Source organism: Elaeis guineensis, chromosome 10 (assembly GCF_000442705.2).
Source record: "Elaeis guineensis isolate ETL-2024a chromosome 10, EG11, whole genome shotgun sequence".
NCBI lineage: Eukaryota > Viridiplantae > Streptophyta > Magnoliopsida > Arecales > Arecaceae > Elaeis > Elaeis guineensis.
This window is the reverse complement of record NC_026002.2, coordinates 31,798,634-31,870,722: the sequence shown is the minus strand read 5'-3', so window position 1 is coordinate 31,870,722 and position 72,089 is coordinate 31,798,634. Positions and strand designations below refer to the sequence as shown.

Genomic DNA, 72,089 nt, shown 5'->3' with positions numbered 1-72,089 from the left:
GGATTGGGACAATCCAAGCAACCTTCTAGATTTATCCCTATAGATCTTCAATCCTAGAATGTAGGATGCTTCTCTCAAGTCCTTCATGGAGAACTGTGATAATAACTACAACTCACGCTTTGCAAAGTCGGGATGTCATTTCTTACTAACAATATGTCATCCATATACAGTACAAAGAAGATGACTACAAAATCGATAGCCCACTTGTAGATGCAAGGCTCTTCTTCATTCTTAATAAAGTCATACATTTTAATCATCTTATTAAAATGCATGTTTCAACTCCTAAACGCCTGCTTAAGTCTATAAATAGATCTATTTAGCTTGCATATTTTTGACTCGTCTATGGCTATGAACCCTTTAGACTGTATCATATATACCTCTTCTTCTAGCTCTCTGTTAAGAAAAATGGTTTTGACATCCATTTATCAGATTTCATAATTTAAGTGTACAGATATAGCAGGCATAATCTGGATGAACTTGAGCATTGCCACAGGAGAGAACATCCCATCATAGTCAATACCATAATGCTGACTGTAACTCTTGACAACTAGGTGGGCTTTATAGGTCTCTACCTTCCTGTTTGCTTCTCTTTTTCTTTTAAAAATTTATTTGCATCCTATGGATTTTATCTCTTCAGATAAATCAACTAGTATCCATACACTATTGATCTCCATGGACTCCATCTCGAATTTCATGGCCTCAAGCTATTTCTGAGAGTCGGACCTTTGCATGGCTTCCATATAGGTAATCGGATCCTCATCGCTCTCATCAAGTTCGATGGGGTCACCATCTTAGACCAAGAAACTATAGTATCTATCAAGCTGATGCGATATTCTACCAGATCTCCTTAATGATGCCTCTACTGGCTCTAGATTCGATTCTCCAATCAAATTCAATTCTATGTGTATCGGTCCTTCTACTTCTTGAACTTCATCAAGTTTAATTTTACAGATATTAGCTCTTTCTCTAAGGAACTTCTTTTTCAAAAAGACTATCCTGCTGCTGACAAATACCTTTTGTTCTGCAGCGAGGTAGAAGTAGTTTCCTTTGGTTTCTTTTGGGTACCATACGAACAAGTATTTATTAGACTTAAGTCCAAGTTTATTTGTCTTTAAATGCTTGATATAAGCTAGACACCCCCAGACCATAAGGTGTGAGAGCACCAGCTTATGTCCAGTCCATATCTCATATAGAGTTTTATCGACAAACTTGCTCAGTACCTTATTTAGAATGTAGCAGGTAGTTTTGAGAGTATATCTCCAAACGAAGATTGACAGACTTGCAAAACCCATCATGGATCGACCATGTCTAATAAGGTTCGATTCTTTTTTTCTGACACCTCGTTATGTTGTGGTGTTTCAGGAGGGGTCCACTATGAAAAAATTTTATTTTCTTCTAAATATGTTAAAAAGTTATTGATGAGGTATTCACCTTCTCGATCTGACTGAAGGGTCTTAATACTCTTCTCAATCTATTTCTCTAATTCAGTACGAAATCGTTTGAACATTTCAAATGATTCTGATTTATGCTTCATAAGATAGATATACCCATACCTCAATAGATCATCTGTAAACGTAATGAAGTAGTAGTATCCTCCTCTGGCACATATGTTCATAGGTCTACATACATCAGCATATATTAGACCTAGGACATCGTTGGCTCTTTCATCTTTTCCTTTAAAAGGTAACTTAGTCATCTTAACCAAGTAGACAGGATTCACAGATAGGTAATGATTCATAATCATCTATTTCAGAGACACGCTTTTTGATTAATCTGTCGATCCTATTCTTATTTACATGATCAAGCCTACAATGCCAAAGGTAGGATTCACAGACATTATCTAATTTAGAATATTTTTTGGATGTGTACATTACACCAACAGACCGTAATATTGTGTATATTCTATGTCTTAATTGTCCTCGTATATTTGCAGTATCATTCATAATAATATCACAAAAATTATCTTTTATTATAAACTTAAAATTAAGTTTGGCCAAAAGACCTACAGAGATGACATTCATCAGAAAGGAAGGACAATAATAACAATCGCCTAACATGACACTATTGGACTCGAAGACAAGCTGCAAAGTTTTCAAAGTCAGAACTGAAACAAGACATCCATCTCTTACGTTCAGAAACTGCTCGTTCTCTCAAAGCTTTTCACTTATCTGCAGCCTCTGCAATGAATTGTAAATATTAATTAGATTTTGGGTATCCAATACTCAGGTAGTAGTATCATAAATAGAAAAATTTTAAGGAGTTATCATATAAATACCTTGCGAAGCAATAATTTGCTTTTTTCTTTTGTTCTCAGGCCTGTTCGGGTCAAAGATCGCTATATAAGTAGGATAATTTTTTTTCCAATGATCCAGCTTCTTACAGAAGAAGCATTCTACCTGATCCTTATCGACTTTTGACGATTTGCTTTGCTTAGGATCGACGACATGAGTTTTCTGCATCTTTTTCTTTTCTCTCCTAGAAGATCGATGATCTGCAGATGAACTTCCCACAATATACACTGACTCCTTTTGGAGTTGGTCGTCCTTCTCAAAAATCTGCAGCAACCCTAGCAAACCATGGTAGTTCACTGCAGGCTTCGTCATCCTGTAATGATTGAGAAAGGATAGGTAGAATTTTGGTAGCGAGTTGAAGATAGCATCTTTGCCAACTGTTCATGCAATGGAAAGTCAAGTTTGCTCAAATGTTCAATCTGCTCAATCATGTATAATACATGATTAGTGACTGAAGCCTCCTCTCGCATGCGGGCATTAAACACTGCGCAGGAGGTTTTGTATCTCTTCACATCCTCAGGGGTGCCGAAGGACTCATTCATTATTTGAATGATCTCCTCTAGCTGCACATCTTCAAATTTATGACTAAGTTCGTTGTTCATCGTTGCCCTCATTACATAACGTACAGTCGTACGATCATTGAGGTACTTCACGTAAGTATCTCTTGCAGCATGAGAAGTGTTGGCAGCAGATTTTTCACGTGCCTCATCCGTAAAGATGTATAGAATCCTTTCGTGCTCTAAGATGATCTTCAACTTTTGATACCAGCTATCGAAGTCGGATTCGGTGAGCTTGTTGCTGTCCAACAGCGAATGGAGGAAAGTGTGTTGGCCATAACTAAAAGAGAAAATAAAAATCTATTGGTATATGAATTACTTTTAATTCTAAAGATATGAACTTTAGTCTAAAGGTTCTCCCACTATTTTGTACGAATTGGTAGCCTTTACCTCCAACTCAAAGAATTACACTAATTCTTTAACATATACTAGAATCCACACAGACTGCATTTGGGCTCGAGTGTGGCTCGATCAATCCTAGTACATCCATGGATAGATTCATAATCAATTATTTTTTCAAATAATTTCTAGCAATTAGGTTTTGCTCCAGGCATTCCTTCAGTAGGATGTGGTGTCTCCACTGAAAATCTTAGTTAGGTCCAACTATTAACATGACGGCATCAAGTGCATCCAACAAACAGATGTCCAAGCACGAGTGTGGCTTGACCAACGTGAGTATTGATCTGAAGGTACAACAGGATGGTCATATGATGAATGATAATTCCAATACGTAATAGACATTAGGTGTGTGGCACCTCCAATACCTATTTAGAATATTAGACTCATTATCACGCACCTTAATGAAAGGTTATGAACAAGTTATTTCCATAACTGTATCATTTTATGGACCTAATAATTTAGAGGATTTAATTTATACTAATTTGAGAATCAGAGAAGAGATTGATCTATAAGTCGTAAATCCTCTCACTGACTTCACTAAGTCATGTAGAGGATTAAACACAAGCTGATCTAAAGACACCTAAATCAGTCATACTGATTAATCTTGACGGTAGAGATCTGCTCGAATTAACTAGTGATCTAATCAAAATACAATCCACCATATTGGCCAAATAAGTGAGATCAATTGAAGGGATGTGCCATTAGCTCACCATAGATGCATCTAGATGAGTAGCTCCCAATTAAAAACCACTTAATCCATTCTACCAGACTTGCCTTAGACACCAACTGGTTAATTAGTTTCGATTTGATCCACCAGAAGATTCATACTCAACCATAGAGCTATGATCATGGTACATTTATTAAGGTCAAAAAAATATAGAGTTGATCAAACTTTAACTATTGAGATTGATTTAGAAAAATTATGACCTAATCTAATTCAACACTTGATTAGATTTCATCAATTTCTCTATTTGGTCCATATTTATTTCTAACTCTAGGTCTAACCCATTAAAAGGACCTGATTCATGCTAACCCATAGCTCATCATTTTATATGGTATCTTAATGATCTTCAATTATCAAATCTAGATCGTTTAAACTTAATTCAAAATTAAGTATGTGAAATATATGTTTCAATTTGTAGAACTATTCTATCAGGATTTCAGATAAAGCATACCACATATTTCAACTTATAAAAATTAATTTTTATAATATATTTAACAATTAAACATGCATAGGTATGATCTAAAACTTCATACATCTCATGCATCATGATAATTTTTAGATCAATACCGATTACATCTAATATAACATGCTATTCAGATTCTAAAATAATTTTATACTAAATTTATCTTATTATAATAAATTATAAATTATTTTAGCTCTAATCTAAATATATTTATGATCAAAATAATTTATAAGAATCTACTTACTTTTTTTCTTTATAAAATTAGATCACAAAGACACCCTCTACATGTCATAAGAGAATCCTTCGAATGGGCAAGAGAGAGAGATTGATCTTTTCGATCTCTTATGACTGGACGGTCTGATGATCTCATCAATCTGAGTACTGGGCTACTAAGTTCTAAAATCTAATTTCATATATAATCACATCAACATACAATTTTGATAAAACAGTTTTTATCATTAACATATCCTTGATCTCATCAATCATATTTTTTATCTAATTTAATTAGATTTGATACATTATATATATCATATTAGATCTAAAATATATCTTATACTAATTATAAAATATCAATTTTAGATCTAATATCATATAAAAAATTAATTAGATACAAATATGAACGCGTAAGGATTAAATTTCTGATTAAATCTGTTTTGATATAGTGCTGAATTTTATTAGAAATCATATCTGAAAATCTATCAAAATAGATTCAATTCAGATATGTAATAAGTCTAACTTTATAATCAAAATAATAATATTAAAATTTTATTAAAATAAATTTTAAATAAATTTTAAATCAGATTATTATTCCAATAAAATTCTGCAATAATAAAAATTTGTTATAGCAAACTTATAACAAACCTTAACCAACCATTGATTAGATTCTTATAATCCAATCAAAATCAGATCATAAATTTTATTTAAATAGATTTAAATTAAATTTAATATTCAACATAAAATTTTAATTATATATATTTTATAAATAATTAAAAAAATTTTAGTTATGCATCCATATATCAAAGCCTGGCTCTAATACCAATTGAAGAAAAAGAAATCTGTTTCTCATGGATAACCAGGGTTGCATCTAAATTTTTTTTATATATTTAACTAAATAAAGATCAAATCTTTACCTGAATTGTAGCAGAATAAGGATCAAATTTTCATAATCTGGATTCAACCTTTGCATAGGCCTAGAACTACAGGCCCTCTACTTCGCGCGGACGCTAGACAACATAGAAAAACGGGATGAATCTCAGGATTAATGCACCTTCACAAGGCCATCAAGGGAGGAAAAAGAGACACTAGGTGTGACGCCTCATACCAGTAAGGGGATGCCTAAAGGAGGGCCCATGCCAAAGAGGAAAAGGGGGTGGCAAGGTGGAGCAAGACGCCAAGAATGGGATGCCCACAAGCTCTCATGCCTCTCTCTCTCTTTCTCTCAATCTAATTTCTATGCTCTCTCTTATGCATCCATAAGTAGAGATCCTTTCTATTTATAGATGATTCCTATGACCCAATAAGTATAGAACTCTTAATTCAAATGTGTTTTGAATCAGTCCACAACTTATCGAAGAAGAACTCCTATATGAGAAAGAATTGACGCCTTATATGATACCTACCTTGAATCCACATCCACACCCATGTGGGGCAGCCCACAACCAGCACCATATCTGATGTTGATTGGCTAAGGAGTGAGAAAGTTTCAGTGAAAATAGGACTTCAAGGATCTCATCTAAAAATGGTTTAAATTGAATCCAATTCAAAGCTGATTCGAAACAATTTCGAAAGGCTGTCAACCCTAAACTGTTTAAGATTTTAGGACCCAATCTAACTTAAAATTTTGAACCTAATTAAGTTAATTAATTTAAATCTAATCTGAAATTAATTAGCACTTAAATCTAATTTCTTATAGATTTCTTTGATCATAGATCAAAAATTATTTATCTCTGGGATTGAACCTGAACCTTATATGTAGTGCTAGCTAGACATAGTCAACTCTTCAATCCCATTTGATCCATAATTTAATTCTCAATCAAATTAGTCTATATATTCAATCAAGTCAAGTACTTTCAAATTAGACATATAAACATAGGCCAATACTTTTCTACATTGTCTGACTTGTGTGCGTGACTCCATAGGTTCAAACACTAAGTCGGTGGTATACAAATCGATTTCTATACTAATCGAAGCTATCGTTTAGCAATGGTTTCCGATATTTGAATAGATCGAATTATCACAAAAGAATATTTCAGAATCTATACATATGGTTATCGCATAATTCATCTTTTTGACCCTGAATGCTTTAGGATGATCTCAGATTAACTATCAACCGGTGTGTTTCATCCACATTATATTTCAATCTTTCAAATCTATCTCATGAATTATTCTGATCAAGATTTTACTAAATTAAAATACAGCGATGCTTCAACTCCTATAATCCGGAGGGATCAATCCCATCTTGATCCACATACAGACTTCGTAAGTACTTGATTGTACCCAATAACCTTCTGTCAATGCATTAGAAATCTAGATAGTCCAGTACCAAGGCACAGTGAGTTACTTATAAGTCACTATGGTGATCTCAGGTCTGAAGGACACTTACGCCCATATACTTTACGAGTAGCTCTTGACAACAGAATACTCAACAGGTGAGTTATCTGTTCAGTGACGATGTACTTCTACATTTCATCTGTATGCCATTCCAGTGTCACCACACTCTTTGATTAAGAGGATAATCAACCCATATGGTGCACAATGATCTTCACTCGATAACCGTCATCGTTCTGTAATGACATATCATTTGGTCGCGAATATATTTAAGAACTATACGATAAATCTTCTTTTTATCATTCACTAACATAGTTCTAAGGACTTCATCATAACATAAGAGTTCTATAAGAAAGATGTAATTTTATGATGAATAATGCCAAAATAATTTTTATTAATCAATAATTCATATAGAGAAGAAACTCAATCATCATATGATTGATTTTAGGACATATTTTCTAACATCGAAGCTGCTTGATTGCATCTGCACGCACCCATAGCTGTCTGATCACAAAAAATAGTACATGGATCGCATATAGATAGTGTGAAGCGATGCATGGACCGTGCTTCACATGGTGGACTACGTGAAGACCGCACGTCTCATGTGCGGGCATGCACTGCAAGCCTGCACACCGTGGGCCTATGCTCCAGCGAGCTGCGCACTTGTGGGCTTCTCCATCTTGAGCTTCACCGCTGTGGATCGAATTCGAGGCACCGAAACCCAACAGATGTTGGAAGGACGAGAATGCAAACAAAAGATGATTTTTCAAATTATTTAATAAAAATTTGATACCTACTCACATTGGTTATTTTACAGAAGGGTACTTGCCTCACATGTTTCCCAAGCCAACCCCTTCTTTGACCCTTGAATAGATATATCTATGATGTTCTGTGAGGTTGAGATCGGACACTACTAAAGTTGGGATGGCTGCATTCTATAGAATGCGCAACCTCACACATCCTTGGATGGGACAAGAAACCACTATAGTTAAGGGGGGCGGGCATTTCAATAGATTATGTTGTGAATTTAGGGGCAGAGGGGATGTATGGCTGGCTTGCCCATTCCAAGTTGGGTAGTGAAATGCGTGGCTTGGGCGAAGGCCTGCATCGCATCTTTCTTGAAGCAGAGGGCATTGCTAATTACTTTGAGAATCACGTGCATATGGCACTGAAGCTCGTACTTACTGTGCACAGCATGCATGTTATGTGCATGCCACATCATGCCCTTGAATTGGTATGTGTAGTATATGGCACTGTAACATATTATGCCCGACTCAAGAGTGTCCACATGTGTTTTAAATGGCCATATAGCTTTGTAGTGTCTATATGCACTGTACATGTTTCAAATGGCAGTGCGCAGTGCACTACAAAGACTTCCATATGAAAATTAATTAAAATTTATTAAAATATTAGATGACTCTGAAATGATGTGTTTATGTAATGACGGGGCATGTTCGTTCTAGGATCATATGGCATATATAACTATATGGATGTCATGTGGATGCCATATGGCTGGCATGTAGTAGCTTATATGGTTGATGGGTCATCCAAAGTTAAGAAAATGAATACAAATATGTCCATATATATCATCATCATCATCATCATCATCATCATTATTATTGATTGTATATAATTTTCATACATTATAAAATTAGATGCATTATCGACTGTAATATATATTTTATTAATTGCATTTTTCTTTATACTTTTGCATAGATGGTCATGATATATACTAGCCCTAAAAATCTTTCAATTCGTCAGAATATGGATAGGTTTTGTACTTATAAAATGGATCCAAAGTATACTATGTGAACGCATTTGAATAAAATATATAACCAACGTTGGGCACTACAAGGATCGCCTTCAAAATGGAGCCTTATCATAGAGAAATATGCAATCAAAGACTTAATCTAATCTTTACTAGCTTCTTTTCAAATTCTTGAAAATGATGTTAAAGCTAGAAGATTGACAAAAAGATGTTATGCATGAGATTGAGTTAATAAAGGAGCAGAATATTTCTATCTTAACTAAAGAGATTAACTCTTTTATCCTTCAATAATAATATGTCACATGCAAAATACATAAATGCTCAAGAAAAAATATCAGGGATGTACTGGAATATGTAAGCAGTACTAAAAATTATAAAGCAAATTTTTTTTTTTATTTCATAAAAAAATTTAAATATCTAATGGATAGATGTAAATTTCCTTATTAGGATATAACTTTCATGTTGCATATATGTAAATATCTTTGCATGTTATATGTATATGAATATTTGTATTTATTTTTAATATATGCTCTGCTTTCTTGTGCTATATCTATATTTTTGTTGAGTGGGAGTCTATTTTTTCATAAGAATATTTTGTCAATTTTGTACAAATGAAACTAAGATATGAGTATTAAATATTTGTAGTGTAGATGGTAATTTTGGGCATTGCTCAATTTTTGATTTTACGTCTTATATTTAATTTTTGTTATCTTATTTTGTTATTTGTGACAACATTATTATATGTTAGCATTAATTTTGTGACATACATTTTATGTAGTTTACTTGAAATGGCATCGAAACAAATTGTGGCTGATTTGAATAAGGATGAGAAACTTAATGATGAAAATTTTGATATTTGGCACTATAAAGTTCAATATATTTTGGAAGAGCAAGAGGCTTTGGAAGCATTAAACAATACTATGGTTGGACCACTGCTTGGCGATACCGTTCAATATTGTCATGACCAACAAGCATTTGAAGCTTGGAAAAAAAAGTAGTACTACTTGCATAACATTATTGAGCACTATGGAAAATGACATAATGTGTGATTTTGAACAGTATTTCATGGCTAATACAATGTGGCTTACACTTAAGAAAAAGTTCGGTGATACTTCTGCAACCAAACTTCGGAGGCTAACTATTAAGTTTGATACTTACAAAAAGTAGCCAAATATGGGTATGAGGTAGCATTTACGTGAGATGTCAAACATGGTTCAGGAGCTTCATAATGCAGGTCATATTTTGATTAATGAGCAGTAGGTTCAAGCTATGATAGGATTTTTATTTAGCTCTTGGGAGTATATAAAGATTAATATGACCCACAATGAAAATATCATAACTTTTGATTACATTGCACATCACTTAGAATTAAAGGACGAGCGCCTTAATGCTGCGAGATCTTCGGTGATGTATTTATTGTTGAAACATCGAAAGTTTGAGCTTTGTGCTCTAAGCATAAAAGGGATCGTAAGTTCTTCAAGATAGATAGAAAGGCTCGATCATAGAAAAATTAGACAAATTTCGACCAGTGCAAGAAGACAAAGCACGGTAAGAAGGACAAAAGCAAGATGACTTGTTTTAATTGTCGCAAGAAGGATCATTTCGCTTGGGAGTGTACTAAGCCGAAAAAGATTTATCCTGATTCTTTCGCTTCAGATCTTTACGTTTTTAGTTGCTTATTTTTGACTGATTCTTATCCTATGTAGATTGTAGACTTAGGAGTGATCAACAACAACTTGAGATCATAAAGCATATGTAGAGTCTTGTCGGATTTCAGTCGACATGAGATGGATATATGTAAGAAATAATTTAAAAACTAAGGTTAAAGGTATTGGCACTTGCAAACTATTGCTACATGGTGGACATACTTTAATCTTGCATGATATCCTATATGCCTCTAACATTCAACAAAATTTAGTTTCAGTAATAGTCCTTCTAGACCTTGGTTACTCTTTAACTTCATGGTTGTTGTTTGTCTATTTATTCTAGCACTATATATCATGGATCTTGATTTATTTCAAATGGTTTTATGTTTCTGGACATAAATTACAATTGTGTTGATAAAAATAGTTGCTTTTCTTTAATTGCATCTAGTAGTTCTTTTTCTATTGATGCAAATATATGGCATATGTGATTAGGACACATTGGGCAAGAAAGATTAACTAAATTAGCTAGAGAGGTGCTTTTGGACCAACTCGCTAATATAAACTTGTTCATATGTGAGCATTGTTTGATTGGAAAAGCTACTAGAAAACTTTTTGGAAAAGGTACTAGAGCTGAACTTTCATTGCAACTCATTCATTATGACATTTGTGGATCAATGAATATGAGGATGAGGCATAGTGCTTCATATTTTATCACATTTATTGATGACTATTTACGATACTGTGTTGTTTATTTGATTTCTTACAAGTCAGAATCATTAGATTATTTTAGACATTTTCTTACAATGATGGAAAATCAATTAAACCTCACTATTAAAGTCTTGAGAACTGATCGAGGCTGTGAATATCTTTCTGATCAATTTAGAGAATTATATGATGAGAAAGATATTTTATGGCAATTAACTATTCCTGATACTCTATAACAAAATGATGTTGCAAAAAGAATGAATAGAACCCTTCTAGAAATGGTTAGATCAGTGATGGCACAAGCGAATCTTTCCATTTTATTATGGAGAAATGCTTTACTTATGGCTGCCTATATATTTAATCGAGTGCCCTCAAAATTTATTACTTCTATACCTCATAAATTATGATCAGGTAGGAAACCTAAACTTAATCATTTAAGATCTTGGGGGTTGGCTGTATATGTTCATGACCTTTCTCATAAATATGAAAAATTAGATCCCCATACATAGGAAAAAGTATATCTTTATCAAATATCCTGAACACTCTAAAAGATATATGGTAATTGGTGAACAAGTAGATGGAAATATTTCAGAAATTGAGTCACGAGACGTCACTTTTTTAGAAGATTGTTTATCTAGCAAGGACGAGTTACAAAAAGACTTTTATCTCTCTGAGATGGAAGATCCTGATAAAAGAAGTGATCTCTATTAGTCAATAGAGAGAGTAAAAATTTTACAGCCATCACTTAATTGAAGTGGGAGCAGTTCTTTGAACATTCCCTAAGGTGGACACTTACGTTATAGTGAACGTAAAAGTGTTCCTGGTTGATATTTTGATATTGAAGGTGAGGCTTTTATATATAAAGGAGATATTTTCTTGTCTTTTTTTCTTGATGACGTTGAACCTAAAAATGTCCAAGAGGTGCTCTCTTATCTTGCACATGAAACATAGAGAAATGTATTGAAAGAAGAAATGGAGTCCATGCATATAAGTCAAGTTTGGAACTAGGTTGATCTTCCCCCTGGGAGGAAGGCATTTGGAAACAAATATGTTCTTAAAAATTTCATCTATAACTTTCTCCTTAGTGGTGAGATTTACCTCCATTCGTTTGATTTTAGCCATTGTTGCACATTTAGACTTAGAATTGCATCAAATAGATGTTAAGGTAGTTTTTCTCAATAGAGAACTAGATGTGAAAATCTACATGCAATGCTTTTAGGTCTTGTTGTTTCTGATTAGGAACAAAAAGTTTACGAACTTCAAAAATTAATTTATGGCCTTAAATAATTATCTAGGCAATGGTATTTAAAATTTCATCGAGCAATCATTTCATATGATTTTCAAATGATCGATGAAGACCATTGTGTGTATGTCAAGTGATCTAAAAATTTGTTTGTAATTCTATCTCTTTATGTGGATGATATTTTATTGCTTCAAGTAGTAAGGAGTTTGTCTTAACCATTAAAAAATAATTATCCTCTAATTTTCATACGAAAGATATGGATGAAGTTGAATATATATTTGGTATTAAAATTCAGTGTGATCGTTAAAAAAAATTTCTAGCTTTATCGCAAAAGCCATATATTATAAAGGTTAATTATAAACCTATTGATGCTTGTTAGATGTATATCCTAAAAGTCAATCTTGATTAATGCATATCTTTCTCGAAGATATATTTTTGTACTTATCGAATATTTTTTTATTATCAATCATGTAGTATGTATCTATGATTTGTCCTAAAAATTAGTAAAGATGATCTTGTATATTCTCAAAGTATTAAAAATTTGAGACATGTCATTAGTGGTTAATTTCTAAATACTTTCGATCGTAGGATCGTCATGGAAGGACAGCGATCAATCCATGTAAGATCGATGCATGGATCACCTCCTTTTCGGACAGATAAGTCTCTAAATCTACGGTGTAGGGACACTGAGGTGAGAGCGCACGTGGTTGTTAGAAAATAACTTGCACTGAGCGTGACCAACATGAGAAATTACTTGGATATCTACTCACTCGTCAGTAATTTCTCGATACTGTAGTGGTGTGACTGGTCCTTTGATTTGTGGTGTATTGGCTATTCGCAGCGAGGCTACTTAGTTCGATAACAAGTTTTCTTGGTCTCCAGCCATTCAGATCTTTGCTGTATATATTGGCTATTATAGATTTAGGTTCGCTGTTTGGAGTAGGATGCACCTAGATGAAATCTATCGATCTTGATAGAAAAAGAAGTAGTCCTATGCGATTTACGAGACTGAGTTCAAAAAATCTTTGGCCAGAGCAAGTGTGAATACTGAAAAAGAGTTCTCATAAAATTCATAATGAACTCGAGTCGAGCCAATCTAGCTTATGACTGACAATGAGGTTGGACGAGTTCTCCATGATCTTTGTCTAGTTGGGACTCACGATAGAGAGACCATATCACATGGTAACTACACATAGAGTTTTATTTTTCTATTCTACTGAATTACTAATACATGCTGTTAGACATCACTGGTGGATCGTGAGAACTCACTAGGATCATTTTTGGATCAACAATCCTTGTTTGGGCGAGTTGGAATTGTTCCAACCTATCAAAAGGAGTTTCAATGCTGCTGTAATGAAAATCATGGTATGTCTCACTATTGTAATTCGGAGTTTGGTGTATGCATATGTATTTCAAAATTTTATTTTCTAAACATCGAGCGGAGAACAAGATTAAAATACTTTTAATCTGAATTATGCATGCATGAAAACATAAAATCACATAGATCTATTTCATATACTAAAATTGATGTATGCTGAAATTCAGATTGTGATCAAATCACATACCTGTTTTGCAATTCTTGTCTTCAAATCGGGATCTGAAAAAGAAAAGATTCTCTTTTAGTCGCATAAGAGTCCGATCTCTATGAGTATCCATTCAAGATCAGTCTGGAACAGTCCTCTTTAATCTAAAATTTTTTTCCAAAAATTCAGCCTACTGAATCTGAACGAAGTCTGGATCACGATCAACACTTGATCTCTTTCTTTGATCTTCTTCTTCTCCTCTTCTATAGAGTTTCTCCTTGCTATATGCTACTATCAGATGTTAAAAACTAGCAAGAAAGAGGCATCCAACAGTCTTGAGTGTGGAACACCTTAGGACGTGCATCCCAAGAGAAGGGGCATGTAGAATGTCGAAGAGAGAAGAGAAAAGGGGAGGAAGAGAGAGCGTGGAGACCTTCTATGGGCGTGGGGGCTGTTGGTTTTGATGCTCAGAGACCTTAGGGGAGGCCTCTTTAAATAGACGCAAAGATTGAATCCTATTCAATTTCATAATACAAGTCCTACTTGCATTGGGTTTCCTATTAACTTAAGTTATCCAACTTACTTTAGGAGACTCTTTAGGCGCCAACAATTAGAGCCCTTGCATCCATAATTAAATATCCCAAAATATACCCAAGAGATGCCTTATAAGAGAACTAAAAGCTCTCTAATCAATGGACATGCCCAACTTGATCAAATCAAGGTGACGCCCAAGAATAACTATCAAAAATATTAATTAGGAACTTGCACCCTTAATTAATATGATCCATAACCTTAGACACCCAACAATTGGAGTCTCATGAATCTTATTCATGTAAGTTATTAGCAGATAATTAACTTAAAATTATCTTATCAAATAAGTAATCCCAACGAAAAGAAGAATTGGGTTCAACCATATGCTAGCAAGGTTATCATGAATCCAATGAGTTTTCCTAAATCGAATTGATACTTTATAAGCTTAATTGCTTATTTCAGACCAAATCGCTTTGTTGTGTGATCTCATAGGTTCAATTCTATCTGATAATAAGACATACAATAATCTCTATCGTCGTATCATTGAAATTTTTTTTCAATGGATCGAAACAATTTCACTTTAACTCAGCAGGGATTGTCGATCTAGAACAATCTTAGTGAGCTTTCATAATCTACCAGTGACACCTAGCAGTTTGTAGTGACAATTTAGTAGAATTAAAATGAACCTTTAGGTATAGTTAATGTGTGATTCAATCTCTTTATCGTGAGTTCCGACTAGATGGCAGGTCATAGATAAATCGTCAAACCTCATCATCAGTCATATGATAAATTCAATTAGCTCAAGCTTAGTTGTGACTTCTATGGAAACTCTTTTCCATCAATCACACTATTGTGACCACAAACTCTTGGATTTAGCCTCTCAAATCTTATATGACTATTCTTCTCTATCAAGATCAATAGATCCTATGTTGATACGTATCTCGCTCCTCCAGTAGACCAACTATCGTCAATATCCACTACAAGAGCTCATTGAGACTCATGTTTATGTATCAGTCAAAGTCCAGCAACCTCACTATGAGTAGCAATGTCATCTCAAGTCAAAAGATCAGTCACACAACTACAGCATCGAGACAATCACTGACGATCGAATAGAAATCCAAGTGATCTCTCGTATGGTCACGCTCAGTACTAGTTGTTCTCTAATAACTACCTGCACTTATTGTTTAGTGTCTCTACACTGTATATTAGAGACCCATCTATCTCAAAAAAAATAATTTGTGCACCAGTCTATCTGGATCTATCACCATCCTTATGATGATCCTATGACTGGAAGTATTTAGGAATGAAATACATGTCTCTAATTCTTAACACCTTGAGAATATGTATCGAAACTAATTCCATGGACGATTTAAGGACACATCACACTTGAATGAAAAAGAACTTGTCATTTTATTGATCATATCAATATATTAAGTACAAAATTGTATCTTAAATTTATTACAATGTGTCAGCTATGTTGACTTCTAGAACATACATTTAACAATCTTTCACTTGGACTAAAGCCAATTGACCACAAATCTAAGTCCCATCTTCTCAAGGTGGACTTTCATTTTCGATTGGCTCAATTGCTTAGTCAGCGGATCTGCCACGTTGTTCGCAGAGTCTACTCTTCGCACCTCGATATATTTTTTTTCGAGATAGTCACATATGATATGAAACCGCCGCTCGATGTGCTTAAATTTCTGATAAGATCTCAGCTACTTAGCAAGTGTTATGGCTCCATTGTTGTCACAGTATAACGGTATGGCATCCGATGTCATAACTCCAAGTTTCATGACGAACTTCTTGAACCAGAAGTTTTTCTTTGCGGCATCCGAAGCAGCAATATACTCAGCCTCCGTGGTCGAATCCGCTATGATGGGTTGCTTGAAATTCTTCCAGCTAACTGCGCTACCATTATAAACGAACACGTACCCTAACGTAGACTTTCTATTATTAGGATCAGACATAAAGTCTGAATCAGTATACCCCGCAACTCGTAACTCAAAATCACCTCCAAAGATCAAGAACAAATTCTTAATCCTTCTTAAGTACTTAAGGATATTCTTCACAACTATCCAATGCTTCTCATTTGGATTCGATCGATCCCTGCTCATGACACTCACGATAAGGATAATATCAGGTTGAGTACATAGCATGATGTACATGAGGCTCCCTATCACTGAGGCGTAAGGAATTCTACTCATACACTGCACCTCCTCAAATGTGATCGGACACATCATCTTGGAGAGACTAATACTATGCTTAAGAGGTAAGAGACATCTCTTAGAGTTTTCCATGCTGAACCTCTTCAGTATCTTCTCTATGCACAGCTTTTGTGACAGGCCAAGCATCCATTTAGGTCTATCCCTATGACCTTTATTCTAAGAATATAGGACACTTTCCTAGATCTTTCGTGGAGAATTTCTTGGACAACTATCTTTTGATCGTGGTCAGCATGGAAATATCATTCTTAATGAAGAAAATATCATCCATGTACAATATGAGGAAGGTGATCACACTCCCACTGACCCTCTTGTATACACAAGATTTTTTTTTCATTTTTTATGAAATCAAATAATTTGATTGTCTCATCAAAATGATGGTTCCAACTCCAAAAAGCTTACTTTAATTCATATATGGATTTTTGCAGCTTGCAGACTCTATGATCACCATCACCAGATGTGAAACCCATAGACTACTCTATATAGATATCTATTAAGAAAAGCAGTTTTTACATCCATCTGTCAGATTTTATAATCATAGTAGGCTGCAACAGCAAGCAAAGTGTGGATGGATTTCAGCGTGGCTACGGACAAGAAAATTTTCTGATAGTCAATGTCCTCGCACTGACTATAACCTTTAGTCACTAGTCTAGTTTTATAGGTCTCTACCTTACCATCGATATCTATTTTCTTTTTATAGATCTATTTACATTAAATAGGTATAATACCCTCAGATGGATCCACTAAGGTCCAGACTTGGTTTGAGTGCATTGAGTCAATTTCTGACTTCATAGCATCTAACCATTTCTCGAGATCGATGTCAGACATCATCTCGTCAAAGATGATAAAGGAATATCAACTATTGACTCATGGACTATGAGTTTCTAAGGATCTATGGCTCTTGACTCTTCAGAGATTTTCTCTTCGAGCTCTACTAACCTCCCACTACCCCATCCTGGATAAATTATTTTTCTAGAAATATAGCTTTTCAACTCACAATCATATTGTGATCTTGTGAAAAGTGGAAGTAGTATCCCATGGATTCTTTTGGATACTCTATAAAGCGAGCTATAATAGATCTATCTTCCAACTTATCTGCCATTTGTCTCTTGATATAGGTCGAACATCCTCAAGTCTTGAGATAACCCAGACTCGACTTCTTACCAAACCATATCTAATATGGTGTGGCAGGAACGAACTTTGATAGAACCCTATTCAATAAGTGAATGGCAGTTAACAAGGCATGTCTCCAAAAAAATAAGGGTAGATCAGTGAAACTCGTCATAGACCTGATCATATCTAATAAGGTCTTATTCCTTTTATTGGATAATCCATTGAGCTGAGGTATTTCAAGAGACATCTATTGAGAGACTATGTTATTATCTTTAAGATATCTCAAAAATTTTCAACTAAGGTATTCATCTCCTTGATCAGATCGAAGAACCTTAACGGGTTTGTTTGTTTACTTTTCTACTTCATGTCTGAATTTTTTGAATTTTTCAAAGACTTCAGACTTGTATTTTATGAGATATACATGTCCGTACCTAGATAGATCATCGATAAAGATAATGAAGTAGGTATAACCACCTTTGACCTGCATATCAAATGGCCCACACACATTAGTGTGTACTAGGGCAAGTAACTCAGTGGCCCTCTCCCCATGTCCTATAAAGGGTAACTTGGCCATTTTTTCTCAAAGGCAGGATTCGCAAGCTGGATATGACTCTAGGTTAAGAGAGCCAAGGATCCAATCCTTTTTCAGTCTATTTATCCTGTCCTCTCCAATATAGTCTAGTCTATGGTGTCACAAGTACTTCTGGTTAATCTCATCTCTGGATCTCTTTTGACCTACGATACTCACTATTTACTCATTTTGGTTCACATTCGCATCAACATGCAAGTGGTAAAGACTGTCAATTAAAAGACCTCATGCAACCAATTTATTTTTTAAATAAATGAAATAAATTTTTTTATTAAAACTAATTTCAAAACCTTTCTGTGCTGGCACAGACACGAAAATCAAATTCTGACTAGCTACAGAAACATAATAACAGTCTTTTAAATCTAATCTAACACTAGATGGTAATCGAAGAGGATAAGTACCAACGATCTCTGCAGCAACCTTTGCTCTATTATCGATCCGAAGGATCATGTCACCTTCTCTCAACTTTCTACTTTCTATCAGACCCTGCATTGAGGTACATATATGAGCACTCGAGATAGAGTTTAATATCCAACTAGAAGTAGAAGAAATTGTAAGGTTAGATTCAATTACGGGCATACATTTGAAAGATTTATCATCCTTTTTGATCTTTAGGTTCTCCAGATATTTTGGATAGTTCCTCCTCCAGTGGCCTTCAGTATGATAGTGGAAATACTTTTCCTTTGCCTCAGCCGCCTCAACCGCCTTTGGACCATCCTTTTTCGGTTTGCTCTCTTTCTTTTGCTTCTTCATGGATTTAACCTTCTTCTTTTCAGTAGACTTTCTCTTGAAAGAAGAAGTTCACTCCACAGCGAGAACAGTGCCTCTTGAACTCTTCAAGGTACCCTCCGTGGTGACTAATATGTTGACGAGTTCAGAAATAGTGCAATCAAATTTGTTCATATAAAAATTCATAATGAATTGACTATACGAATTGGTAAGAGATTGAAGAATCAGATCCATCGATAATTCCTTTTGCATATCAAGTTTGAACTTCTCAAACTCCTCAATGTCCTTGATCACTGTCATACAGTGCTCATAGACAGATTTTTCTTCGTGCATCTTCAGATTGAAGAGCCTCTTGGACACTTCGAAGCACGCAGTATGGCTCTGCTCACCATACAACTCTTGTATGTAGTGATCATGGCCCGGACAGTGGGTATATGATCATGTTGGCTTTGCAACTCGTTTGACATGGATGCCAGCACATAGCACTTGATTCGACTGTCTTCATCCATCCACTTCTCAAAAGTAGCTCTTTGCTTAGTAGTAGGATGGTTTGGTAGCACTATGGGATCCTGATCGAGAACATGGCTTAACTTTTTTAAGATCAGGATAATTTTAAGATTTCTGAGTCAGTCTTTAAAATTATTATTAATCAAACGATTGGTTTCAAGGATGCGGGCTAGAGGGTTTGAGGCTAACATGATGGTTTCACTGCGAGAGTAGAGATTCAAGTTAGACTTTTGTACTTAATATTTACATTTGCTTCTAAGGACTTTAAGATGCAAACAATGACTTTCACTAATTTATCGAATCCCTCCACTCCCTGGGAAGGAAACAAAAATCTTAACGTGATAAAGGATTTCTAATGGGTGCTACGGTCTCACTGATGATATGCACCTCACTTAACAGTTATTGGTAATATGCACACCGATGCATAGGTAACTCTTTACCCAGATCTTCTCTAAGCATATTACAGCATGTTGGTCTCTAAATCATGTGGGCTCACCTAATAGTTATTATCCACACTTCTTAGTTAAGTCTGACCCACCGTTCACGAGCAGGTGCAAGGCTATCATTGGATCCCTCACCTAACAATTATTGGGCCCAACCCCATCCTTACCCTGCAGCAACTCTTTGTTAATAGAGTAGTTGCATGTTTCCAATGCAACTGAATCACTATAACCAGTCGAGAACAATCAATGTCAGTAGCACGTCCGCACATCTACAACGGAGGAAGACCTATGGACTTAATATTTATGGGAAGGTTTAGATTTAGGTCTCATCTAATTAGTCATCATATAACCGATTTAACTGGTATGAGCTAAATCAAACTGCTAAGCAACCTAATTCAAGATCCAATGTTCCAAATTGGTCAGATAAGTGGAGATCGGAGAGTCTCCCCGTTGCCTTTCTTAGACACTAATAAATTGACCAGATCAGCTAACAGAATCAATTAAATAATCATATTTTATTAACTTGCCTTAGATACCAATAGATCGATCGATCAGAATTGATTAGTTCATGTGAATCGGGCTCAAACCAACGAGCCAAATTAAGTCTTTAGGTTAATCAATTCTACATATGAGATTCAATCAATTTGATCAATGATAATTGTATGATGATTAACTTAATTGATCTAACTCTTATCAATATTTGACTTGGTTTGATCAATTACTTAATCGAATTAGACCTATATGACTCAAATCAAAAATCTTAAATGCAATCCTATTACATGACCTAATTAATAGTTTTTTCATGATCAAAATTCTCATGCACAAACACAAATTTTAGATTCTAAAATCATATTTTAGATTTAAATTTTTTATATAAAAATATATTTTAAAATATAAAAATAATTTTTAAATTTTAACATACAAACATATATCATATATATACATGTAAAATCAGATCTAAATAAAATTTTAGATCTAAGCATGATATCATATATTTCATATACTAATCATGGACCAGATTAAAAGTAAATTTATGATTTAAATATATAAATATATATCACATACATAAATTAAAATTTAGATCACATAAAAATTTTAGGTTTTATGCATGCATCTATATATCACATGAATATGAACTAGAATTCTTTCTAGATCAAAATTCAGATCGATACATACAATAATATATCAACTACATATTCTAAAATTATATTTAAAATTAAATTTTAGATTTAAAGATCCATCTATATATCTTATATATCAAGAAAAAAATTAATTTTAAAAATTTTTCAAAAATATGTATATCAAAATTTAGCATATGAAAATCCGTGGCTCTGATACTATTGTTGTAATTTGAGGTTTGATGCATGCATATATGTTTTAAAATTTTATTTTTTAAATATCATAGTAGAGAATAAGATTAAAATATTTTTAATCTGAATTATACGTGCATAAAAATATAAAACTACATGGATCTATTTTATATGCTGAAATTAATGTATGCTGAAATTCAGATTGTGATCAAATCACATATCTGTTTCACAATCCTTTTCTTCAGATCTGGATCTGAAAGAGAAAAATTTTTTTCTTAGTCACACAAGTGTCTAACCTCTATGAGTATCCACTCGAGATCAATCTGGAACAGCCCTCTTTAATCTGAATTTTTTTCTCCAAAAATTCAGCCTGCTAAATCTGAACGAAGCCTAGATCGCGATCAACACTTGATCTCTTTTTTTGATCTTCTTTTTCTCCTCTTCTTTAGAGTTTTTTCTTACTATATGTTGCTACCAGATGCTAGAAACCAACAAGAAAGAGGCACCTAATAGTCTTGGCTGTGGAACAACTTGGGACGCGCATCCCAAGTGAAGGGGTATGTAGAATGCCCAAGAGAGAAGAGAAAAGAGAAGAAAAAGAGGGTGTGGAGACCTTCTATGGGCATGAGAGCTGCTAGTTTGGATACTCTAGGGATCTTAGGGAAGGTCCCTTTAAATAGACACAAGGATTGAATCCTATTCAATCTCATAATTCAAGTCCTACTTGTATTGGATTTTCTATTAACTTAAGTTATCCAACTTACTTTAAGAGATATTTTAGGTGCCAACAATTGAAACCCTTACATCCATAATTAGACACCCCAAAATACACCCAAGAGATGTCCCATAAGAGAACTAAAAGTCCTCTAATCAATAGACACGTCCAACTTGATCAAATCAAAGTGGCGCTCAAGAATAACTATCAAGAAAATTAATTAGGGACTTGCACTCTTAATTAATGTGATCCATAACCTTAGACACTCAACAATTGGAGTCTCATGAATCTTATTCATATAAGTTATTAGCAAGTAATTAGGTTAGAATTATCTTATCAAATAAGTAATTTCAATGAAAAGAGGAATTAGATCCAACCATGTGCTAGCAAGGTTATCATGAACCCAATGGATTTCTTTAAACCCAATTGACACTTTATAAGCTCAATTGCTTATTTCAGATTTAATTCTTTTATTATGTGATCTCATAGATTTAATTCTATCTAGTAGCGAGACATACAATGATCTCTATTATCGTATTATTGAAACTCTTTTCAATGGATCGGAACAATTCTACTCTAACTCAGTAGGAATTATCAATTCAGAATAATCTTAGTGAACTCTCACAATCTACCGATGACACCTAGAACTGAAATGAATCTCTAGATGTAGTTAACGTATGTTTCAGTCCCTTTATCATGAGTTCTGACTAGATGGCAGATCATAGATAAATCGTCAAACCTCATCATCAGTCATATGAGATTAGCTTAAGTCCAGCTGTGACTTCTATAAAAAAAAATTTCCATCAATCACACTACTGTGACCACAGACTTTTAGACTTAGCCTCTCAAATTTCATAGGACTACTCTCTATCAAGATCGATAGATTCTATCTTGATGTACACCCCACTCCTACAGTGGACCAACTATCGCCAATATCCACTATAAGAGCTTATTGAGATCCATATTTATGTGTCAGTCAAACTCTAACAACTTCATTATGAGTAGTAGTGCAATTTCAAGTTAAAAGACCAGTCATACAACTATAGCATCGAGACAATCACTGACGATTGAATAAAAATCTAAGTGAACTCTCGTATGGTCACACTCAGTACTAGTTGTTCTCTAACAACTACTCGCACTTATCGTTCAGTGTCTTTACATTATAGACTAGAGATCTATCTATCTCAAAGAAAGAGATTTATGCATCAGTCTATTCGGATCTATCACCATCCTTATGATGATCCTATGATCGGAAGCATTAAATACATACCTCTAATTTTCAACATCTTGAGAATATGTATCAAAATTAATTTTATAGATGATTCAAGGACACATCACACTTGAATGAAAAAGAACTTATTTTTTTATTGATCATATCAATATATTAAGTATAAAATTGTGTTCTAGATTTATTACAATGTATCAGCCAAATTGACTTCTAGAACATACATCTAATACTTACTATCAGACAGAATAGAACCTGAAGGATCACACATAAAAGAAACATGACCTGATCAACGGCTTGGATCATATTTGAATTATCAATTTGATTGATGGTTTGAATTTTAAAAACTGCTAATTTGTAAGTGCTATAGATGTAGCAATTACTAATTATTAGCACAGAAACTTAATTGCAAATATTATAATTTAATTGAGACTAATTAAATTATGGATCAAGTCTTAATTAATTTAAATCAAATTTAATTTAATTAGATTTGATTTAATTTAATACTAATTGGGTTCAATTATTCAAATTAGATTTGGATTCAATTTTGATTGGATTGGGTTCGATAGCCTCTCGAATTTGATTCGATTCGGACTCAATTGGAACTCGATTTGGACTCAATTTGAATCAAATTGACCCCGACCCTTTGAGGCTAAATTTTTTGGGCTTCTCTCTCCACTTGGTACAAGGAAAGGAAGGATGGGTGGTGATTTTCACATTGGTTTTCTCGTGTGCGCATGTGAAGGGGTATGGAGAGGTAGTTATTTGATTTTTTGATTAGTTAGGACTCTTATTTAGATAAGAGATAAAGCCTAACTATTGTAACCTAATTTCTATCTAATTTTATTTGGAAAAGAAAGTATTTTGTATGACAAAATTATAAAAGGGGAGAGTTTTTGCATGCGGTGGTTATGCATATATTGTATGCGCTAGGGAAGTTAGTATAACTTCCTGTCGCCCATTGTTTTTCCCTCCTTAATGCCTTCTTTCTCTTTCTTGTTCCCATTACCTACTTCCACCTTCAGAGAGAGATCTGAGAGAGATTTTAGAGAGAGAAAAAAAAAAGAAAGATTTTTGATTTTTCTTGGTGATCTAGAAGAATCCTTGTGATTCAGCATAAAGGATTTGTGCAAGGCTTTGTTCAATTGTTTCTAATAGTAATGGGGTAAGATCCAAAGTTGAGAAACGAGATCTGTAAGGTGATAGCAGATTAATGATCCCGATATTTTGATCAGACATCTCCATGTGGATACCAACAGCGATCAGATACTTGCATGACTATGACTCGAACCTTGGACTTCCACAGGATCCGAAGGTATGGAGATCAGATCTTCGCATTTATTTTGCTAACCTTTTGTTTTAATTTCAGATTTTAGATTTTGGTGATGTGTTTGTGTCAAGATCTTAAGCATGGGTTTTGGATCTGATCTGGTATATAATTTAAATCAAAAGAGTTTTAATTTAGTTTACTTCTACTGCACATAAAACTGTTTTATGAAAAATTTTATACTATACGTACGAAACCACCCACTTTATAATAGTGAAATCAGAGCTAGGTTCTGATGCAAATATAAAACCACTCAGATCTAATTTTTGATTTAGATCTGAAAGTTAAGATTAGTTGATTTTAATCTCGAGTTGAGATAAGGTTGTCCTAGTATAGGCTTAACCTCCCATACTAAAAAGATTGTCCTAGTCCTAGATAGATTGATTTTGAAAATTATTTTTGAAACGAAAAATTCAAAAGTTTAGATCTAAAAAATAATATATTTGATATTTCATTATTAGCATTAGATCTAAAATTAAAATAATTTAGGTTCGTATCAAACTGATATAAAGTTATCTTAGTACAATGTGAACTGATTTTTGAAAATTATTTTTAAATTATTTTAATTTTAGATCTGATATGCATGTTGTAATATAATTATAAGATTATTTTAGATCTAAAATTATTTTAAATTTGAAATAAATCATGAGTGGTTCAGATCTGAAATTGGTATCAATTCTGAATACGTTAATTAGGATTTAAATTTGGATCTAGTATAGTTACTGAAATTATTTTATATATACGATATATGATTGCATGCATAGATTTGAATTATTGTTCATATATGTGACATGTGAAAGATAATTAGATCTAAATTTTAATTGATTATATATGTGATATGTTAGATTAAATCTCTTAGTAGCTTAGTATTCGGATTGGGATAATCACCATGGCCATCTGGTTATAAGAGAAAGAAGGGATTAAAGTCTCTCTCTTGCCCATTCGATGGGTTCTCTTATAACATGTAGGGGTGTTGTTTGTGATGTTTTCTATAAAGATGAACAGTAATCAAAAAATTATATGTGATACATATTTTAGATTTAGATCTATTTATGCATATATTAAGATATGTATTTTAGATCAAAAATAATATATCTGATATATAATTTTTGACACATGATCTGAAACTTAATTTCTGTAAAATTTTAGATCTAAAATTTTAAGTTCTATTTGCATGAAATCCTGAAACTATGGCTGGCATGCCAGTGGAGTCAACTCGATTTTTGTTCAGGTCGACTTGAGTGCTTGGTGAGTCGACTTATTTTTGTTGGAGTCCACTCGAGATTCTCACGGGTCGGTTTATTTGTAGATGAGCCGACTCAATTATGCAAGCTAAGTCTATAGATTTTTGTTTGTCTCAGTGTTAAACCGTCTCATTGTGATGAGTCAACTTGAGTATCTGGATGAGTCGACTCGATTCTGCAGACAACAAAATTATATGAGATACAATGCAAATAGTTTAGATCAAAAATTATTTTGACATCTAAATTAAAATTCATGTATATAATGCACTTAATTGAGAATTAAGATTCAAAATTATAAGATCTAAAATTATAAATTTAAGATCTAAATTTCAATAAATAAAATATGAGCTTCGGGTATGGGTTGAATAAATTAAGTCTAGAGGCTAAACTACAACTAGGGTCATTGATTAGATCAGACTAGATTTCTTTTTGATTTTGAGCAGTTCATCGAACCTAATCAAAAGTTGGTTAGAATTAAATCAAAGAGGTTCAAAATTGAGTTTAATTGTAGTTGGTTAAATTGATTCACATGTGATGTGAATTGATTAAATCAAGATCGAATTTGGCTCAATGGTTCAAGCCCGAGTAACAAGACTGATCTATTGGATTCTATTAGACCAATTGATGTCTAAGATAAGTTTGACAGCTCGACCAATGATTTTTAATTGGGAGCATGCTTGTTTGGCCATTTTGATGGTGTCTAAGGCAAGCATCGATCGATCCTCCCATCGATCTCACTTATCTGATCAATTTGATTGATTAAGAATTGAATAAGATTGTTTGGTCATTCATGTTCCCCCATACCGACTAGGTTACATGAGATGTGCTGATCTAAACCAGATCAGTCATCTACATCAGGTGTATGTGACTTTTAGAAGAGATCCGAACCTAAATTTTTTTACTAAATATCAAATCTACCGGTCTTCCATCATTGTAGAGATGCGGGTGCCTTTTCTGGCATTGATCGTTTTCGACTAGTTACAGTGGTTCGATTGCATCAAAAAGGTACAACCACTCTATTGGCATTAGATGCCCTGAGGTAAAAATAGAGTTGGACTCAATAACTATTAGATGAGGGACCCAATGATGACTTTGTGCCTACTGATGAACGATGGATCGGACTTAACTAAGGAGTGTGATCAATAATTGTTAGGTGAGATACCGTACATCGATGGGACCGCAGTATCCACTAGAAGTTTAATTGTCACATTAAGATTTTTATTTCTCCATCCGAAGAGTGTGAGAGACTCAAAAAATTAGTTGGAGCCTTCGTTTGTTTTTAAAATTCCTAAATTAAATATTTACAAGTATAATCATCTAATTAGAATCTTTACTTTCTGTATTTTATTATGTCAGCTTTCAATCCTCTAGCTCGAATCCTAGATATCAATCACTTAACCAAAATTAATTATATATTTTAACTTAGAAACCTAAGAATTGTTCTTAGTTTTTGAAATATTAAGTCATGTTCTTGATCAGATTATCCCAATGTCATTAGTTTGTCCAAATCATAGTCAACGAGCTATACTTGACAAATGGCTAGACAATGACAATTAGGTTAAGTACTATAAACTGGAGTCCATACTTGATGAGCTTTAATGTGTGCATAAGGACATGTAGACTGCCAACAACATGCTGACTTATCTACAATAGTTGTGAGGTGATCAAAGTCATACAGCGCATGAGATGCATGATGGAAATTTATCCATGATCACTGTTTGACAATGATTAAGGATATTGAGGAGCTTGAGAAGCTCGACATGACCATGCAAAAGAAATTGCTAATGAATTTGATCCTACAATCTCTGATTCATATGGGTAGTTCATGAAATTATTATATAAATAAATATTATAGTACCTTATCTGAATTAGTCGATATATTGGTAATTAAGGGACCTTAAAAAATTCAGAGGTACATACCTGGAAAGTCTGAAGAAACATAGACATGCTTTTGAAAGGCATATCGGAATTGCTCAAAATTGATCTTACGATTTTCTTTTCTCTCAATTGAGTAATAAACTCTAGTACCTGTTAGTGCACTTAAGGGCCTAAGAGAAGCGAGAGGGTTGAGAAAAAATGAAGTGACTCTTTTGAGTCGGCAATAGTGCAAGAGTTGCACTGTGGCTATGGGCACTTAACCTCTACGACTATTATTTTGGATTCAGTTCTTAGAGATAGTTTCTAACATTTACATAATGATGTATATGTGTACTTATTTGAGCAAACAGTGAATTTCATTGAGTTTGAGAGATCCAGAGATCAAATAAATTTGAAGTATATAGGTGGTTCCTTAGGCTAGGTCATATAGGAGAAGAAGTGATTTATCAATTGGAGGAAAAATAGACCTTTGGACTCATTGACTGTTGAGTCATATCTAGTGTATGAATCATCTCTTTGAGGATTATTGATCATGCTGCCCTTTATGGGACAAAGAGATAGGATCGCTGAGATACGTACCCTAGTGCACTTTTAATGTGTGCGGTCCATTTGATGAGCCAGATGAAGGAGGCTATCTCTACTTTATTATTTTTATCGATGATCAGTCATAGTATAGGTATGTATATGAGATACAAATCTGAAGCTTTTGAAAGGTTCAAAGAAATCAAATGTGAAGTAGAAAAATAAACTAAAAAATTCTAAAGGTACTTCGATCAGATCAAACATGCAATACTAAATAAATTTTTTTTGATTTACTCAAAAAAATAGCATAATTTCATAATGAAATCCTTTTTGTACACCTCAGCTTAATGGTATATTTGAAAGGAGGAGTGGTACTGTATGAGATATGATCCGGACCATCATGAACATCACTAATTTAACCTTTGTTTCTTTAGAGACATGCTTTAATTTCTGAAATTTAAAATAGGTTCCCTCTAAAGTTGATCCCATCACACCGTATGAGATATAACATGACAAATAGATTAGAGGATATATTTATGAGAGCTCGTTTCATAAGCATCCTAAATAGTTTGGGGTACACTTTTTATTTTCAGTGGTTCATAATGTGATTGTGGGCAATCATGTTATTTTCTTGAAAATAGTGGGAGGACAAGCTCGAAGAAAGAGTCTCTGAAGAGCATAGGATCTGTAGAACCTATTCATAATGAACCAATTCTTGTAGTACCTCCTCCATCTCATAGATCAAGTAGGATCTCCCATCTTTCTGAAAGATACTTGGTATTCTCATAGAGGATCCAAAGAATATATTTCTCAGAAGAGATTGGGAACATAGAGATGATCTGAAAATCTATAATAAGATGATGTTGGACATCGATCTCGAGAGATGGATATGTATATAGCCCTCTTAAATGGATGTCTTAGGAAGATATCTATATAGAGTGGCCTTTAGATTATACTTTTAGTGATAAAGATCACACTGCAGGGATCTAATTATGAATTTATGCAAGTATCCCAGAGTTGGAATAATCGTTTCAATGATGTGATCAAATTGTTTGATTTCATCAAAAATGAGGAATCATGTATTTACATGAAAGTCAGTGGGAGTGTCCCATACTGACATTGATTAAGATGTAGTTGCATATAATTTTTATCAAAGATCTAGTGTAAATATCCTATATTCTGAGAATAAAGATCTATAGAGGTAGATCTAAAAGGATGTTTGAATTTTCACAGACAAGTACATAGAAGAGGTGTTAAAAGGTTCAGTATAGAAATCTTTGAGAGAGATTTGCTACCTTCTTGGGCATAGGTGTATGCCATATTATGTACTCTATTTGATATATCTTATTGTGAGAGTCATGAGTAGATATTTATCGCATCCGGACTGGGAGTATTAGATTGTTGTGAAAACATTCCTAAGTACTTGAGAAGCATCAAGGGATTATTCTTGATCTTTGAAAAAGGATTAGAGCTAAGAGTGGGAGGATACACTGATGCTAATGGTAGAACGTCTACATCAGTATATATTCTTGAATTATGTTGATTCGGTATGTTGGAAAGGCTCTAAGCAACCGACCAATAAAGCTTAGTATGTTGTAGATATGCATGATGCATTCTGATTTTTATGATAGTTGCGGAATTGGATATCATGCCATCAGATGTCATGACACCGTACTGCAAAGATAATGGCCTATAGCTCTCGCTAAGGAGCCAAAGTATCATCAGAAGTCCAAGCATATAGAGTGGGGATATACGCGATTACCTCGAGTAGAAATACATAGAGGTGCAGAGAGTAAACTCTACATAGGATATAATAGGCCCAAGTCACTTAGCCAGCTAAAGATCGAAGCTTGTCTTCAGAAGATAGAGCTCAGGTATATGACAGATTAACTTTAGTATAAGTGAAAGTTTGTTAGATGTATGCCTAGAAGTCAATTTTGACTGACGCATACATTTCTCTAGAACATATTTTTGTACTTAACGAATAATTTTTTATTACCAATTATATAGTATGTGTCCATGATTTGTTCTAAAAATTAATAAAGATGATTTTGTACATTCTTAAGGTATTGAGAATTTGAGACATACATCATTAATGGTTAATTTCTAAATACTCCCGATCGTAGGATCGTCACGGAGGATAGTGATCAATCTATTTACGATCGATGTACGGATCACCTCTTTTTCAGATAGATGAGTTTTAAATCTGCAGTGTGGGGACACTGAGATAAGAATGCAGGTGGTTGTTAGAGAATAACTTACACTGAGCGTGATCAACACGAGAAACTACTTGGATATCTACTCACTCATCAGTGATTTTCTCGATACTGCAGTGGTGTGACTGATCTTTTGACCTACGATGTGTTGGCTATTCGCAGTGAGGCTACTTAGTTTGAATGCATATTCTTTTGATCCCCAGCCATTCAGATCCTTACTGTGTATGTTGGTTATTATAAATTCAGATTCGCTGTTTGGAGTAGGATGCACCTAGATGGAATCTATTGATCTTGATAGAAAAAGAAGTAGTTCTATGCAATTTGCGAGATTGAGTTCAGGAAGTCTCTGGTTAGAGCAAGTATGAATATTGAAAAAGAATTTTCACGGTATTCACAATGAACTCGAATCGAGCCAATCTAACATATGACTGATAATGAGATTTAACGAGTTCTCCATGACCTCCGTCTAGTCAGAATTCACGATAGAGGGACTGTTCTACTGGATTACCATTACATGTTGCTAGATATCACTGGTGGATCGTGAGAACTCACTAAGATTATTTTTGGATCAACAATCCTTATTAGGGTGAGTTGGAATCGTTTCAGCATATCAAAAGGAGTTTTGATGATACTGTGATAAAAATCACGGTATCTCTCACTATTAGACAGAATAGAATCTAAAGAGTCACACACAAAAAGAGAATGATCTGATCAACGGTTTGGATCATATTTGAATTATTAATTGGATTGATGGTTTAAATTTTAAAAATTATTAATTTGTAAGTATTACAGATGTAGCAACTGCTAATTGGTAGTAGAGAGACTTAATTACAAATATTATAATTTAATTGAGACTGATTAAATTATAGATCAAGTTCTAATTAATTTAAATCAGATTTAATTTAATTAAATTTGATTTAGTTTAATGCTAATTGGGTTTAATTATCTAAATTAGATTTGGATTTCAATTCTGATTGTATCAGGTTTGACGGTCTTTCGAATTCAATTCGATTCGGACTCAATTTGAACCCGATTTGGACTCAGTTTGAATCAAATTGATCCTGACCCTTTGAGCCTAGATTCTCTGGGCTTCTCTCTCCACTTTGCATGAAGAAAAGAAGGATGGGCGGTGATTTTCACATTGGTTTTCTCGTGTGTGCGCTTGAAGGGGTATGGAGAGGTAGTTATTTGGTTTCTTGATTAGTTAGGACTCTTATTTGGATAAGAGATAAAGCTTAATTAATCTAACCTGATTTCTATCTGATTTTGGCATGGGAAAGAAGATGTTTTGTGTGACAAAATTATAAAAGGGGAGAGTTTTTGCGTGAGGTGGGTATGCATATATTGTATGTGCTAGGGAAGTTAATGTAACTTCCTGCCGCCTATTGTTTTCTCCTTCTCAACGCCTTCTTCCTCCTTATTTTCATTACCTACTTCTACCTCCAGATAGATATCTGAGAGAGAGAGTTTAGAGAGAGAAAGAAAATCAAAAAGGATTCTTGATTTTTCTTGATGATCTAGAAGAATCCCTACGATTCAGCACGAAGAGTTTGTGCAAGGCCCCATTCAATTGTTTCTAATAGCAATGGGGCAAGATCCAAAGCTGAGGAGTCAGACCTATAAGGTGCTAGCACACTGATGGTCTCAGTGCTTCGATCAAACATCTCCATGTGGATATCAGTAGAGGTCGGATGCTTGTGCAGTTATGACTCAAACTCTGGACATCCGCAGGATCCGAAGATATGGAGATCAGATCTTTGAGTTTATATTTCTAATCTTTTATTTTGATTTCAAATTTTAGATTTTGGTGACGTGTTCGTATCAAGATCCTAAGCATGATTTTTAGATCGAATCTGGTACATGATTTAAATTTTAAAAAAATTAATTTAATTTACTTTCATTGTACATAAAACTGTTTTATGAAAAATTTTATACTAGACGTACGAAACCACCCCACTTTCTAACAATACTCCTATTGTAAAAGGCAAATGTCTTAGTCTCAAAATGTGCCCAAGAACTCGAAAAAAAAACAAAATTTGTCTAGAATTCCACATTTCAGTGCCATTGGGGGTTTAATGTATGCCATCATTTGTACAAGGCTTGATATTGTTTATGCTATGGGTGTGGTAAGCCAATATCAATCAAATCTAGGATTCGTACATTGGAGAGCTGTCAAGAGGATTCTACGATACCTCAAAGGCGACATTATTCTTTTTGTTACTAAAGAGATGATTTGTGCTTAGCTAGCTATATAGATATCGATTGGGTAGGTGATCTAGATGAACGCAAATCAACATTAGGATTTACATTCTTGCTTAATATAGAGGATTTACATTAGGATTGGGTAGGTGATCTAGATGAGCAAGAAACAAACATGTATTGCATTGTTCATCATGGAGGCAGAATTTGTGGCATCCGCAACTGTAGTGCAAGAGGGTGTTTGGCTAAAGAGATTCTTACAACATTTGGGAGTAGTCACTAATGCTAATGAGCCTGTGAAAATCTATTGTGATAATTAGGCTGCCATAGCTTACACGAAAGATCCCAAATACTATAGCAAGGCCAAACATATTGATATCAAATACAACTATGTGAAAGATATGATATCATAAAATGAAGTCATTTTATAATATATATCTACACATTGGATAGCTGCTGATCCACTCACAAAGCCTATAGCTAGATATGCGTATCAATCTGATATTAAGTTTTTGAGATTACGAGCTTTATAGATATATTATTGTAGACTAATATTTATATTATACTTTGTTTCAATGACATTTTATCATGAGTGATTTTATATCTATTTTGTGTATAATATCTTAATAATAACAAAATGAATATGTCGAACGGGTAGAATGGCTCACTCATACGAGTATTTGCGTTTAGCATTGTAGTAATGCGTAGAGATGAGATATAGCTTTAGTTTGTAATATAGTACTAAAGTATTAGTCGCTTTGATGACATATCAAGATGAGACCATTTCTCTTATAATGGTCGATAAGGAGTCATGAATCCTTAAAGTCCATTAAGGCCAAATGTGAGACTTTAGACAGGAGCAAGGATGCGTTATTATATGCTTGGATTCAAATGTGCTAATGTCTCAGGTCAATCGCTTTGTGATAATAAGTGGATTACGATTTGTATGATGGATTTTATAAAAGACATGCAACCTAAAAATAGGTCATCCACCATATTATGTTTTTCAAATCACATGTACTAAAGCGATCAGAGTGGGTAATGAGCCTTCCTCGTTGTATGAGACCCACAAAGCTAAGTGCTTCATCTTGTGCCCTTATTTATTTTCAACTATATGTTGAAATCCTAAGAACGATATTTGTTACTTTAGCATGTTATCTATAACTATGGTTGATTCGGTGATAAAAGACATATTTAGGAAAGCAATTGTTCTCATCGATGAAATATAAGAGTATGAAAGGAAGACTATGTAAACTAATTACAAGGTTGACCCATCATGATGCCTAGTGAGGATCTGAAGATAATGTAGATAGTAATTATGGAGTATAATAGGGATGCATTAGACTCTACTATAGTCTAGGGAAAGAAAGTTTATAAGCCACTATGTTTATCCTAACTGGTTCATAGTTATTTTGGCTTCATTTTTTTGGTATCCTCGCAGGTCACACGAGTAATCTATCTGTATGAAATTATGAACATGAGTCTGGCACATCATGTACGAGTGGAAGATGTTGGACGTCTCAGTTCAAAGTAGATATCTATGATGAGTGGGCCCCACTCAAATTTCATTAGTGGGAAGAGAAAGATGGTTTTAAATAGTTGAAACTATCTATTCAAATTAAAAAAAAAATATGTATGATAGAGTTTGTCTTTTAATCGGAGGAAAAAAATGATCTCTCTTCTCTCTTGAGTTATGGATAATTTTATAATGACCTATAAATGTCGAGTATTATCAGATTCTGAAAGGTAAGTATTTCTATATTGTACTTGTTTTAATTTTAAACCTATACTTTGGTCGGAGGCGCTTCCTACAGGCTGGATGCGGAGGAAACGAATAGTGTTGTGGCCTAGTTTGGGCGCAACCGGTGCCGCCAGCTGGCGCTGCATGCCGGTCGGGCTCAGTCTCAGGCCGGAACCAGCCTAGGCCGAGCTTGGCCCAAAATGCACACATGCCCCAGTTCTGAGCCCAAACCCTATCCAAAAATACTCGGGCCTGGCCAGGTTCCAAGTCGACCCGGCCCGATAGGTCAGGAGCTGTTCGGTGCCCACTTCCAGCCCCACTCACGCCTACCTTCTGCTCCCATTTCCCTCCTCCCCTTCCTCTCCCCTGCCCTAAACCCTGCTAGAATGATCCCGTCCCCAATGGAGCTCCTCCGCTCGCACCTCTCGAAGGTTCGAATCCCCGAACCCACCAACCGCATCTACAAGCAGGAGTGCTGCATCTCCTTCGATACCCCGGTAATCCCCCCAGTTCCCGAATTTTAGGGTTTCTCCGATATATTGTTGCTTTCTTTTTTCCGATTCAAGTCGTTTGATGGCTATCTGGTCTGGTTCAGAGGTCGGAAGGGGGCCTGTACGTGGATTTGTTCTCGTTTCTTGCTTTCGGAAAGGATTACGTCGGCTGGAATTACGTGAAGACGGGGAATCCGGTCTACCTCCACATCCAGCAGAGGAGAAAGCCCGTCCCTGAGGATCGCCCCCTCAAGAAACCCACCCTTCTCGCCATCGGTACCTGAATGGATTGCCTTCCGAACTGTCTTTTCTTTTTGCTCTTTTTTTTTCAATATTTTTTATATCGGTCTTGATGGTGGAATTACTGGGTGTAGTGGTCGAGATCTAACTAGGAAGAGTGCAAAATTATCAACCGTGACTAGAAAAATCGAACATTTACGGTATTCCAAAATTCTTTTTTCTTTTTCTTTTTCTTTTGAAGGGAAGGGAGGTAAAATTGGCAAGGTAGAATCATCCTGATCAATATTTAATACTCCCCACAAATTTCAAACCGAGAATGGGTGCTACCAGTGGGCGTATAAGCCACTTCACACATTGAAGAATTTTTTGCCTGTATCTTATAATTATCTGTTTGGTGTTTAATTTTATATTTTTAGGTCTTAGGAAATGTGGCATTTTATGATCACTTTTTCTTTAACATTTTCTTTTTATTATTTTGGGAATGTCATGGGATAATCCAATCTGAGTGTCCGCCATTAAAGAAATATGCTAATCATTCACTGATGTATGATGCTTTCACCTAGATCAAGTTTCTTTGGGCAGCTACTTTCATTTCTTTTAAATCATACCAGAGATATCGGATATATATATTTATATATGGGAGAACTACTGTTGCTGAAATCATTCTCAAGAAAATGTTGGAAGCATAATGACTTGCTGGTGCTCTTTATATACTATTCTTGCAGTGATATGGATATATAGATATGATTGAATGCTAATATCTGGAAACCTTAATTTTCCATGTTTCTTGAGTGGAATACTTGTTAATGCCTTTTGCATGTATTCTTTGATGACATGAATTGAGGTTCCTCATTGTTCTTACATGTAGATTTGTTAGAATGGTAGTATTTATATGCTTTGAAATTTAATCAGAGGTTTGTTTGGAAGCATGAGTTGGTGGCATGAAGAGGGAAAGTATCGAATAAGATCAAATCTGAAATTATAGAGCAGAACACTCAAACATAATGTAAATGTATCTGTTTTCTTCATATTGTCTGGGGTTGATAGCAATGTGTCAGAGATGGATAGTGAATTTGTTTATAATATGTTGGCTATTGAGGTTATTTGCTTTGTGTTAGCTCTTTGATGTTATTTACTTGGAACTATGTATTATTTGAACCCATAATATGAGTGGTTGGGAAATGAGGAGTTCGTGAAGCCAACCCAAGGAATTCGGGACAAGGACTGATGATTTGGATACGGTATCCTTGTATTATATGGGTAAAGCTAGGTGAATGAAGTGGATAAGTTCTTGTAGAGCACTACGTGATGGTCATTTGCCTTTGTCAGATGTTAATATGATAAATAATGTTGTATGGTATAGAATGTTGAGATGAATGCAGGATAATAATATGAAAGATAAATCAGGGATCGAATACTTTAGTGGAGTTGTAAGAATGACACTAATTAAGGACAAAAAGATAGAAAATTGTTTGATATGGCATGGACATGTGCAATAAAAATTTAAGAAAAAGTCCAGTTAGGAGAGCTGCATGAGTTTGCATGAATGGATTAGGAGGGGCATATCTAACTCTGACTCAAGATGAACAAGTGGACATAGGTATCGACTGGCCCAATTGGCTCATAGCTTAACATTAAATGCCACCATGCTGTCTCAATGAGGCCTCGGGCTTAAGTTTTGTAGCTAGAATTTGTAGTGGCAAAACAGTCTTAAATCCAGCATCACCCAGTCAATGTGGGGTCATTCTACCCTAAAAATCAATTTTTGGCTTTGGTGTTATCACCATCCATATCAGATGCTTTAAAGAGATGGTTGGTAGTTTGGGCTTATGGTGGGTAGGGCTATGAAACAAATGAGCTGCTCGTAAGCAGCTTGTATGTGGCTCAAGATTTAGCTTGTCATCGGCTTGCTTGTTCAGTAATTGGTCGTACATGGGCCTGAATTTTAAAATAAAAAATAATGAGCTAACACAAGCTAGTAGCTTGCTCATTTTTTTGTTCAATATAGCTTAAATATAAATAAATACTTAAAAAATTAGTACTTTCCAGCTATTTATATATTTTTATATTATAGGAATACCTTTTTTTTTTTTTTTTAACAGAATGACTTATCTCCTCTTTTGGATCTTGAAAGGGCCTGCAACGTTTATTTGCTGATAGACATTATTGTTATGTTACAATCTTTTGGTAGAGATCAATATGGGAAAACCTTAAAAGCCCTAAATCCTCTTGTTTTCTCCTTTCACAAACATTTTGCAAATTATAATCCATTTCCTTGTCCGTCTTTCTCACCTTGGGAATCTTACATCCCTCTCTGCCCCTTTTTTCCACAAGTCATCATCTCTCTGTGATCCAGGTGTCGAGAGTAGTGATCTCTCTGGTGGTTTATTGGATCTTCTCACCTCTATGTTTCCAAAGTATCCTCTAACTATTCTGACTTTAGACTTAGCTGGTCTGCCATTTGAAAGGGCAGAGTCAAGACTCTACTGCAAGGTGGGAAAGAAGAGTAAGAAGATCAAGAGGTGGAGCCATGGCTAAGGAGAAAACTTACAAGATGTTCTAACATATAAAAGTTTTGAGCTTAAGTGGCTGAGCTTGAGCTAGCTCAGAAATAACAAGTTGAGCTTGGGTTTATTTTTTGCTGGCTCGGCCTTAATGTATTTTTGAATTGAGCCTGGCTATGCTCAACTTCCTTAATTGTTTACAACCCTTCCTTAGCTGTTAGGAATGTGGTGTTGAGGGTAATGGTGGTGGTGGATGGATGGGTATGAGGATGGTAACGGTGAGAGTGTTGATGGTTGTAGGTGGTGAGGAAGAATGGATGGATTTGGATTCTAGGGACTGCAGTGGCTTTGGCACTCTAGTGGTAAGGATGCTGCAGTAGCCAAGGAATTTGGAGGCAGTGGTGGTACGGCATGCTATAGTGAATTGGGGAAAACAAGATGGTTGTACCTTGGTACATATGTTTCATAAGAGAAGTTAAGGTGATTTTATTTGGAGGAATTGTGTTGCCATTGGGGCTGGGGAGAGAGGAGGGGTTATGGAGGAGATCATGATTTTGGGATTTGGGCTTACGGTTGGGTTTTTTTATAATTTCTGAACATGTATACGTGTTTTTTTTTTTTTTTTTTTTGTGTGTGTGTGTATGCATGTGTCAGGTTTTGGATTGGGCTCGGTAAGATTAAGCTATTTTAAGCAAGCCTGGGCTAGCGTAGGAGGGGCAGGATTTAATCGGGCTTTGAGATTTAGACTTTGCTAGGTCTGACTTGATTGGCTAGAAATGGAAGGTCAAGCTTGCCTAATGGTTGGACTATGATGGGTTGGTCTGGCTGCCTATCCCCAGGTCAGTAGTTTGAAAAGGTTTAAAATAAGAAAATTTAAAGCAATACTGGAGATTACCCTTAATAAGAATGATTGGTGACTGATTCGTAAAGCCGAACATAAACCTTTAATGAGACTCAAAATTAAATATGTACTGTGGCATACTTAAAGTATATGTACATATATGCATGAACCTAATTGTGATTGAAGCTGAATGATACACATTGTTACCCTTGGCTAGAAATTTTAAGGTTATGAATAGTTTTTTTATTTTGTCTAGTATCTAAATGTCCAATATGTTTAGTACACATTTTATAACTTGTTTGTGAACAAAAGTAGCTGCATTCATATGTTGCATTAAAATAGATATTATTGATATAATGTGTTTGATAGGTATGGAGGGAGGATTTGATAATCAAGAACTGGAGTATGAAGAAACTCATGATATTGTCATATTACCTGACTATGTTACTCTCCCATTTCCATCTGTTGAGCTGCCAGAAAAGGTAGGTACTCTTTTTGCTGTTACAATGAGCATCCAGGTGAAAAATCATAAAATATTCTAGACTGAAATTTGTTGTAAATTTGCAGGTTAGGTTGGCTGTTGATTCCATTTTAATTGCTGAAGGTGCTGAGCGCAAAGGGCAATTAGCATCTTGGACTTCTGAGAAAAAGAAAGTCAGTGCCTATGCCATGGACCTGCAACAGATTAACAATGGCGTTGTTATTCCTCCATCTGGGTGGAAATGTAGCAAATGTGACAAGACTGATAACCTTTGGCTGAACTTAACTGATGGAATGATCCTCTGTGGAAGGAGAAACTGGGATGGAAGTGGTGGCAATAATCATGCTATTGAGCACTACAAAGAGACAAACTATCCTCTTGCTGTGAAACTTGGAACTATAACTGCTGATTTGGAAGGAGCAGGTAATGTTTTCACATGCTGTTTAAATATTTCTTCAAAGATGGCATTAGCATAAGCCATAAGTTTCCTGGTATCATGTTTTTCAGATGTAGGATGGTCTACACCCTTAATCATGCATACATTTTGCATAACAGTGTTGTGAGTTACTGCATGTCTGTAAAACAAAGTTTCTTCGTATGACAGAAATTTGAATATTGTTTTAGCATTTATTTTTACTTTAAACTGCTTTATGCTTCAAGTTCTGTGAAGTAAAGTTAGATTCCTTAGTTTTGTTTATGCCTTAAATTTGTTGGTCAATGTAGTGAATTTAAATTGGACATTATAATTGCGACCAGCTCTTATGATTCTTTTTTTGGTTTTATAGTCTAGTAAACATGTGACTTGAGAGAGCATGCGACTATAATATTTTTTTTGGTTTTTGATTTCTTTGTGAACACGAAATCAATCTTACCTTTTACATTGGAATGGTGCTGAATCTTTTAAATCTCATAGTTCTTGGGAATTATGGTTTTTGAAGTACTAGGTTTAGATTTTTAAAACTCATACTTCTTGGATAAAATGCTGTTCTGAGGAAAGAGTCTATGGATTAATTTGTAAGAAAGAAGAAACTATTGTTTGAAATAGTTTTATGATTTTTTTTTTATAATCTATTGATTGTCATTTTGATTTTTCTCCAAGTTCTGAAATATGAATTTCATGAATTATCCTAATAAATTCTAAAGTTTGTATTTCAAAATTTAAGATAAGTAGATGTTATAAAATTTGTAGATCTTCTTAGCTGGGGTGTATGGAATCTTCTCTTTTATGGGTTTTGAAAGTATTGAAACTATCAAACAGTTGGACATAAAAGAGCATGACACCTTGTAACACTTTAGAAAATGGAGTGTCCAACTAACATCAACCAAAAGTGTCAGCTGTTGGCACAACATTTTGGAGTGTGTTATTAGACGACACTTTATTACGAGTGCTAGAATTATTTCTGTATAGAATATTGATTGTTTTAGTTAAGTGTTGTATTCTTTCCCTCCCCCTAGTGTAGTATGACATGAATAAAATCTTGTTAACAAAAAGTCTCTTCAATTACTTCACTTAGTTTAGTGGCCAAGTTTATACATGCGCGCACACACACGCACACATGAATATTTTTTTATTTGTAAAAAAGAAAATTGCATTAGAATGAAGCCTCCTGCGATTTTTTTTGGAGGTTGAGGTGTCCGACACTTTGGGACAGCTAAATACTTAGCATTGTGTCTAATCTATAGCTGTATAGGTAACACTAATATTTAAAAGGACAAATAATGGTGCTAGTGTTGCAGTTAGAAAAGGATCTAGTCTTTGCCCAATCTAAATTAGAAAACTTGCTTTTCTTGTTGGGTTTGCACCGTAAACCTATCCTTAGATATTTACTGGGTTGTTTGTTTGTTTGGCAAGAGTACACCAAACTTGATTATGAGACTTAAAGAAAAATTTAAAAGTTTATCCTCTGAAGCTTTGATCAGAACAAATATTACATAGAGCTATCCTACCCTAACTTCTTAAGTGGATGGGTGGGATTCAGATTAGGATAGAATCAACTCCACCTGTCGAGGAGGACCTATCAAATTGTTTCACTATTCAGGTCTGATCCTTAACACCTCAAATTTACAAAGCCCAGCCAAGGTTTCTAGTTTGGGTCAAGTTAGATGTCACCTGCTAGGATAAAACATGTTATATCTTGAGACATGCAGCTTGTCTTGTAAGCCTCTTCTCATCACCTAAGTCGAGCAACATGCCTTCCTCTTTTCCTCTCTTTACCGCTTTATGTTAGCATCTTATTTGATCTAAAGTTTTAAATAACAATTCATTTGCTAAAACCATAAAACCATTTCGCTGGTTATTTTTTGCATTACTACGAGGACATGAGGAACGGTGTCTATATGTGGTATTTGTGTACTCAAATGTGAAGTCTATAATAGCTTAAGAAATATGTGCAGCCAAAATCTCTCTCCCTCTCTCTCTCTCTCTCTCTCTCTCTCACATGCACATACACACTGAGACACAGACACACACACATAGAGACACACAGACACACACACATGAAAGCATGTGTGCGCACCCACACGGACGTGTACACTATTGTCATAATGTTACTGTATGCAACACCGCAGTAATAATGCTAAAATTTGACAAAAAAAAGTTAATGCTAAAGTTTGAATGAGGTGTGTTTTATAGGTTGTTATTAATGGTATCAATCATTGAGGATATGATATACAAAATTGAGAGATCAGCAACATGAATCTCATGATTGTTGAAGATGCACACTACAGTGAGATTTTTTCTTTTAATAAAAGCCTGTCAACTTGACGTCTTGCCACTAAAGTATATCATTGTCAGATGATATAAGATGATCCATTTCACATGATTTGACCTCCTAGAGAATAAAGTGACTCCATGCTTAAAGCTCTGGAATCATAAATGTAAGGATTATTAAGTGCTGTCTCAACACAAGGATACATAGTTGGAGGAGTTGAATGGTAACATGTCAAGGATTGATGGAATACAGGATGGTGTGGTTATCATGACTGATTTGCAACATAAGCAAGTCGTGCAAGTAGTTAATGCCCAAGTTCCAGCTCAAGGGCTCAAGATAATGGAAGGAAGATGAGGATGGATTAGATGAAAGGGAGGAAGATTGCGGTGCTGCAAGATATGCTTTTTGACAGAGTAAGCAACAAAGTTTGTGATGTTGTCTTGTAATGGATGGGATCATTTTTTGGTGGTTTTTGCTATACCTATATATATGTATGTTGAGACTAAAAAAATATTTTTGAACTTCATTGTTGTTCTGGATCATTTTTAAAGGAAATTTGTGGTGTTGGTTTAAAAAAATATTTTTGAACTTCATTGTTGTTCTGGATCTTTTTTAAAGGAAATTTGTGGTGTTGGTTTTTGTGTCCTATTTTCAGCAAGAGAAACTCTGTGGAGGTCCTATTTGAGGTATATATTGGGCTGGGTAAGTGTTATAGTAATCAGGTCTTAGTTTTGGAAAGTCTTGGGTATCTTTCTATTTTGGATTCCATCGGAATCCAAATTCTATAATTTAGAAAATGTTCTAGGCCCCTTCTGGGAGACCAGTTAGTTATTAAGAGTCCCTTGGAGATGTCAATTAGATAATATGGAGATCAAGTGGTTAATTAATTGAATACAGATTGTTGAAGTATTAGACATGTAAGAGTGATAAACATGCAGTGAGGTTTAGCGTCTCTTCCTTGTACCTCCCATTTCTCGTTTTCTTTGCCTTACTGACTTTGTCCTCTCAATCTTTCTTCTCACTCTCTATCTGTTCTCGAGCATTCTACTCTTATTTAATTGCTGCTGTCTACTTTATGACTTTAATCTGAGTACAGGTTTGCAATAAATTATTGTAACAACCTTAAGTCTCAAGTCTTGCCAAAATCTTAGATTTTATGAGCTGCTAAACTTGAACCTCAACCCTAGATTGAATACTTTTTATATCTACAGTCATTCTACAATGACTGTCATGTCACTCTTTGCTGAAACTATTCGCTGTAGCTTAACTTTTGTTTGCGTGGCAACTACTAACCTTTATTGCACCTCCGATCAACCATAGATTCCTCAGGATCCACACTTCTCATGACAACCTAATAATCTTTTGTTGAACCTTACAATTTTTAGAATTGCAAAGAAAGGATGCTCTATCTTTTTTCATGTTGCAAGATAACTAGATGATAGATTGCCCTAACCCTGAGATTCTTCTACTTTCTTATGTCCATCCTTTGTCAGTCTATTCCCTTGTGGTGCAATATCATACTATTAATTTTTTTGAGTAGCACAAAATTAGACAACTTTGGCAAGGGCTTAGGTCAGTTTGCAGTATCATTAGCAGCAAAAAGGCACAAAGTCATTCTATTGAATAATATCATAATCAGTGAATGACATCTACTTGAGTAGCTTTTCTCAAACAGACAGGGAATCCCCTAGCCTTGCCTTTGCATGCGGTACTTGCAGATGTACAAGTTGTGATTGAATGTGTATAGGTATAAGTTAAGTACCCATAATTGCATTGTCAAAACTCAATATTAAATTAAGTGTAATTTGGTATCAAATGATTTAAGTTAATATTGAATCATGCAATCAAGAGACATCAGACTGGGAGACCAATTGATTATCTTCTTTCATTCATAAACAGATGAATTAACCCATCACAAACTTATTTTTGTATCATCTGTTACTTATATCAAATTATTGTGGCAGTTCAGATGTTTTCTCTTACCCGGAGGATGATGGTGTTGAGGATCCTTTATTGGCTCAACACTTGGCATTTTTTGGCATCGACTTTTCATCACTGCAAAAGGTTGGTTATGTGTCCTCACGGCAAGAATTTGTTTATCTTAATTTATTTTGTGCTGAATTATGTTATCTAATACTTGCTTAGCTTTCTTCATGCCTTTCCGACTTTTGATATATAAAAACAAGACTACGTAAAGTTGCTATTTTATAGAACAAGGAAAACTGGTGTTTTACCTATCCATACTGAAATTGGTATTTGAACACCTGCTGTTTTTTTATTATTCTTGTAATATCTCACGCATGAACATCATGTTTATATAATTTTTTTTTGAAACATTGCCATTATTTTTATGCTTGTAAACCATGCTGAAAAGTCCTCTCTAATCTTGTCTATTTTCTTAATTATTTCATTGCCACTGTTTTTTCATACTTTTTTTTTTCCATTTTACAAAATATTGATAATATGACATTTTGGAGTAGGAATAGCAGTTCCCAAAAAGGACCAATTAGGAAATATCATTTGTGGTGGCATGGTCTTGAATTACTTGCTCTAGCTATACCTCTAGGAGATGGGCCTTGAGCTCTTTTTAAGGATAGAAAAGAGGGAAAGGGAGCCTGCATTTTAAAAGGTGGCTGCGGTATATGGGTGGTCAGGGGACCATGCAGCACATATATGGTATCCAGGCTGCATATGCAGGTGCTTAGCAGTACTATTTTGAACTATTTAACTAATACATTAAATACATATAAAAACTGCAATAGTGATGGTTATTTATTTTTTTTTACAATAGCAATATTAGTAATAGTAACAACTAATAGTTAGTGCTAGGTGCAGCAAAAGGACTAGAAAAGAGTAACCAGTTATGCCCATCTGGCCAATCCTTGCTAGTCAAACGAAAGTCTTTTATAGTCTTGTTTGGGTTCTTTTAATGCCATTCATTAATTTTATTATAGTACTATCTGATTGGATTAGGATTTGCTTTGTTGATTTTTTAAGGAACTGTTTTTTTTGACCCAATAGGTGTCTATCTATTTCTTATTAAGAATCCTGGTAGAGTCAAATTGTGGGGGACTGTTATAGTTGGTAAGTCCACCTAAATTAACAGGTTTCTGCCTGATTCCTTTCTATCCAGAACTTGTGACATATGAACATACAAGGACAAATATGCATGCATATGAACTTGCACTAGGTACCCTTGCATGTCCTTGCAATCCTTGAGGCTAAAAAATAGTTGATGAACAATAGCTGATTAGCTGGACTAGTCTTTGAGTTTGGTGGGTTTTACTGTTAACCATAATTGGATTTCTTCAACCTTATTTTTAAGCAAGGATTCAAATCCCAACGGGATGTTCCACGGGACACCAAGACAGGGTACCATCCCATGTATTAGGACATGGTTGTCCCGCTAGCGTCTTGGCGTTCCGATTAGGATATCTTGGGACATTCCTTATCCCAAGTGTTGGGACGGGATGGGACGACGGCGCGTCCTGTTCTATGGGAAAATCGGAACAGCTCCATCCCATGGAATTTAAAACCTTGTTATTAAGTGCTTCAATTTGTTCTACATTGTCACCACCCATTAAGTCTGAGCTGCATTAGTATGTGGCGTTATTTTTTTTGTTGATTTGCCGACCTTTAAGAAGACTGCTCTGAAGGGATGCACCTGAAATCATGCTGGACAATAATATCTCTGAGACATATGAAATGCAGCACCAAGATGTGATTGTATTGTTTATTTTGTTTAATCATTGGAAAGTGATTTCCATAAGATTTGTTAGATAGGAATTTTTGTTTGATGCAATATCTCTAGTACATACAAAAGCAGCACCAACATGCATTGAAAGCTTATTGCAAAGATATTGAATAACCATTGTCAGTTACATTTATGGTTGAAAGCTGGGCTTATATGATCTTTATTATGGTGGACTCACTTCATGATATATTACCCAAAGATGCATAGCCACTCTTACTGATAGTAAACCTCATTATTGCAGACTGAAATGACAACTGCTGAAAGAGAATTGGACCAGAACATAAATTTTGACTGGAATCGGATACAAGAAAGTGGGCAGGAAGTGGAACCCTTGTTTGGACCAGGCTATACCGGGCTTGTCAATCTTGGGAATAGGTAATCAGATGAGAGGGATTGAACATTTAGTTCTTTCAAAATTTAAAGTAATTGCTTTTCTTTTAATTTTTGCCAGCTGCTATATGGCATCAACCATGCAAGTAGTTTTCTCAACACGTTCCTTCATTTCACGGTAAGTATGCATACTACTCATGGAAGAGTTGTCAACTTTGTGGCGCTCTTATATTTCTGTTTTGGTTTTGATGCCTCTTATCCTTTCAGATATTATGAGAAACAGAGTTTGCAAATGGCATTTGAGATGGCTCCTGCTGATCCAACACTAGACTTGAATATGCAGTTGTAAGTGAATGTTTAACTGACACTTCTAAGAAAGTAGTGTTAAATGAAAATGTTATTTGTTGTCTATAATTACAAATTTACAACTTTAGGATTGCATGCTTCTTCTAAATAGCACTGAGGCTAATTTTTCTGTGATTGGTCTTAATAGTTAGATCTATGTTAATATTGTTGAGTCTATGCAAAAGCTAACACTGTATAACATCATATTTGATTGATAATGTAATAGATAATAGGGTAACACATTAAATGCTTCATTTTGGCTGGTGCAGTTTGCCATTACTGACTGCTTGATAATTTAAATATTACCTTTTCTTGGCTCATTCTGGTTTTGTATAAAATTTTTACATTTACGGTGTTGGAATATGTCTCCATCCAGTTGTGGGGTGAAAAAGGGGGTTGTTTCATTTAGCTAGTTCCACACTGAAATAAGCTGAAACAGAAGGAAAAGATGTCTCAAGGTTACAAAATGAGAAATGTTAGGGTAATGTTAACAACTTGATATATATTGACCTGCCCATACAAAAAAATGAATAACTTTAAGGTTCTATAAAAATGCTGTACTAATTTTTGACTGTATTGCAATTTATGTATACTCTAATTTGCTGGTCTCTGTTCTCATGAAATGAGATTAAATGCTTTGAAATCTATAGTATTTTCTGAATGGTAAAAAAATTCTAGTAGTTTGAGGTTTTTTTTTTTTTTTTTTTTTCCAATTGTGAATACTAATAGTAATAGGTACATATCAAGCTACAATTACCTTGATGATATTATTCCATTTTACATTTTTGACAATATGAAGTTTTTCTGCCAAAACCGTATGTTTCAGATGAAATCAAACGACATCTAAAACTGGAGCTGGTACCAGTATATACTTGCTGATAGATAAGTAAAAAATTCTGCACGCCACACAAAAAAGGCAAAATGCTTCTACCAAAGTGTTTCATTTTGGCCTAGTTCTTATACCATGGCTTACTACAATGGTGCATTCTATTATATCAATCTCGGTATGATTGGCATGGGAAAGCTCTTCCGGAGCTGCAATAAATATGTGACATGCATTTGATTTTGTTTATATTGTTTTGATGCTAGCCTTGTTTTCCTCATCTTTATTTGGTATTTGAGTCTTGGTCATTCAGAAGTTGTTCCATTTGGCATCATTGTCTTAATTTTCTTCTCGAGTTAATGGATGTCGTTTGACATAGGACTAAACTGGCATATGGTTTGCTGTCTGGAAAATACTCTTTTCTGGCTCAAGAGGTACATTAAAGATTTTCTTGCATAATTTTTTTATCTCTTGTTGGAGTATAATGATTTGTTGTTTATCAACCAGATGGATGAAGTGGGAAATTGTAAAACTACAACCTCAAGTGCTGTAAGTTCTCCTGGTGTACTTTTTGACCTTTAGCTGAGTCTCGAACTGGGCTAGTGGTATTGCAGATTTTATATGTTGGTAAGAATGGTATAATATGATTTGAGTAATTAGCATATATATATTTGAGGCATGTGAATTGAAAGTTAATGATTCTTGGATTATATTTATTTATTCATGACATTGTCACTGCTTTTGTTCACCGAGAAAGACAGATTTGATCTGACTTTGTAATTTGAAAAGTTTGGTGGAAGAGGCAATGAAAAATCACTTTTAACAATTTTAAAATTTGAAATGTGGAACAGTTTATTGCACTCTATATTGCTATTCTGGCCAGCTTCATTATCCTGTTGATACTTGAATGCTTATTTTTCATCTTTCCCGTTTCAGAAGCAAGAAGGGATTCCTCCTCGTATGTTTAAAACAGTTATTGCTGCTAATCATCCCGAGTTTTCAAGTATGAGGCAACAGGTAATAGTGACCTAGAGACTAATGTACATGCAAGTGGCTTGATGCATATTTACATGGTTTTTTTAACTTTAAGCATTAAAGCTTAAATTTCCTCTTCTATTTCAACCATTAATAATTTAGACAAATTGAGAAAGCACTTCAACTTGGACCATGATTCTTGAAAGCTGATTAAGGAGTCTTTCTGTTATCGCAAGCCATCCAGAACATATGCTATATGGAAAAGAAAAATGAAGCTGACGAGGATTTTCATATATTAGAAATATTACATAAAAATCTTCTTTATTCCATCTACCATCACTCTAGTGCCTTATGAAGTAGAAGCATAGCTGAATATTAGCCAATCTCAACTTTGCTCAAGATGATTTATCATTCATTTTTCGAAGAATGTTATCAGCAGCTTTGTCCTAGATTTATTTGGGCCTGAATACCCAGCCAAGTCTTCCATTCTGTAAGTTGCCATTTTAACTTTGGTTCTAGGATTTGCACCTCCATTTTATGGACTTATACCATAGAAGAAACAAGAAAAGAAACCTCTTTAAAATTTATTTTGATTGTAAATTATGATATAAGGGTATTTCTTGTATTGGCTCTGATGGGTTCATCATAGTTTTCAAAGTTTGAACTTTAAAAGAAAACAACCTTTTAATTCAATAAGGCTAGTAAGAGCTTCTATTACAACTCATAACAAAATTAACCATCTGTTTGCTAAAGAGACTTTTTAATGCATTGAAAAGAAAAAGGAACTGACTAGCAGAAATTTGTTCTCTATGTAACACATGTAAAATGATTCGATTCAAGTTAATCAAATTCAGCGACTTTAAAAAATAATACTCATAATAATAATAAAACTATCCTAAACTAAAAGCACTCCTACATAGGTCTTTTAGCTTTAGATTTGTACTCGACTCGGACAGGATTTGAAAACTGCCCTTGAGAAATAGCTACAATTAAAATCAACCCACAAATTGCAACATAAATAAACCAAATTAATAAGTCTGGATCAAATGAACAATTAAGTCTGAGAGTTAAAAGAATACTTCCACTTTGCTTAATGTTTCTCATGATGACTTACCAAGAGAAACGTGAACACCAGTCCTTAGGGACTTAAGACATTGACCATGCTTCAAGCTTCCCACCAAGGCTAGTCTTGAGAGCAGCAGGTTATGTCTAAAATTTTCCTTGTCTGGGAATCCAGGTTTTGACATTTGCCAGGCATCCCACCGTGAAGATAATTTTTAAACTGGTTGAGACTTGAGATAAATTCTTGGTCTTTTGTTCGTCCCATTGGTCCAGTGTGTATCCTGCTGCATTTTCTATTACCATCCTTGTGGTGCTAGAGGTCACCCTTATGCAGCTGAATTTCAAGCACTTGCAATTTTTTTTTTAATTCTTTATCTTTTTTTTAAATTCTGATAGTATAGCAACAAAAACTGGGTCATTAATTTGTGACATTTCTTCTCTCCTCGTTGACCAGTGTTTTTCAATATATAGTTGAATATCTTGGACTCACAATGTTTACTTATCTTGTCTTTCTTGTACATAAGTAGTATGGTTGCTTCCCTCATATTTATTTTCCGTCTGAATGGGTATGTACAACCATTTCCTTACATTGGGTTGCTTTTTAGGATGCTTTGGAGTTTTTTCAACATTTGCTTGACCAAGTTGAACGGGCCAATGCTGAAAAACCTGAATTTGAACCCTCGAGGAGTTTTAAGTTTATTGTTGAGGAGCGGCTACAGTGTCCATCTGGAAAAGTTGCTTATAATAAAAGAACTGACAACATTCTATCTCTGAATATACCATTACATGAAGCTATGAATAAAGGTATTTGCTAGGAAGCCAAAGTTTTGTTGGAGATCGTTCACTAAGATCAGATCTTAATTTTTTTTTCATTTAAATAAATAATTCAGATCAGCTCGAAGTATTTCACAAAATGAAACATGAAAGGAAGTTGGAAGGGAAGGAAATGTAAGCTACAATTGCCCATTATATATGCCATATTCTATGTTGACTTTCACCTGTGCCTTCCATTTTTCAAATATTGTAATGAAAATGTTTGGTTTTACCAGAGCTAATGATGAAATTGTGCGACCAAGAGTGCCCTTGGAGGCATGCTTAGCAAGTTTTTCAGCTCCTGAGGAGGTGCATGGTTTTTATAGCACTGCATTAAATGCTAAGACAACGGCGATCAAGTAAGTGGAAATTTTTATGTAATAGAGCTGGTGAATAACATATTTGCTGTTATGATTATTCTCAAAATATCTTTTGTTATTTTTTTTGGCTATCTATACATGATCATAAGTAGTACTCTTGGAAGCTTGCATAGCAAGTTTTTCAGCTGCTGAGGTGGTAAATGTCTTTTAGAGAGCTGGATGAAATGCTAGATGACAGCAAATAAGTTTCTTTTCATTTTTTTAATAGGTCTTACAGTAAAATGACATATTTTCTTGATTAAGATTATTCTCAAAACATGAATTTCTTTTATGTAATACATAACAATAGGAACCCTTGAATAATCTATTACAGTAAAATGACATATTTTATTGATTAAGATTATTCTCAAAACATGAATTTCTTTTATGTAATACATAACAATAGGAACCCTCAAAACATTATTTGTATACTTTTTTTAAAAAAAGTATTTCATGCACGAACAATCATCCTCCATTGTAATGAAAGTAATATGTTTAATGATTTTCCACAGGCAATCTTTGGGCAATTGCCCTTCTTTGATGCTTCTATCTGACATTGTATTGATGCTTGTGTTGGTGTGTTATTCTAATGTCTATACAGCAGATCACAAACTTCTGTATTGTCACCTTCAGTAGGGCTCCAGAAAAGAGCAGTCAAGGGGCAGTTTTCCATCTAATATCTGTTTTTCTACAAAGAGATGTTAAGTTGTGTTTTGCCCCTCTGATGTGACCTCATAGTGGGATGAAACTGTTATGTTTAATGAGCTTCTCATGGGAAAACTTTAGCTAGTTCTGTTCTAGTTTGCATTTGCATTGGTGCTCGTCGTGGCTCATTATGCTAATGTCACTGTAGTGGATCGCAAGCTTATGTAATGTCATCTCTATCCAAGCTCCCTGAATCAGCTCAGCTGTCAGCGTGCAACTTTCTTGCAATTTACTATCTTTTATTCTACAAAGAGATGTTAAGTTGTGATGTCCCTTTGTGACTTCAAGGTGTTGTTTATCTTGTGAGCTCATATGTTTGAGGTTTTCAAATTGCTATGGAAGGAGTGACAGCTTGCAGATTTGAAAATGATTGAGAGTGCTCAATCTATGCATGTGAAAGAGTGAAGTTTGTGCTTTGACTGATGAGCTTCTTTTGGATAAAGTAGGTTTAAAGAAGCCTTGGTCAGTGATGCTTGATCAGTGATGCTAGGTAATTGGAGCTTTCGAGGTAGTATGTATAATGCTAATAGGATCGGGTGATTAGATTTGCAAGTTTTGAAATTAAATTCCTGGATGAATTTTATATTTAAATCTGAAATGTTTTCAGTTCTTTGAGTAGAAAATCTGCAGAGAAAAATTTCATGTTCTAAGGGTCTGTCCTCAAGCCTTGCCTATGTAGGGAAGAAAACAAATGAAGGAAAAAAGTAAGGTGAAAGAACTACAATCAGTCTGAGTGCTAAGATTTTTTTTTTCTTTTCTTTTTTTTTTGGGGGGGGGTTTGTGGGGGGTTGCATATCCTTAAGCCTCACATTTATAGCTTGAGCACGGTCTAGTTTTAACCCCTTTGACCTTGGCCTAGCTTGCTTCGACCAGAGAAGATTCCTAAACCTTTTCGATAATCTGGCTATGGCAGGAAGTTGGGGCCTGGGAAGGAAGCAGGGTGGGTGTGGTGGTGGAGAGAGGGAAGGGATGGGTCTTGGGCAGGTTGCAATGGACATCTCGGGAGGTGGTCCAAGGCAGTGTCTGCTAGGAAGATGGTAGTGGAGGAGACATTGGTGTCAAGGTAGTAGAAATGAGGGGGAGAAGAGAGCAGAAGAAAAATTATGCTAAAATGGTTGAATGAGGTCCCAATTTGACACCATTGTTTGTGTGGCCAATGGTGGGGTTTTATCACATTCAAAGTACTTGAATCAACCAAGGAAGCTATTCTTTTCAGACTATGTGACTGACTCAAACCACCTTTCTCCTTGGCCTCTGGTTGGCTTTAGAAACTTTGTTTCAATTGGCTTCCCTTTCATCATAGTCTTCATGGCACCCAGAATCTATCAAATGTGCCTTTTTTAGTTCAAATACCATTCTCGCTATCCAACCAATTTCGACACATTGAAATAGACAGGTGATCCTGCATGCCTAACCTCACATTCAGGCATTGTCTATGCATGAGTTAGATGTGTTCATCAATACACATAAGATAAGAGATTTGGGGCTATTATCCCATTGAAGGCTTTCAGGTTGATATTGTATTGAACAGGACTGTGTATGTGTATTGGCTTTGAAACTAGACGTAAGAGCCAGCCATGCACCTCCTCACTTCTGGTTCAAAGAACTCCGGATTGCAAAAGTAGAAGAGGGCAGATGCTATACCGCATCAGCTTTGATGTCCCGAATATTCTCAAGAATTAGATTAATGAAGAGAAAGAAGCTGATCCATTGCATATGGTTGTCAGTCTTCTCTTTGCCTTCAAATTCAAGATTAACAAAGAAGAGAGGAGAATAACCCTAGATGAAAGGTGGGAAAATTAAATAGGTTTATCTGAGCGGTTGTGTTTATGCTGTTGAGAAAGTTTGAGGGGTGACTCTCTGTTATGTGTTATGTGCTTTGGTATGTGTTATTTTTCTATGGTCTGTTAATCAGATACTATAAATTATATAACTTACACCACTCAATAGGGCTAAATCTTGGCGAACTTGAGGTTGGCCTATCTTTTAGTGAGGCCCGAACATCCTAGTCCAACCCAGTTCATTGGGCCAAAAGGTCCATCTCATGCTCACCCAAAAGTAGGTTGGGCTGCCAAGCTAGTTTTTCAATGGTTTATTATTAAGCCTCTTTGCCTCCTTTGGCAAGTGCATCTAATTGTGATGGACGCACCTCTATGTGCTTGTGGATGTGAGTGATGCAAAGGTGGGATGGGCCTTAAGGGTGGAAGAGGAGGGCATGGTGAACAATGACCCACTTGGGGAGGAGGGATGGAGTTCATAGGTGCACCTTCAATTTTGATGATTTGGACCACCTTATTTATATCGAGTGGCTTGAATGGAGTGAAGAAGGTTAGTTGGAGCAAGGAGAGAGGTTACACAAGTGAAGGTGAATGTAGAGGAAGTTAAGGCTGGGCGGTGATAGGCCGCATGATCTCCCTGTTGGGGACATCAAGGAGGGACGTGCTGGAGGCAGGCATTGACGTGGTTGCTTGATGGCAACATGTCTAGTGTAGTTGAAGACATAGATGAGATGGAGGCCATGCTTCAAGGTGAGTATCATCATGGAGGGACTAATTCAAGGGATGGTTTTGTAGGAAAGGAGATCAAAGGGCATTCAGAGTGGCATCAAGTACTCAAAATCCCAAGACTTTTGTCACATGCTTTTTTTTAAAGAGAAAATGTGAAAGCAAATATTTGTTCTTTCACCTTTTCTTTTCAGAAACTTGAGCTTTGGTTTTTCAAAATAAGAAAATATACACGTGTACCACACATATTTGTGCCTTGATCTCCCAACTGGGGGCATTGAGGGACATGTGCTGGAGGCAGGCATTGACATTTGACGTGGTTGCTTGATGGCAACATGTCTAGTGTAGTTGAAGACATGGATGAGATAGAGGCCATGCTTGAAGGTGAGTATCATCATGGAAGGACTGATCCAAGGGATGGGTTTTGTAGGAAAAGGAGATCAAAGGGCATTCAGAGTGGCATCAAGTACTCAAAATCTCAAGACTTTTGTCACATGCCTTTTTCTTTTAAAGAGAAAAGGTGAAAGCAAATATTTGTGCTTTCACCTTTTGTTTTCAGAAACTTGAGCTTTGGTTTTTCAAAATAAGAAAATATACACATATACCAAACATATTTGTGCCTTAATTTTTGTATTTTTGTTTTGTAGACAGAAACTTGAAAGAAAAATAACGCCAAACACAGCCAATGTTTTAAATTAACAACTCATCTAAACCTAAAGAACTAGCTATATGCTACATCTACATGGATGGATGATATATACATTATATATAAATAGAGTTATTATTCAGCCACCAAACCTGCTTTTTGTGTTACTCCTCCTGGCAAATGGCAAGTCTAACCCTTATGTATTGCACTAGATAGTTTTAGAGACATGGGGGCATTTTTTGTCATTTGGCCCATGCCGTTGGTGCACCATTTTTTCTACAAGGACTGGTAAGAAGGTGGTTTCACCTTTTAGTGCATTGATTCCATAGGGCAAATGACAACGAATGTGTAAAACTATCGGGTGTAATACATGGAGGTGAACTTGTCATTTGTTGCTAGGACCAACTCAAGAAATTGCTCCAGTGGGAGCATTATAACTCTACCTATATGGTAGGGGTATATGTGTGTGTGTGTTTGTGTTTATACAAGTATATCGAGAGAAGCAGTTATATAGTATGTCAACTATTAATCTTACTCATAACCTTCATTTGTAACATAATACATCAAATCTCATGCCAACTCTCCAAGCAACATCTTTGCAGGCAGATGTCCATGAATGATTTTTTGTCTTTTTTTATATAACTAAATGTTGATCTTACCAAATCAAGGCTGTGCTGCTTCTGTCTGCAACTAAAACTTATTTGTATGTAATCTGAAACGGATGACAATGGAAAAGGTTCTGAAGGGTTTTGAATCTAGGAGACTGGTTGTTGACGTAAACCAATAAAAGCTTTTTAAATTACTGCATGTTGAGATCCATTCATAATTATGTCTAAGCAGCAAGAAGGCACAAGAAATCTTCAACATATAATCTTACAAATGAGTGACCTTGTGTTTTGATATCTCATGACCATACAGTCTTCACGATTGTCACCAATCCTTTTGTTGTGCATTCCACAGATCTTTAAGAGCACTCAGATTCATAAGACTCTTCTCTCCAATAAATCAGAATATTCCTTTTTGGCTTTGGTTCTCTTGAGGGTTGCTAGGGGGTCTAAGGTTGGTTTGATGGACAGGGAAGCAGACCGGTTTAAGTGCAGTTAGGAGTCAAAGGTAAAAGCCGATATTATGTTTTATGATATTCATCTCAGGTTTTTTCATGTCCAAAAGTTTGCAGGAAAGTTAAAATAAATCAGATGTCTATATAGCCACTACCATGTGTTTAAAGCAAAATAAATGCTTTAAATGGGTAATATTGGGTTAAAGAAGGTTATGGCTGGCAAGGTGATTCGGGATTCCAACACTCCTAATACTAGCAGCAAACTGCTACAATTTACTTTATGGTGCAGGTGACTGGTAATGTTGCCTATCTTGATTGGACATTGACTCACCTAGAGGCCTGGGTCATTTGGCCACTGGTTCTATTGCGAGTAAAGAATTATAAATAGAATAATTATGATAAATAGTTATTATGTTTGGATAATAGGACAAACTGCTTGAAAATAACCAAATAAAAATCAACATTAATAAATAATAAGATTCCATTGCTGATATGCACAATAAGGGAAAAAAAAGGCCTAACAACTCAGAATCAGGAAAGACTTCTGGAGGATCAGGTCCCTGTGATCAACCTTTGCAAGGCATTCAAAGTTTGCTGCTTCTCCCACCCCAACAAAAAGGACAAAGCTCTTTTCTGTGCCTCCAAACCCACTCCGTTGTGCTCAGGCACTTATATTTATCCATACTTTTGAACTTTTGGTCGGCACTCTGAAACTAAAACATTTTTGTTGCAGCTAAAATTGATCCTAAAATGAGGTTGGTTTTGTTGTTTTAACCAAAATCAACTTTTAGGTGCTAATTTCTTATATACATAGGAAATCTATGCTGTTCTCTCTCTCTCTCTCTCTCTCTCTCTCTCTCTCTCTCCATTTCTTCAAATTTTAAGAAGCATTATCTCAACATGGGACTTGAAACTTGAATTTGAGAAAAATCAGAAGAATTCTAGTATTGGGTTGAAAAATTTGAGGGAAGCAAATTTCTTAGCATATTTGGTTATCCTAGAACATGTTATCCTAGAATTCTACCACCTTAACTGGACGATGTATTCATTTAAGCTGCAGAAGCAAAGCACCTTTTTTGGTTAGACCACACCTGTACCATCTCTACTTATTATCATATTAAGGCAACACCTCAACAAGCTCTCAGCTTATTGATCAACTCCTTAAGCAAATAACTCTTACAAATTGAGGCAGTTCTTTGTATATAGGCCTGCAAATTGTTCCAGATTTCTTGTTTCAGTAATATGAATCATCGGTTCCATACTATCATAAGTTCATGCCCAGCATGATAGATTTGCAAATGTAATTTTTTGGTTTTAATATCTCTTTTAAGTGGTCTCAAACAGGGTGTGAAACTTGATTGCTGGAAACCTTTATAAGTTTTGCAATTTATAGATACTTGAAGCAAATCTTCAAAACAAAAACATGTTGTATTTTGGGTGGTTGATAATCTGAGTGACAACATATATAGTATGGTTTCCTTGACCTCCATCCTTGGTGCTAGCTGTTTCAGGGCCATGGAGTTGCATAACCCTATTAACTTAATACCAACATTCAACCCATTTTATTTCATTTCAGGTGCAGATACATGTTTGTAGCAAGGAATACACAGAGCTAACATATACCCTGGTGACATTGACTCCTGATTTAATGTATACCCTTGTGACATTGACTCCTGGGTCATTGAGATCAATGTTGGTAGTTGGCAATCAACATAGCCTTGTATTCTAAAGGGGGAAGCTATCATTTGTTGGTTGGTGTGTCTTACTAGATCTCTTACACTCGGATTTTCAGTCAATAGATGGCTAGTAAGATAATTTTGTTTCATCTAATCAGTAGATGTGCAGTCAACATCCCATTTCCTGATTCACTGTTGCATACAGGGACACTTTGAAGAATGTGAGAAAAATAGCAGTTAACAGCTACCTGCCCTGGGCAGGGCTGCCTTTATGCTTGTCAAGATGTTCCTTTACTAGATAAGATATTAGATACAGCTCAAATATTTTAACAATTGGGACAGTCTAAAGCTTTAATCTTTAGAACAGTTGATGAAGCATTGCCTTCATGGTTTTGCAGGACTGCTGGTTTGGCTACATTCCCTGATTACCTGGTACTGCATATGCGTAAATTTGTGATGGAGGAAGGCTGGGTACCAAAGAAACTTGGTATTTTCGTCTTCCAGTGTTTATACCTTCTTTTGTTTGTTTGTTTTTTTTGTTTGTTTGTTTGTTTGTTTGTTTTTTTTTTTTTATAAATTTCATCTTGCAATTTTGGTGCTTTGTTTTTTGTCTTATTTATTGCTTAATGCTTGTGTTTCAGATGTATACATAGATGTGCCTGATATAATTGATATCACACACATGCGCAGCAGGGGTCTGCAACCAGGAGAAGAATTACTACCAGAAACAGGTGGATTATGCTATTTCTGTTGGAAGTTTCTTAAATTGATTTGATTATTTTAACTTGGTAGCTGATGATTGCACTCCTAACCGTTGTTACATGTCTTGCAGTATCCAGCAGTGAGAAGATGGAACCTACCCATGTTGCTGCAAGTGAAGATATTGTTACGAAACTTTCAGGCATGGGCTTCAATTATCTCCATTGTCAGAAAGCTGCCATTAACACCTCAAATGCTGGAATTGAAGAAGCAATGAATTGGTTGCTATCTCACATGAATGATCCAGGTTTGTATTTGAGAAATATTGAATTTATGAGCTAGTTGCTGTAGATCTAGATGTACAGGAGGTAATCAAGAATTCGACCAGTTGCAGTTTATTTATTTTAAAAATATAGTTTGATAAAAATAAACTAGGATTTCATTTGTGGCACCATTTACAGATATAGATGATCCAATTTCCGATGATTCAAAAACTGTGGAGCTTATGTCTATTGATGAAACAAGTGTTGAAACTTTGATATCATTTGGATTTCAAGAAGAGGTTGCCCGAAAAGCATTGAAGGCCTCTGTAAGATCCTTATATAATTTACCACCTCATATGAATAATGCTGGTAACTTTGTTGATATGATGCAATCCTTTATCAACATGAAATACAAATTTTCTCATGATTGCTAATTGCTATTTGCTTATAGCACCTTCTCGGGTCTCTTAATAGTTTAATGTTTTTGATCTCACCCTGATTCTTTATCTGCTCCTTTGTTAGAGTGAGATACTCCTGCTCCAACACCCCCTCCCCCCAATGAACTAATTGCATCTTGGTTTAACTTTTGCTAGGGTGGGAGCATTGAGAAAGCCACGGATTGGATATTTAGCCACCCAGAAGTTTCCAGCTCAGTTGATACAGATGCTACATCAAGTGGCACACAGGCTGGTGATCCAGGAGTACCAGATGGAAGTGGCAGTTAGTTTCTTTGATCTCCTAAACTTTTCTGTTAAGCATATGAGAATTATGAATTTCTTGCATTTACTATAGTTTTCTTGTGTGTGTCTTGTTTTTTTCTTCATGTTTTAAAGTTGTCATAAGTTCTTTTGACCATGGAGACCTTTCCCTATACTAAAACTTTAAACATCTGTAATTCTCTTGTCTATGCTACTTGACAAATCGTTTGTTTGCATTGCAAGGGCGTGGGAAGCTAGTATATCTGTGGCTTTAAGGTGAATAAGCCAGAATTTGTACCTTAGAATATTGCTGGTAGCCCAGATTGCTAAGCACATTTGTCTGTTATATCTGCTTGAAAATGTGCATGCCGCTTGAAATTTCTAAAATTTTCATCAAGATCCAGAGATCATAGATATGCATATTAACACGTTCGTCAATATAGCTGTATATTTTGAGGACATTAGGCTCCAATAGTGGGATCTAAAATTGAGAAGTGAATCTGTAGGTATGTCTGTTTTTTTCTTTTGTAGTAGCAGTGCAGTGTGTATGTTACACACACACGTGTGTGAGAGAGAGAGAGAGAGAGAGAGGGGGGGGGGGGGGTGGGGGTTAAATTTCCTCTTGGAACCCTGAATCGTTTTTCTAGCCCTTGTTCTGTCTTAATGCAGTTCGACTTATTTTGTTTAACTTTGATGTATCATTAACCTTGTTTATTGCGGTCATTTAAGATACTTTGGGAGGCAGAGAAAATAATGATGTGCATCAGATCTTCTGGTTGTTCAATGCTTTGAATCTGGCTGTAGGGATTAGATTTTGTTCTCCTGTTTATAGAAAATAAGCAGCATGTTCTTGCTTAGGTAAAAGAACATGCTAAAGATTCTGCCTGTTCTTTGTTTTATACTTTCCCTAGAGTCCATACTGTTACACTTCTTATCTTGTGGACTCTTTAATGCTTCATCTTGGATGAAATGTATTCATCTTTAGAGGATGAGTTTTCTGAGAGTTCCTTTCAACCATGCTTGTCCTAATTCAAGATTAACGAACATTTTTTTCTTTCTTGCAGCATACAAGCTCATGGCACTAATTAGCCACATAGGCACCTCCACTCAATGTGGGCACTATGTAGCTCATGTGTATAAGGATGGAAGATGGGTGATCTTCAATGACAGCAAGGTTGGTGCATCAGTCAACCCACCAAAGGACATGGGGTACCTCTATTTCTTTGAGAGGATAGACAACTAAACTGAACAAAGTTGACTGCTGGAAATCTTTATGCAGCTAAACTCTTAGCAACAGTGGAGGAGCTAAAATTCACTTAAAACTGACAGGTGATGTTAGGTAAAACCTCCTCCCTGTGCTATCGTTTCCCAGTGAACAAGTTCCGATGCATCATTCTCATTTGGAGTAATAAAACCTTCTGTTGCCAAAACTTTGTCTCGTTGGTTGATATATATATTTTTTTACCGATGCATTTTAATCTGGTTTGAAGCAGTTGGTGATTGATAGTTAAACAGAATTTGGAGTTCGTAAAGGTTGGTAGGACTTTGCAATTATAGTCATGGTTCCATTTGCAATTATACTCTGAACAGATGCTACCCGCCTCTGTAGATCCTGCCCTATGCTAACCCGGCTGAGGAAAAAGAATCATTGCATTGGTTGAATGAAAAGGAAGACAACTAACACTGATTACTGACTTCATTTTCTTGAAGGATTTATTGGATCACTATGTGTGTGCATTTTGTATTTGTGCATTTCTAGCAATGTGGTTTAGGCTTTGTGAAAAGACAAGCTTATATTAAGTTGTAGAATGACTGATCACAATGTTATCATGAGTTTCTCACTCTGATATTTGGATGTTCCACGACAACATTCATGGATACCAAGCTAGAGATCTTTTCAGGCATCCAGAATCTAGTCATCTGGAATGCTGTTCCTTTTGAATTAGGAGTCCATAGCATGATTCTCCGGATCTACCATTTCTTGAGTTCCTCACTTCAGAAATTGTGTTTATTTCTGGTTTTCCTACTGCACCGTCCTACATGATTATGTGGTATGCTGATGTACTTCATTAGAGTATTCAAAAGAAAGCTTTCAAGGGTGAATCATAATGGCCTGTATGGGATTGCTTATGCTTTCTCAAAACAACTTGCCATATAAGTGCTCTGAAGGAACACTTATTTACTTTGAATATGCCAAAGCAATTTTAATGTCCATTTGATTTTAATAAAGTTGGATGGCTTTACGTTGAATCCAGCTTTCCTGGAATTTGGATCTGAATAGAATGGCATGACCCAGAAGATCATATTTTCGTTTTGTAGTTGGATCTATGGTTGGCCTATTAAATTTATCTAATCACACTTTTGCAGGTTGCTTCGGCAATTGGACAGGAAAAAATTTTGATAACTGAGAAATGATCTAGCTAATTAGACTCGATGGTTTGATGATCTGAATTGTTTGAACTCTCAGCATGCTAGATTCATGCTTGTCCCTAGATGCTTCATCCATACTCTGTGTTAATGAGCTTCCTTTCCATCATCGTTTATGCGGAGTCCAACGGTGGATCTCTGGTTCATGTGACGTTATACTGTGTCTTAACGAGCTTCCCCATCTTGTATGCGACGTTATATCCCTGCCAGCAATATCCGACTAACTTAGGGTGCAGGACGGCTCTGTGGTTGCAGTGCTTGTAATGCAGCTTAGGAAAGTATCCGGTGATCCAAATAAGGATACCATAATGATCTAAGATAAGTGATTCAAATTTTGTGATGATCTAATCATTAATGATCTAAGATCACCGTAGTTGGTAGATAATGGTTCAGTGATAAAAGATTCTTGAATATTTATGGGTAATCTATTTAGTATTTTATAAAAATTCAAAATTATTAGTTATATTATATTAAAATTATCTACAATATATTTCATAAAATATATTTATTAATCATATACAATATATTGTAAATAAAATATGATTATATATATTAATATATGAATAATCAATAGATTTTATAAAAATATATTTATTAATATTATAAATTATTAATCTTATCAAAATATATTAATTATTATTATAGAATTAATATTTTTATTTTTATTTATAATATATTATTTATTAATATGAATATTTATTTTGATTAAAAAATAATATAAATAAAAATAATATATTAAATATTTTTATTATATAAATATAAAGTAGAATAAGATATTTTTATTCTAATTTAAGCTTATCATTGAATCATAATATAACAATGATATGATTAATAATATATTATAATATAATATATATTGTAAATATAATATGTAATATCATATGTAATATTAATATAATGTATCAATATATCATTTTTTTTGTGAGATTGAAGGGTATTTTTGTTCTTATTTTTAGTCCAAAATCGCTATCCAGAGGTGATCTTGAATTTCTGATCTCGATGATGGATATTACATCTTTGGGTTGGAGGGTAATTTGAGAAATTGGGATGATTTAAAATTACTATTACGTAAGATCATTATGGTATAATTAAATACAGTGATCTTATCATCTTAATTCACATCATCTTTGATCTTAGGTGGATCATCTCATATCAAATACCTTTCAAATATATTTATTTTTTGAAATTGGACTATAGGGTATTTATTTGATTTTCGTTGATCATGGTCTCCAAAGTTGGTTCTCTTATGTTTTGTTTGGCTTCATTCCAATTCTTGTGTTCACCTCTGAATGCTGCATAATTTGAAGCAATAAGGCTACCATCTAAATTGGGAACCATGCAGCTAATCTACCATATCAAGGGCACGTGGTTGGGAGAGTTAGACACTAGAATGGGAGTAAGTGATTCCTATTCCAGATATTTGATAGGAGAGAGTTCCATTTCCATTTCGGGAGAAAGAGAAATGCTTCAATTCTCTAAAATCTAATCCCAACTCTCTCTTAGTATTTAAATTCTATTTTGATTTTGGTCATGAAACAAACATATTGAATGGTATAATTATTTCAATTTTCATTTCAATCTATTCCAATTTTAATAATTAAATATGCCTTAAGATTAGTTTCTAGGTGCTTTTTTTAAGGATAAATAAATGAGAATTTTCCCTAGTTGTTCCCGCCTATGGTCACTTTGTGCAATGGCCTGTCTTTTCTTGTGCAATGGTGTGTCTTTTTGCAATGGAACCTTTTTCTTCCCGCTAATTTCCCATGGTACTGCTTGTAGACCTTTCTCTGCATCATCTTGTTTGCATTATGCTATCTTTTTTTTGATATAAGCGGGCGCTCGCACCAATCTAGCGTGAGTATATCCCATAAGATCAGAAAATAAAATACCTTACAAGACTCGCAGGCATGTCTGATCCTGATGCTAGGTCCAGTCACTAATATACTCAGCCACATAAGAGGTGACCCAATCAACAGTACTGTTCGTCTTTCAGAAGACATACTGAGCAAATACCATAGTGAAGTCACGAAGGTAAGTCCAAATGTCATGAGTAGATGGGCCTCTAATTGCATTATGTCGTCCTGGATCCAATCGATAATAGTGATAAAATCTTTTTCAATGAGGATCCTCTCTGCTTGCAACTCTTATTTGACACAGATAATGCCTATCTAAACGGCACGAAGCTCAGCTCTCGAGATAGAAGAGTCAAAGAGATGTGAACTCTCCGTTGCCAGCAATCTAGCATCCGATCCTCGGATGATAAAATCAGCACTACCTCTGCCATCCTTGACGCTATTGTCGAAATTAATCTGGACAAACCCCAAAAGAGGGGGCTCCTAGGAAATGAAGATAACCTTCAGTATTGTTGCAGGAGCAGCATGGAAGCCCCAAAAATCGGAGACATCAAAGAGCAGGCCGATAGTGTCGAAGCGGCTGTATTTTGTAGCCAAGCAAAAGGCTCTCTCCAGCACTCGATAAGCAAACATCACATAGTGTCGAAGTGGCTGTATTTTATAGCCAAGCAAAAGGCTCTCTCCAGCACTCGATGAGCAAACATCACATCGGCTTCGAAGACTAAACTATTTCTAAAAAGTCAGATCTAGTAGGTGACATACGCCATCTTTCTCCTCAGATATAGATTGATCCCTCAGCAGTACTTCGATGAATCACATCCAGGAAGGGGTCTAGTTAAGAGCCGCTACTTACGACTGACCACCTGCTCTCCTCCAAATCAACCTCACTCTTGGATATCGCAAGAGAGCATGCGTTGTCGACTTATCCTTCAGCTTGCAGATTGGATAGAAAATCGAAAGCTCGATATTTCTATCTTTGAGTAATATATACATCGAAAGTCGGTCCCAGACAATCTTTCAGAGAAAGAGCCTAACCCTAGGATGAGTAGCCACTCTCTAGATCTAGACTGTCTCGATCCAAGTACTCATCACAGGCCTACATATCTCGAACAGATCCCTTGTGGGAGCTTTTGGACAGCATGAATGATCCCACACCCTTAAGTCCTTGCTTCGATGGATGGAATTAGGATGGCGAGAATCCGATCAGCCAGCGGGCCATCAAAAGATGGATGATGTCCTGTGCCCTCTAACCCCTACCGTCAGCAGTGAGTAAGTTATAGACTCGAAGTTGGTCGTCCATCTTCATGTTGGTGTAGGTTGGCTAATGTGCGAGAGGCAAGCTAGAAATCTACACATCCTAGCTCACATCCACTAACCTCCCATCCCCAATCAACTATCTAACCTGGGCCAAAGTGTTAGATGAGTGCCCTAGAAATCAATTGTTAGCATGCACATTTTATAATTTCAGGGCTTAATTTTATACTTGTAATATTTTTATTATTAATAAAATTTTTTTTATTTCAATCATATTTATGTGTCCATGATTTGTCCTACAAATTAATAAAGATGATTTTTCGTATATTCTCAAGATGTTGAGAATTTGAGACATACATTAATTAGTGGTTAGTTTCTAAATGCTCCTGATCAAAGGATCGTCATGGAGGACAGTGATCAATCCATTCGAGATCGGTGCACAGTTCACCTCTCTTGTGGACATATGAGTCTCGGATCTGCAATGTAAGGACACTGGAGTGAGGGTACAGATGATTGTTGGAGAATAACTTGTACTGAATATGACTATCATGAGAAATCACTTGGATGTCTACTCACTCATCAGTGGTTATCTCGATGCTACAGTAGTGTGAGTGGTCCTTTGACCTGCGATATCATTGACTATTCGCAGCGAGGCTACTGAGTTTGACTGTACGTTCTCTTGGTCCTTAGACATTCAGATCTTTATTGTGTATGTTGGATATAGTAGATTCAGATTTGCTATTAGGAGTATGATATATCTAGATGGAATCTATTGATCTTGATAGAAAAAGAGAAGTCCTATGTAATTTGTGAGACTGAGTTTAGAAAGTCTTTAGTCAAAGTAAGTGTGAATACTGAAAAAGAGTTTTTATAAAATTCATAAATGAACTCGAGTCGAGCCAATCTAACATATGACTGACGATGTGGTCCGACGAATTCTTCATGACCTCCGTCAAGTTGGGACTCATGATAGAAGGATTGAATCATACAATAACTGCACCTAGGGGTTCACACTTTCATTCTACTAAATTGCTACTACATACTGCTAGATGTCACTGGTAGATTGTGGGACTCATCGAACGTCGTCTTGATGATTGATGACCTTTGAAGGATAGAGTTGAAATTGTTTCAATCCATCGAAAAGAGTTTCAATAATATTGTGATGGAGATCACAATATATCTCACTACCAGATAGAATGGAACCTATGGGATAACACATTAAGAGATTTAATCTTGAATTAACCAATTAGAGTTATGAAGTTCTAATTGGATTAGGATTTATTGAAATCTTATTAGGTTTAAGAGAACCATGCTAGCACATGGTTAAACCTAATTCTTCTCCGGACTTCGATTTCTTATTAGATAAGGATTGGATCAAGTCCATAGCCTTGAACATAATCTAAATCTATTTTGCTTTGATTTTAGTTGGGCACCTATTTGAGGGCCCAAGAGGATTGGATTAAGTTAATGAGTTAGCAAAATTATCTTCTTATTTTTTTCCTTATTATTTTCTTATGTGGCGATGAATTATTGGAAAGAAGAGAGGAGGCGCCATCCTCCCTTTTTGGAAAGTCCAAAGGGCGCTAACCCCTTGGAGTGGCTTGAGGATGAGAGAGGGGCCCGCCCCCTCTTTTTTTCTGGCATGGAAGGTGAGAGAGAGAGGGGCTACACCCCCTCTCTTGTATGCAAAATCCTAGAAGGGGCGCCAAGGGTTGGCACTCCAACTACGTGCTCTTTTGATTAGGGGTGCCTACTCAGTCTGTCTATTTTGAGTGGAGCACCCCATCTACTTGTCAAAAGAGGTGATGACCTTTCTAATTAGGTCTGATTTTTTTTTTAAAAAATCAGATTAAAAGGTAAGAGACTTTATGAGATAAGATCTAATCTTTTTAGCCTAATTGGATAATGATTTGGAATCAAGAATAGGCCTATTTAAGGAGATGGTCTCCTAGGATTTTAAATAGAATTGAAGAATTGAAAGATTTTAGATCTATCCCTCTCTTATCTCCATGCCACACCCTCTCTCTTCTCTCTTTCCAACGTCCAAGAGTTGGGCATCCCATCCTCTCACAAGCCTGAGTCAAGGGTAGTTTCTTCTACAGTAAGGATCAAGGAGAAAATGCTGCAGTTCAAGAGTTGAGATTGCAGTCAAGATCAAAGAGTTGATCAAGGTTCAAGAGGCTGAGATTCTATTTGAAGAAGAAGGATCTATAATGAGAAAAAAGATTCAAGGTTGATCCCGGTGGATATATGTAGAGGTTGGACATGTGTGCGGCTCAAGGATCTTCAGATCTAAGATCATCGATAGCAGTGTATTTCAACCCATAGAAAGGTATTGAGATTCAATCTCAACTTTATTTTTAATTTTTAGATTATATGCATGTTTTAGATCCAGAGCTCGGATAGATATAGATTAGATCTATTGCATATGGGGTTAAAAGATTTAACCTAGATCGTTTCTGTTGCTACTTCAAAAGGGTTTTGAAATCTATGCATGCAAGCCTATCCGATTTTCTAACAGTGGTATCAGAATCAGATTTTTAAGACATGTATAATCTAATTTTTGTCTTAGATCTGAAAGTTTAGATAATTTAAAATTCATCTTATGCTGCTATAAGATTGTCCTGGTATAGAGTTTACCTCCTATATTGAAAGATTATGGTAGCATAAGATTGATCGATTTGAGAACTATTTTTGAAATATTTAAATCAATCTTTTAGATCTAAAAATTGATGTATATGATATGTCTTATTCTATATTTAGATCTGAAATTAGAATGATTAAATGTTCACATCAGAATGATATAAAGTTGTCCTGATATAGGATTTACCCCCTATATTGAAAAGGTTGTCCTAATTTGATGCGAATCAATTTTTAAAAAATATTTTAAAAATATTTTAATCATTATTTTAGATCTAATTTTAGATGTATTTGATATATATAATTCTTATTTTAGATCTACAAATTAATATATATATGATATATGTTTATAGTTTAGATCTAAAACTTGATATATGTGATATATGAAATTAGGTTTAGATCTGAAATTGTTTCAAGATCATAAGCCACTAATGTATGTAATGAAACATAATCTAAGAATTATTTTTAAAATCTAAAAATTATGTTATTGTATGTGGGAGGTTGAACAAATTAGGTCTAGTGATCAAACTACAATTAGGATCAATTGATTAGATTAAGTTAGAATCTATTATTGATTTTGAGCAGTTGATTGAACCTAATCAATAGTTGATTAGGATTAGGTCAAAAGGGCTCAAAGTCAAGTTTAATTATAGTTATTCACATCGATTCACATTTTGATGTGAATTGATTGACTCAATATCAAATTTGGCTCAATAGTTCGGGTTCGTTTCAATAGGTTAACCTGATCGATTCTAATCGATCAATTTGGTGTCTAAGGTATGTATCTAGATGGTGGTTATTTAATTGATTCTGTTGTCTGACTTGACTAATTTGTTCGTGTCTAAGAAAAGCAACGGGGGATCCCCACTTATCTTAACTTATTTGGCTATTTTGAGAGATTCAGTTTCACATATGGTCGCTTGTTGGTTCGAGTTCATCTATGCCGACTAGGTTGGTTAGACATATGGATGTGCTGACTCAAATTTGATCAGTCAGATGTCATATCTACTGATTTAGAAGAGACTTAAACCTAAATCTCCTCACTAAATATTAAGTTTATAGGTCTTCCATTGTTGTAGAGATACGGATGCCTTCCTGACGTTGATCATTCTCAGCTGGTTACAGTGGTTCAGTTGTATCGGAAAGGTATAACCACTCTACTTGCATTTGATACCCCGAGATAGAGATAAGGTTGGGCCTAATAATTATTAGGTGAGAGTCCTAATGATAGCTTTGCTTCCGCTGGTCAATGATGAGTCTGACTTAACTAAAAAATATGTCAATAACTATTAGGTCAAGCCACAGGACTTAGAGACCAAACCAGCTGCATCTTGTTTAGTGAAGCAATGTACAAGGTGTTGTCCACTCATTGGTCTATGCTCACCAATAATTGTTAGTTAAGTGCATATGGATCAGTGGGACTACAGTACCTACTAAAAATCGATTGCGTATAAGTTTTCATTTTCTCCACTCGAGGAGTGTAGGAGATTCGAGAAAATAGTGAAAATTTTGTTTATTTTTTAGAAGTTCTCAGAATAAATATTTTATAAGTACAAACATCTAATTAAAAATTATTTTCTCTGCAGATAACCATATCGAGTGCCAATCTTTTAGCTTGTATCCTTGATATCAATAAGTTGATCGGAACAAACTACAAAGACTGATTCTAAAATTTGAGAATTATTCTCAATTCTGAGAAACTAACTCATGTTCTTGACTAGGATGTGCTTATATTACCAGCTTGTCCATCCTCTGTTCAACGAGCCGCATTTGAGAAGTAGATGGATGAGGACAACAAGGTGAAGTGTTACATTTTAGCATTTATGTCCAATGATCTTCAACAACAGCATGAAGACATGAGGACTGTTAAGAAGATGCTGACTCACCTGTAAGAGTTGTACGGTGAGCAGAATCGCATAGCTCGCTTTGAGGTCTTTCGAAGATTATTCAGAGTAAAAATACATGATGGGCAGTCTGTGAATAATCATTGTTTGATAGTGATCAAGGACATCGATGAGTTTCATAAGCTCGGGATGAACAGGGACAAGGAATTGCAGGTAGATTTGATCCTCCAGTCTCTTCCTGATTCGTATGGATAATTCATCATAAACTATCATATGAATAAGATTGATAGCATTTTGTCTGAATTATTAAACATGCTGATAACAGCTGAGGGCACCTTGAAAAGTTTAAAGGATATAGTTCTGACTGTGGAGCGTGCTTCCTCTAAGAGAAAATCTTCTTTTAAGAAGAAGAAGCATGCGAAGAAGCAAAAGAATAAGGCCAAGCCCAAGAAGTAGGTTTCAAAAAAGGCTGACGATAAGAAAAAGTATTTCCATTACAATATCGAAAGCCACTGAAAAAGGAACAGTTCAACCTATCTGATGACTGTCAAGAATAGAAAGAAGGATGGGCCTTTTGAAGATACGTCTGACTTGCTCATAATTAAAACTAATCTAATAGTTTCCTCTTCTTCTAGTTGGGTTCTAGATTCTGGTTCAAGTGTTTATTTGTGCACTTCTATGTGAAGAAGTTAGAGGGTCGAAAGAAGACGAGATCACTCTCTGGGTCGGCAATGGAGTAAGAGTTGCTGTTGTGGCCATTGGGACCTATTCTCTGCGATTACCATTAGAGATTAATTTAATTTTGAAAGACTACTATTATGTACTTATAGCCAGTAAAAATTTAATTTTCATATTTGTGCTAGCATATGATAATTATAATTTTTATTTCAATAAAGATATGCATGTAATTTATTTTGAAAATAAAATTATTACACATGCTTTCTTAATTGATGGTCTTTATCATTTGTATATGGATGCGAGTATTAACATTAACGAGCAAACTGTGAATATCGTAGGGTCTAAGAGACTTAGAGATGGATTAGCCAAAAGCTTCTATGGCACTTTAGGCTAGATCATATAGGAGAGGACAGACTCAACAAATTGGAGAAAGATGGTCTTCTTGGATCATTGACTTTCGAGTCTTATCCGGTTTGTGAATCATGTTTTCAAGAAAAAATTATCAAACTGCCTTTTGTGGGACAAGGAGAAAGAGTCACTGAGATATTAGCTCTGATACACACTGACATGTGTGGTCCATTCGATGTACAAGTTAGGGATGGTTATGCCTACTTCATAATTTTTATCGATGATTATTCATGGTATGATTTCATGTATTTGATGCATTGAAAGTCTGAAATCTTTGAAAAGTTCATAGAGTTCAGACATAAAGTAGAAAAACAGATCAAAAAATTTATAAAAGTTCTTCGATAAGATAGAGGAGGAAAATATCTTAGTGAAAAATTTCGGATCTATCTTAAGGATAATGGCATAGTCTCATAATGGACACCTCCAGGGACATCTCAGCTCAACAGAATATTCGAAATGAGGAATTGGATCCTATTAGATATAGTCTGGTGCATGATGAGCTTTACAGACCTTCCTGTCTTTCTCCAGAGACATGGATTATTTTTTGCAATTCATCTTTTGAATCGGATTCTCTCTAAATCTGTTCCTACCACTCCATATGAGTTATGGCATAGTAAAAAGTCAGCTTTTGGGTATCCCAAGATTGGGGATGTCTGGCTCATGTCAAGTGACAGCAGGCGGACAAATTAGAGGTTAGATTTTTTAAGACTCATTTTATTGGGTATCTAAAGAAATCATGGGATATTATTTTTATCTTCTTGAAAATCACAATGTAATTATGAGCTGTCACGTCATCTTCTTAAAAAAAGAGTTTATCCAAGACGGAGGCAGTGGGAGAAAGATTAAGCTCGAAGAGAAAATCTCTGAAGAGCATTGAGTTTGAAAATGTGAACCCAGTAGTGAGCTAATAGATGTGGTATCTCCTCCATCTCATAGATCAAGTAGGGTCTCTTGTTCTCCTGAAAGGTACTTAGGTATTTTTACAGAGAATTTAGAGGAAACATTCCTTGTGGGAGATAGAGACATTAGGAATGATTCCAAGACCTACGATGAGATAATATTAGATATTGACTCCGAGAAATGGATGGAAGCGATGAAATTAGAAATTGACTCCATACATTCCAAACCAGATTTGATCCTAAGTAGGTCCACCTGAAGGTATTGTACCTATTGGGTGTAAATAAATCTATAAAAAAAAAAAGGTCAGATGGTAAGGTAGAGATCTATACGACAAGGTTGGTCGTGAAAGGTTATAGTTAATGCGAAGGCATTGGCTATCATAAAACCTTTTCGCCTGTGGCTATGCTGAAATTTATCTGCACTCTGCTTGCAATTGCAGCTTTTCATGATTATAAAATTTGACAGATGGATATGAAAACTATCTTTCTAAATAGATATCTTGAGAAAGATATCTATATGGAGCAGCCTTTGGATTTCACATCCAGTGATAGTGATTATAAGGTCTGCAAGCTGTGAAGGTCCATATATGGATTCAAGCAAGCATTTCGGAGTTAAAACACTCGCTTTAATGATGTAATCAAAATGTTTGATTTCATAAAAAATAAGGAGGAGCAATGTGTGTATAAAAGGGTCAGTAGGAGCACTGTCATATTTCTCATATTATATGTGATGACATCCTCCTGATTGGGAATAATATTTTCATGCTGACATTGGTCAAAGTATCATTGTCAAAAGAATTCATCATGAAAGACCTAGAAGAAGCTTCCTACATTCATGGTCTAAAGGTCTATAGAGATAGATCTAAGAGAATGATAGGACTCTCATAGCGAATGTACATAGAGAAGGTGCTGAAGAGGTTCAGTATGAAAAACTTCAAGAGAAGACCTTTGCTCCTTGGACATGGCATTCATCTCTCCAAGAAGATGTGCCTTGACACACCTGAGGAGATCCAATGCATGAGCAAGATCTCTTATGCATCGACAATAGGGAGCCTCATGTATGTCATGTTATATACATGATCTGATATAGCCCTTGTCGTGAGTGTCATGAGCAGATATCAGGCAAATCCAGATGAAGAATACTTGATTGCTGTGAAAAATATCTTTTAAGTATTTGAGAAGGACTAAGAATTTATTATTGATCTTTGGTGGAGGATCGAGAAGAAAGTTGAGAAATATATCGATTCAGATTTTATAGCTGATGTCGATGATAGAAAGTCTACATCAGGATGTATTTTTTTGTATAATAGTGGTGCGATTAGCTGAAAGAGTTTCAAGCATCGATTATTGCAGATTTGATCATGAAAGTTGAGTATATTGCCGCCTCTGAAGTTGCTAAGGAAGCTTTTTGGTTCAAAAAATTTATTGCGGAGCTGGGTGTGATACTATCAGATGCCATTGCACTGCACTGTGACAACAATGATGCCATAGCCCTCGCTAAGGAGTTCAGATTTCACCAAAAGTCCAAGCATATAGAGCGACGGTTCCACATCATATGCAAATACTTCGAGAAGAAGTTTGTCGAGGTACAGAGAGTCGACTCCGTGCATAATATGACGGATCCACTGACCAAGCCTCTCAACCAGTAGAAGATCGAAGGTCACCTTGAGAAGATGAGCCTTAGGTATATGATTAATTGCCTTTAGATCAAGTGGGAGTTTGTTAG

General features: G+C 35.2%; 1 protein-coding gene across 1 annotated transcript; it reads left to right on the top strand.

Moving 5' to 3' along the window:
- The first annotated feature begins 34,680 nt into the window (after positions 1–34,680).
- Positions 34,681–59,790, top strand: LOC105052689 (ubiquitin carboxyl-terminal hydrolase 14). The gene is made up of 20 exons (XM_010933596.4): positions 34,681–34,877; positions 34,976–35,147; positions 38,826–38,938; positions 39,024–39,360; positions 43,618–43,712; positions 45,644–45,777; positions 45,854–45,910; positions 46,000–46,077; positions 47,280–47,334; positions 47,408–47,449; positions 47,837–47,917; positions 49,543–49,741; positions 49,828–49,885; positions 49,987–50,109; positions 57,099–57,187; positions 57,342–57,431; positions 57,533–57,706; positions 57,861–57,988; positions 58,256–58,382; positions 59,425–59,790. The coding sequence occupies exons 1-20, from the start codon at positions 34,767–34,769 to the stop codon at positions 59,601–59,603; spliced, it is 2,442 nt and encodes an 813-aa protein (XP_010931898.1). The 5' UTR covers positions 34,681–34,766; the 3' UTR covers positions 59,604–59,790.
- The last annotated feature ends 12,299 nt before the right edge of the window (positions 59,791–72,089 follow it).

Coding starts and splice junctions, on each gene's coding strand:
- LOC105052689 (XM_010933596.4), top strand. CDS start 34,767: ATGATCCCGTCCCCAATGGAGCTCCTCCGCTCGCACCTCTCGAAGGTT. Junction 34,878..34,975: donor GCATCTCCTTCGATACCCCG/GTAATCCCCCCA, acceptor GGTCTGGTTCAG/AGGTCGGAAGGGGGCCTGTA. Junction 58,383..59,424: donor AGTACCAGATGGAAGTGGCA/GTTAGTTTCTTT, acceptor TCTTTCTTGCAG/CATACAAGCTCATGGCACTA.